Source organism: Gossypium raimondii, chromosome 11, assembly GCF_025698545.1.
Source record: "Gossypium raimondii isolate GPD5lz chromosome 11, ASM2569854v1, whole genome shotgun sequence".
Taxonomy (NCBI): domain Eukaryota; kingdom Viridiplantae; phylum Streptophyta; class Magnoliopsida; order Malvales; family Malvaceae; genus Gossypium; species Gossypium raimondii.
The window spans coordinates 1,098,481-1,160,931 of NC_068575.1; the positions used below are offsets into that span (position 1 = coordinate 1,098,481).

At 34.3% G+C, this 62,451-nt stretch overlaps 7 protein-coding genes across 34 annotated transcripts; 2 read left to right on the forward strand and 5 right to left on the reverse strand.

The window, feature by feature from the left end:
- The first annotated feature begins 2,648 nt into the window (after window positions 1–2,648).
- LOC105761688 (putative disease resistance protein RGA4) lies at window positions 2,649–7,476 on the forward strand. Of its 2 annotated transcripts, XR_008190832.1 has the most exons (4): window positions 2,649–6,204; window positions 6,293–6,361; window positions 6,460–6,521; window positions 7,213–7,476. XR_008190832.1 is itself a non-coding variant. In XM_052623469.1 (3 exons), the coding sequence occupies exons 1-2, from the start codon at window positions 2,715–2,717 to the stop codon at window positions 6,310–6,312; spliced, it is 3,510 nt and encodes a 1,169-aa protein (XP_052479429.1). In that variant the 5' UTR covers window positions 2,649–2,714; the 3' UTR covers window positions 6,313–6,361; window positions 6,460–7,476. The 2 variants fall into 2 exon arrangements, 1 of the variants encoding a protein (XP_052479429.1); XM_052623469.1 differs by having other exon boundaries at window positions 6,460–7,476.
- Window positions 7,477–9,863: 2,387 nt separating this feature from the next.
- On the reverse strand, window positions 9,864–15,403 carry LOC105761711 (putative disease resistance protein RGA3). Of its 14 annotated transcripts, none has more exons than XM_052624421.1 (9): window positions 11,946–15,403; window positions 11,645–11,700; window positions 11,377–11,449; window positions 11,189–11,283; window positions 10,956–11,041; window positions 10,803–10,852; window positions 10,669–10,723; window positions 10,425–10,576; window positions 9,864–10,348 (listed from the first exon to the last, which is right to left on the reverse strand). In XM_052624421.1, the coding sequence occupies exon 1, from the start codon at window positions 15,277–15,279 to the stop codon at window positions 11,986–11,988; it is 3,294 nt and encodes a 1,097-aa protein (XP_052480381.1). In that variant the 5' UTR covers window positions 15,280–15,403; the 3' UTR covers window positions 9,864–10,348; window positions 10,425–10,576; window positions 10,669–10,723; window positions 10,803–10,852; window positions 10,956–11,041; window positions 11,189–11,283; window positions 11,377–11,449; window positions 11,645–11,700; window positions 11,946–11,985. The 14 variants fall into 14 exon arrangements, with proteins under 14 accessions (XP_052480381.1, XP_052480370.1, XP_052480378.1 ...); XM_052624410.1 differs by having other exon boundaries at window positions 10,956–11,064; XM_052624418.1 differs by having other exon boundaries at window positions 10,956–11,064; window positions 11,642–11,700.
- A 5,952-nt stretch (window positions 15,404–21,355) lies between these two features.
- LOC105761692 (putative disease resistance protein RGA3) lies at window positions 21,356–26,445 on the reverse strand. 6 transcript variants are annotated; one of them, XM_052623847.1, is made up of 6 exons: window positions 22,773–26,445; window positions 22,624–22,700; window positions 22,462–22,529; window positions 22,180–22,345; window positions 21,870–22,060; window positions 21,356–21,786 (listed from the first exon to the last, which is right to left on the reverse strand). In XM_052623847.1, the coding sequence occupies exons 1-2, from the start codon at window positions 25,744–25,746 to the stop codon at window positions 22,669–22,671; spliced, it is 3,006 nt and encodes a 1,001-aa protein (XP_052479807.1). In that variant the 5' UTR covers window positions 25,747–26,445; the 3' UTR covers window positions 21,356–21,786; window positions 21,870–22,060; window positions 22,180–22,345; window positions 22,462–22,529; window positions 22,624–22,668. The 6 variants fall into 6 exon arrangements, with proteins under 6 accessions (XP_052479807.1, XP_052479805.1, XP_052479804.1 ...); XM_052623845.1 differs by having other exon boundaries at window positions 22,627–22,700; window positions 22,773–26,443; XM_052623844.1 differs by having other exon boundaries at window positions 22,180–22,529.
- A 4,159-nt stretch (window positions 26,446–30,604) lies between these two features.
- LOC128034954 (mitogen-activated protein kinase kinase kinase YODA-like) lies at window positions 30,605–31,221 on the reverse strand. Its single transcript, XM_052624518.1, has 2 exons — window positions 31,098–31,221; window positions 30,605–31,053 (listed from the first exon to the last, which is right to left on the reverse strand). Exons 1-2 carry the CDS (start codon window positions 31,219–31,221, stop codon window positions 30,605–30,607), a joined length of 573 nt encoding a protein of 190 aa, XP_052480478.1.
- Window positions 31,222–45,464: 14,243 nt separating this feature from the next.
- Window positions 45,465–49,542, reverse strand: LOC105761720 (putative disease resistance protein RGA4). Of its 9 annotated transcripts, none has more exons than XM_052623477.1 (7): window positions 47,624–49,542; window positions 47,359–47,407; window positions 47,194–47,261; window positions 46,972–47,033; window positions 46,755–46,840; window positions 46,022–46,137; window positions 45,465–45,935 (listed from the first exon to the last, which is right to left on the reverse strand). In XM_052623477.1, the coding sequence occupies exon 1, from the start codon at window positions 49,469–49,471 to the stop codon at window positions 47,678–47,680; it is 1,794 nt and encodes a 597-aa protein (XP_052479437.1). In that variant the 5' UTR covers window positions 49,472–49,542; the 3' UTR covers window positions 45,465–45,935; window positions 46,022–46,137; window positions 46,755–46,840; window positions 46,972–47,033; window positions 47,194–47,261; window positions 47,359–47,407; window positions 47,624–47,677. The 9 variants fall into 9 exon arrangements, with proteins under 9 accessions (XP_052479437.1, XP_052479438.1, XP_052479432.1 ...); XM_052623478.1 differs by having other exon boundaries at window positions 47,194–47,270; XM_052623472.1 differs by having other exon boundaries at window positions 47,341–47,407.
- A 3,485-nt stretch (window positions 49,543–53,027) lies between these two features.
- Window positions 53,028–53,573, forward strand: LOC128034956 (secreted RxLR effector protein 161-like). The gene has a single exon (XM_052624522.1). The coding sequence runs from the start codon at window positions 53,028–53,030 to the stop codon at window positions 53,571–53,573; it is 546 nt and encodes a 181-aa protein (XP_052480482.1).
- A 446-nt stretch (window positions 53,574–54,019) lies between these two features.
- Window positions 54,020–56,387, reverse strand: LOC128034868 (putative disease resistance protein RGA3). The gene has a single exon (XM_052623838.1). It carries the CDS (start codon window positions 56,278–56,280, stop codon window positions 54,376–54,378), a length of 1,905 nt encoding a protein of 634 aa, XP_052479798.1. The 5' UTR covers window positions 56,281–56,387; the 3' UTR covers window positions 54,020–54,375.
- Window positions 56,388–62,451: the final 6,064 nt, after the last annotated feature.

Sequence of the window (62,451 nt, forward strand, 5' to 3'; positions counted from 1 at the left end):
ATTGTAGCTGTTATTGAAGTATACAGTAATTTTTTAACAAATTCTAACAAATAATAAAATATTAATTAAAGTAAATGAGGTAATATATATACAATATATGATAAAAAAATTAGAAATCAGATTCGATATTTCAAAACTTAGATTTAATTTTTCATATCACGAGTTAAATTGTAATTTGATTGTTTTAACCTTTTACTCCAACTTGATTTTAAATTTAAACATCCATTAAGTGTTGAAGTTTATATATATTACAAATTTACTCATAGTATTACTTCAATAGAAGGAAATCTTAAAAGCTTGAGAATATCTTATATATTTATAGAAGAACATATGAACATAAAAATATCTTCAATCTCTACTTGCAACGAATCATGTTAAATAAACAAGAAAGAATACATTTTCTATATTCCGAGAAAAATTTATAGTGAATTCATCTATATATGGGCAAAGATTCTGAACTATGTAAACATTTATGAGCAACAATATATTATTACTTTTGGATGTTGGGTATAATATTTTAACTCAAGGTAGCATAAATAATTATCGTGGTTTTCAACTTTGATAATCTAAGCTTTTCACCTTAAAATCCTTAAATCAATTAAAAATATAAATAAAAGATGAAATGAAAAATAAAATAATAGCGTGTGCACCGCATATGCTTATGGATTAATTTTCAATTAATAGACACTTGTCGGCATATATTTGGGGTTTAATTTTCAATTAATAGATAAATGTTGTAGATAATAGTCAAACTTTAATATATAATCATCCCTATCCAAACAGTATTGTATTGTTAACTCAAATATATTTTATTTTAATTACATAAATTTTAATCTAATAACAATAATATTATGTTATAAGCATGAGAATTTAGATTTAATTTTAGGCCAAAAGCGAGAGAAACCTCAACCCTCTCTTTCCTTTTTACGCCCCCATGTCGCCACATGGGAGGGACCCGAGGGCGTAAAAGGGGATCCTATCAACTTGTTCCGACCTAGGATAATAAGCTCATGGGCTTGGTCTTACTTCACCGTAGAGAATCGAAAGAAGGCTTCCATCTTCAAGTTTAATTAAGACATAGCTCACTTCTTTTTGAGTGTGAAGCAGTGTCAAACCAAAATACCCAACAAGCATTAGCTCTCCCTGAAAAAGAGGTGATCCAGCCACACCCTCCTGTACGGCTACCTTGTTACGACTTCACTCTAGTCACTAGTTCTGCCTTCGGCTTCTCCCTCCTTGCAGTTAAGGTAACGACTTTAAATAATCCAATCCAATTCCACTCCAATTACTAAAAAGATTATTATCTTCAATTTTAGATCCTATTAATTGTTTAACTTGAATGTATTGTCGTATTTGAAAAAAATAAAAACTATCAAAAATAAGTTTTATATTAAGTATGCCTTGTAGAAGGCAAACATTTGAAATTGTTTACATATTTTATCATAACGAGTTCGAATTGGTATTTTTAGAAAAAATTAATCAATATTTTCAACCTTATTCTTATTGTTACATGATTAGAAAATTTTAACAATGGTGATGACTATGGACTTAAATTTTCAAATTTGAAAAGCAGAGAGATTAAATTATTAAAAATAGAAGCAAGAGATTAAATTTTAAATATACAAGATGTATAAAGACTTAGATCATATTTTAACCTTCAAATTTTTATTTTACAATTTAAGGAAAGTCCAAAAGGTTTTCCTTTATTGACACGTGGATGCATCATGATTGTACTTTCTTTGCACTATAAAAATGGTTAAATTTTAATTTTAGTTTCTCTATTATACTTATATTTGATATAATTTGGTCTTTAAATGTTTAAAATGTTATTAATTAGTTCAAATGGTTAATATCATTAATTTTTCGATTAAAATATTACGTAATTATATATAATTTGAAAGCGGATTCTTAAACTTGAAAAGTAAAAGGTTAAATTCTAAAAATAAAAGAAAGAAAATTAAATTTTAAATGTATATAGAGATTTGAAATATATTTTAATATTAAAAATTTTATTCTATAATTTAACACAAATAAAAACTATACTAATAAACAATAATTAATAGTCAAACATATAACATCAACAGCTACCAATATCAACATTTAAAATTGTCTTTATGTTATCATACATATCTATATAATAATGTTAAAATATTATTTAACTTATAATAAAGAATATTTCACCATAACAACTCATAAGCACCATAAATATTAAAATAAAGTTTGACTAACAAATCAAAATCATCCACCACACTTACAATAACCAAATTTACGTAAGATTTTAGCTGCCCAAATTAAGTTTTTGACTCAATTTAAGGTGAGTGATTAATAGTATTTATTTTTTAAAAGACAATATTTACTTTAATAGTAAATTAAGTTTTAGGGCGCTAATATTATAATCATTGATATATAAATTTTAATTTAATCACCGGTTAATTCCACCATTAAAATGAAATTTAGTGTATTAGTATGAGAGTCAAAGAGTATTTATTGTCTCAATTATATTGTTTAATACAGAAATTGAAAACTGCTCAAAATTTTTTAATGAACAAAGAAGATGAGATTTTATTTAATTATTACTTGGGGGTGGGTGGTGACATCTATATAAAATGCCATAGACTCTACCTGTATGTACTGCACTTCATCTTGTTCGAATCATTTCACTCTTCCTATTGCAATAATCAAACACTTTCCCTTGATTTTGGGTTCAACCATCAATGGCCGAAGCAATTGCTTTTGACGTCGCCGGAGGGCTCGCTAGTAAGTTGAGCTCCCTTGCTCTCTCTCAAATTGGACTATGGTGGAATTTCAAAGATGACATTGAGGACCTCAACAACACCATCTCAACAATCAAAGCTGTACTTCTTGATGCCGAAGAACAATCCATGACCAGCAACCTCGTCAAAAATTGGCTTGAAAAGCTGAAAGATGCACTTTATGATGCTGATGACTTGCTCGATGATTTCTCTACCGAAGCTTTGCGAAAAGATCTACTCAGTGGGAACAAGCTGACGAAAGAGGTACGCCTTTTCTTTTCAAGCTCAAACCAGTTTGTTTATGGTCTCAAAATGGGCCGTCAAATTAAGGCCATTAAGGCCAGGTTAACTTCCATTGGAAGTGAGGCCAAGATGTTCAACTTGGTAGAGCGTGATCGTCTCGTGGAAACCTCTTTCATGTCTAAAAAGAGGCAGCGAACGCACTCTTTTGCGCATAAAGATGAAATAATAGGGAGGGAAGATGATAAAGCAGCTCTTCTAAAACTCATGTTAGAGTTTCAAAGTGAAGAGAATGTTTGTATCATTCCAATTGTGGGGTTTGGAGGGCTAGGGAAGACTGCGCTGGCACAGTTCGTTTATGAAATGGTCAAAGATCATTTTGAGTTGAGGATATGGGTGTGTGTTTCAAATATTTTTGATTTGAAAACAATAGTGGAAAACATTATCAAATCTGTAGCTAACCATGCACCTGATCAAAATCTCGAAATGGATCAATTGCAAAAACAACTTCGAGATGAAATTCGTGGGAAAAAGTATTTACTTGTTTTGGATGACATTTGGAATGAGGAGTGGGAACAATGGGTTAGCTTAAAGAAATTATTGATGGGTGGGGCTAAAGGGAGTAGGATAATAGTAACTACTCGCTCTTTAAAGGTAGCAAAGATTACTAGTAAATGTCAACCTCATGTTCTAAAAGGCTTGTCTGATGATGATGCTTGGTCATTGTTCAAAGAGATAGCATTTGAGCAAATATCTACAGATTCACTTAGTTCAGAGTTTGTGGAAATAGGAAAGCAGATTTTGGAAAGGTGTGGTGGAGTTCCCTTAGTCATAAGGACGATAGCTGGTACGTTATCTTTCAAAAATTCTAAAAATGATTGGCTTTCTTTTAAAGATAACGAACTTGCTAGAATATCTCAGAACGAAGGTGAAATTTTACCTACACTTAACTTGAGTTATGATCATCTTCCATCCCATTTGAAGCATTGTTTTGCTTATTGTCGGTTATATCCAAAAGACCAAAAAATTGATGTACGAACACTTGTTCAATTTTGGATTGCACAAGGTTTCGTAAAGCAATCAAATCCTAGTCAATCTCTTGAAGAGATTGGGTTAGGATATTTTAAAGATTTAGTTGAAAGAAGTTTCTTTCAAGAGGTAGAAGATGATGAAACCTGGTTTACAACATGTAAAATGCATGATTTAATGCATGATCTAGCTGAAGTAGTAGCAGGGACAGAGAGTAGTTTGGTAGATTCAAATTCAAGTGCAAGTGAGGTCAGTGAAAAATGTCGTCATGTATCAATTAGTCCTTTATTAATTCCTTTGCTTAAGGGAAAGAAGTTGCGAACTTTACTTTGTTTTCCAAAAGAGAGCGAGCAAAGCCAAATTATGAGCGAGGACGAAACATGGGATTTAATAATTTCAAGATGTAGATGCTTGCGGGTATTAAAGTTGAATAATTTAAATCTTAGTACAATTCCACGTTCCATTCATAAATTGAAACATTTAAGGTATCTAGATCTTTCCGACAATCCCAATCTTAAGATCCTTCCAAAGAGTATTTGCAATATGCAAAATTTGCATGCTCTGAAACTTGATTGGTGTGTTGGGCTTGAAGAATTGCCGAAAAAGATTGAAAAATTGGTGAATATTTCCCATATAGGGTGTGTACATTGTTATGGCTTAACTCATATGCCGCGTGGAATAGGGAAGTTGACTTCCCTTGAGATGTTAAGCAGGTTTGTAGTGGACAAAGATGGCTCCCATGGTGGAGCAGATCTAAGTGAATTGAGTGGGCTTATCAACTTAAAGGGAGAGCTAACGATAAGTAATTTGGGATTTGTGAAAAATGCAAAAGAGATGTTTAGGGCTGCTAATTTAAAAGAGAAGCAACATTTGGGAGCATTGGTTTTAGAATGGGGCGATGGCAATAATGATGATGAAAAGTTACTTGAAGACCTCCAGCCCCATCCAAATCTGAAGATGTTGAAGGTGGACGGGTGGAGGGGTGATGCCAAGTTTCCAAGTTGGCTTTCTTTGCTTAAAAAACTCGTTGATATTACCATATGGGGTCCGAGTAATTTCAAACATCTCTCATCCATTGCTCAATTGCCTTGTCTTCAACAGCTGAAGATATCTAATTTAACTGAGCTCGAGTACATGGAAGATCATGGCCCCAATGGAAGACAAGGAGACACAGAATCATTCTTTCCGTCGCTTAAAGTTCTTCGTCTCTGGAACTGCCCGAATATGAAGAGTTGGTGGAGAACGACAAAACCAATCGACGATGATTCCAACGAGGACGACACAACAGTTATAAGAGCATCAACCATGGCATTTCCTTGTCTTTCCTCTCTAGATATTAAATATTGCCCTTTGACTTCGATGCCGCTGTATCCATCACTCAATGAAAAGCTAAAGTTGGTTAATACCAGTTCAAGGCCATTAAAGCAGACCATCAAGATGAGCATCACTAGTACGACCCCATCAACTTCAACCTCTTCTCTTCCTCTCTCCAAATTGAAATCTTTCCATGCAGAGAACATTGAGGGACTGGACACCCACATGCTAGATGATTGCTTGCAAAATATGACTTCCCTTGAACGCTGTTTTATTGATTCTTGTCATTTGCTAGAGTCTTTATCTGGGTGGCAGCAACATCTCATCGGCCTCAAAACTTTAATAATAAAAGATTGCAACGAGGTTGATTTAGAGGGCATGCAATGGGAACCCCTTAAGAATCTCTCTTGTTTGGTGATTGATAATATTCCAAAGCTCGTGTCTCTCCCCATTGGGATTCAACATCTTGTTCAATTGAAATCATTAGAAATCCGTAATTGCAGTGGATTGAGGTCACTCTTTCCAGTGTTCCAACATCTAACTTCCCTTGAAGAGTTTTCAATAAGGAATTGCAATGAGCTGGAGTTATCTGGAGCTGGCATGCAAATATTCCAGGGTTATACAAGCTTACGTGCTCTATGGCTGGAAACCATTCCGAAGTGTCAGCGTCTTCCAGAGTGGCTTCAACATCTAACAAATCTGCAACAGCTTTATCTCGTTGATTTGCCCAATTTAACATCGCTTCCGGACGAGATGCGTTGCCTAACCAGTTTGGAGGAGTTATGCATACGACAAACTCCCCAGTTGGAGGAAAGATGTCGGAAGGACATTGGGGCCGATTGGCATAAGATTGCTCATATAGCTACAGGTTGGTATGTTTCCATATTTTGTAAATTGAAATTACTAGTGCAGTTTTTTATTTATCATTTATCATTGTCTTTTGCTAATTTGTGCAGTGACCATAGAAGACTTTTAGCAAAAGCAATTTGGAAATTTCAAGAATTTAAATGCAGAAAAATGTGGAGGTAATTTATCTAATTGCTTTGCAGTTTTAAATCATAATAATCTCACCATTGCAATGATCTGATGAAGTCCTCTTGTGTATACACATTTGAAATCGCAGCTTATACCAAATACTGTGATCACTAAAATAGTTAGAAGAGCAACACTAACAAGGAATGACAGGTAATTCATACCACTCGTTTCTTTTCTTCTATTTTCTATGATATGTTTAGGTCAAATTTAGCTATCAGACCCTTACTTTGTGTAAACTGAGATTTAGTACTTGTACTTAATTTGATCAAATTTAGTCCCTGTACTTTTTGAATTTTGATTTTTTTGTCTTGATCAAATGGTAGCAATTAAATCTGTTTTGTTAAATTATGCTATTAGTCCTGTATTATGAATAAAGTTATAAATTTAGTCCATATTCTCTAACTGGATCATTTTTAGTTGCTATATTTTTTGAATGTCGAAATTTTAATCTTCATGCAAATGACAATGTTAAATCTATTAACTAATTTCTTTGTGAGTAATATGCGAAAGCAACAAGCTGACATAACATTAGATATGAAATAATATAACACTGATGATGGTAAGCATTTTAGTAAAGAAAAATTAATTTGGCAAAAGGTTTTGAGGTATAAACACTAACGGGAATGTGAGTTTGTTACTATCACACATGATGATGACGCCCAATGTTTGGCCCTATCTTAAATTTTGTGTTTGGCCACCATTTGTGCACAAAATACGGGGTTATGTTTTTAGTAACAGTAAGTCTTTCTTCTACCTTTCGATAGTGCTCAGTCTAAACGAGATCAATTTTATCCTATTGTATATTGACATTTATAATTTCCAAGTTCTTGTTGCTATGTAGAGGGAATTGATGTGCTAGAATCCTCCTTAGCTCACCAAGAAACGCCCCTGCCATGCCCATGTTCTTCCTTTCTTTCGAGGATTGCAGTATCTCGTTGCATCTAATTCCGGAGGAAGAGCCTATTGTTTAAACGTCAAGGAGGGGGTTACACGAACAAATTAATAAATAATACTTAATTAAGGGACTGTCTTTCTTCATGAATTTTGTGCAGTTTTCAATATTTCTTGATGATGCAATGCATAAAGAAAGAAAAAGTTGTGCAGACTGTGTTTATATATTTCATTTCAATAGTGTTTTGAACTTAGATAAGTTTCCATCGAAGAATCTCACGGATTTTTTTATCAGATTGTTCTCGTTAGTGTGTGTGATTGAAAAAATCATCTGAATTTCATTCTTTATTAATCAATTTATACAGATAACACATTAGTATTATGCAAAATTTTAATCTTGAATAAAGAAACTAATGCACAATGGAATACGAAAGTTAAAGGAACATAAATACATTTGTTCTGTAACAAGCTAAAAAAGGGTTGTGATTGTTGCAGGGCATCCATATTCTCATCCTCAGCATTTGGAAATAGAATGTGTCGAAACCCTTTTTCAAAATCGACTTTTTATTTTAAAACGAGAATGGAGCCGTCACCGATCATTTTTATTAGTTGTAATTGGGTTACCTAAAAAACTAATCATTTTAATAAAAGATTATATTTTACTAAAACGATAAATATTTTAGCCTAAAAAATCCAAGAAAATGGGTTCGGGAGTCGGTTACGTATGAGGAAGGGTTAGTACCCTCATAACGCCCAAAATTGGTACCTAGCTGGTTACTTGATGTTTTGATGTCAAAAATTGAAAATTCAAAGAGAAATTAAAATACAATCCCTCTTCGCATGATGTTCTTTTTTGATTAAAATATCACTTAACTAAATTAAATTTTACGAAAAGGCCTTACTTCGAGTTAGTCGAGAAGAAAAGATCATGTCCTGTAAGTTAGGACATGATGCTTTGAATCCTCGAAAACAAGAATAATCACCATTTGATCATTACTCAAATCTCAATTTTTATTTTTAAATAGGATATTCAATTACTTCGGTTTTGGAAAGAGATCATACTTCGTAAGTTAGGAGCACGACTCCTCAAATTTCAAAAATAATGAATATTACCTCGATTTAATTATTTCCTATACATCGGGTAAAATGAATATAATATTTAATGCGATGTGCAACTAATTTATTTAAGCATTGTATGATTATGTGCAAGAGAAATAGAATGCTTAGCAAAATGGAATTGCTATATAAGTACAAATAATATAATATTATAAATAAATAATAAAAAATAAAAAGTAGCGATGGCAATAATAGTGCAATATTAATAATAATGATAATAACATTTGTCAATAGTAATAAGAGTAACAATAATAATCATAATACCATATTTAATAATAAAATAAACATGATAACTCAAAATAAAAATAAAATAAAAGATGCATAATTTAAAGAGGTAAATATGAACGACATGAAAGTGCCGGAAATAATAAAAGAAATAATCATTCTTTCTTTTCTTTTTGTATATTTGATTTATTTATGATATTATTTTCTTCCTTTTATAGTTGTTTTGTCTTTACCTTTTTTATTTTGTAGTTAATTATTATTCGGAAATCTTTTGAAATTTTCGTCACCAGCAATCAAAGTGCTTTTGCGTGTGCTAATATAAAAAGTTAAGAAATTCAGTTTTTTTCTTTATATTATTATTAAAAGCAATAAATAAATAATAAAATTGATTATTTGTAGAAAGAACTTCACTTGAATACCACTTTTGTATTTATCCAATAATATTTAATATAAATTTAATACTATGATGAATATTATTGACCAGACTAATTTTTGTTACAAGTAATTTTATTAGTTAGTTTCTTTTAATAAATATATTATATAAACTTTTTATTATCGGATTTTTAAATTAAATATTTGTCTAGGTTTTTTAATTAATTGAGGTGGGTTGAGTTTTATATGGGTATTAAGTATTTATTTTATTTTGCACTTAGATATGTGAATGAGTTTTGGTTTAATAATTAAAAGAGATAAATCTTAAAATTATATCTAACTTTGATTTAATTTGCAATTGTATATATAAATTTTAATTTGATGCAACTATATGCATGAAACTCTAATTTTGATTCAAATGTATACTTGAAACTTTAATCTTGATTTAATCATGCACATTTAAAAAATAAATACTTCAATTTATTTTTATATTGAATTAATATAATTATTTATATATACAACATATAAACATAAGATGATGTTATATCAATAATTGTGTTAATAATATCAAATCAAAATTTTATGTATAAAATTGCACAAAATTAAAATTCATTTATACAATTGCATATTAAACCATAACTAATGTATGATTTTAAAATTTATCCCTAATTAAAAAGCTCATCAATCTAAAAATTAAAAATGAAAATCGAGCAAATAAATCAATTAAATCAAACATAAGAATTAATTAAACTGAAAAAACTGATTTATTTCGATTGATTCTTTTCAGTGTAATCAATTTAAGGATTTTTTTTGCAAAGTGCTTTCATTAAATAATGTATGACAATCATTTAAACTACCCTGTGTTTGAACATTATCTAGAATACTAAATGCAGAAATATGTTCTTTTGTGAGTTGGCACACATAGCACAAGTAAAGAATAATGAAGTACACAATTAGGTTGTTTACGCAGTTCGGAACTTGTCCTACATCTGCGGGGTTTTGCCCAGAGATAAATCCACTATAAACTTCAGAATACCAAAAAAAAAAAAATAGGCCCAATCCCTCGAACACTTGTTGCAATCTCACTCTTGTACAATTTAGTAAACTATCTATCAGATCTACCTACTGTAAGTGAAAATTAACACTCGGAGGTTATAGCAATGGCACTCGATAATAGTTCCGTTCCTCACTATAAACATACGTGCTCCTTTAAATCCACACATCACCCTTGAAGCAAATCATCTATATATAAACTCTAGGATCAATTAAGCTTTACATAAGCTCCATGTAACATGGAATAATGAATTATCAATGCAATATCTCCAGCAACTGACAATCATTGAAATAGGACTCTTCCAAAAGCAACAACGAACCTGGAAATGCCAATATAGAATATGTTAAAATTTATGTATTTTAGACCAAGCAGTGTCCAAATGTAGAAACACTTACTGTTACTACAAGAAACTTTATATCATGTGCATAAATGGGGGGTAACCACAAACCCATTGTCTATGCTTTTCCAGTGCAAGCTTAACAAAGGGCCAGACATTGAGCATCATCATCATCATCATCATCATCATCATCATCATCATCATCATCATCTGTAATGGTAAGAAATTCACATCCCCATTAGTGTTAATATATTGTTGTTCATCTATAAATAATGAAAGAATTTTATCAACCTCAACCTCACCACCAAATATTCTTGAGCAAGATCCTTCAAAATTCAAACAGCTAAAAGGGGTGCCCTGCATCAAAGAATATTGAGAAATATCCCCCTCCATTTTCATCAACCCTTAATCCCTAGCCCCTAATCAATTTACTTACTTGACAACTACATTGCGTGTTTAAGCTCTCTCCAACACGACTCCAAGAATCTGTCAATAGCATAGGTACCATATAAGCTAGTAATCATTTGGCATATATATAATTTATATCCGATCAATTGGAAATTATAATGAAACTGATGACATATATTACCATTTTTGTTTTGCTGGAATATTTTGGCAGATGAACAAATCGTAGTTGAAAGTATGGCCTCTGCTTCTTGTCATATATGCTATGCGCTACCGAAGAAGAAAGCCAAAATCTAACAAAAATTAGGACTAGATCAACAGAGGGACTCTTCGACAAAGAAATTGAGGATAAATCTACAAAATTTGTGTCGATCTTCAACAAAGAGAAAAAGAAAAAGAAAGAACAAATGTGCATACAGGGTAGGATTTCATGGGAGTACAATGCCATGGACAGATCAGCCCATGAAGAATGCATGTCCATTTTGTTTTTTGCCTCTTCCATTGAATTCATGCTGAAAAAGAAGAAGCTTAGTTACGGGGTTATATTACATCATTGAAATTGCGAGATTAATATTTTTTGAAAGTGTAAAGCAATTAAATACTACCCCCCCTCTTTTTCTGCATGTAAATTCTTAAGGTTGTCAAATGCCTTTCATCAAAATAGACTCCAATGGGTTACTGCACAAATTAGCAAAACATTATGAAAGATGACAAATACAGAATTCACACATTATCCATGAAATAAATCATCTATATATATGCTCCAATGTCTATTTTAAAGATTTTTTAGAATTAAATTATTAGAAGCCCTTAAATTGATGTATATGAAATGAGAGATATGAAAAGAAGCAGTAACGATGCGTAAATTACCACCTCTTTCTATGCATATAAATTATTGAAGTTGACAAATGCCTTTCCCCAATGGCTTACTGCATAAATTAGCAAAATATTATGAAAATGGTAGGATTAAAATAAAGGAATTTCAAATTATACAAGATGTGAAATGAATAATATTTTAACAAGGAAATTAACAGTATCCAACTTGAATGAAAATGGCATGAGAGCCCAGAGTTGGAGACTAAATATACCACTCTAATTTTTCTTTTCTTATTTTTTGGAAACAAATTATGGTGTTAAAAATAAATAAATAAATAAATAGAAAGGACGGACCAACCTGATACCACCAAATGTGCCAATCTGCACCAATGTCCTCCCTACATCTTTCCTTCAGTTGGGGAATTTCTACTATTATTATGGATGTTTTTACACCGCCCCGGTAGATGCCGATGCTTTGGAATGTTTTCCAGCGTTAGATATCGTAGGCTTGTATGATCTTCGAATATTTGGATGTCATCTTCTGATAGCTCCAGCTCCCTGCAGTTCGTTACTTCAAACTCTTCAAGGGAAGTGAGATGCTGGAACACAGGAATGGGTTTTTGGAGCACAGGGAGTGACCTCAATCCACTGCAATTACGAATTTCTAATGTTTTCAGCTGAACAAGATGTTGAAACCCACGTGGGAGAGACACCAGCAGTGGAATTTTATCAATCATCAAACGAGAGAGATTCTTAAGGGGTTCCCATTGCATGCCCTCTAAATCAACCTTCTTGCAATCTCTAATCGTTAAACCTCTGAGGCTGGTGAGATGTTGCAGGTACTCATCTAGCATGTGAGTCTCCAGTTCCTTTAGATTCTCTACATGGAAAGATTTCAATTTGGAGAGCGGAAGAGAAGAGGTTGAACTTGATGGGGTCTTAGGATTCATGTTCATCTTCATAGTCTGCTTTAACGGCCTTGAACTGGTATTCACCAACTTTAACCAATCATCGAGTGAAGGATACAACGGCATTGAAGTCAAAGGGCAATTTTCAATCTTTAAACAGGAAAGACAAGGAAATGACATAACTGTTGTGTCGTCCTCGTTGGAATCATCAATCGACCTTTTTCTCCACCAACTCTTCATATTTGGGCAATCCCGTAGGCAAAGATACTTAAGCGATGGGAAGAATGATTGTGGTTCTCCTTGACTTCCTTTTGGGCTATTATCATCCATGTACTCCAGCTCAGTTAAATCACAAATTACCAAATCTTGAAGACAAGGAAATTGAGCAAAGGACGGGAGATGTTTGAATTTACTACCAAGACCCCATATTTTAATATGGACGAGATTTGTGAGAAAAGAAATCCAACTTGGAAACTCAGCATCACCCCTCCATCCTTGAATACAGAGCTCCTTGAGATTAGGATGGGGCTGGAGGTCTTCAAGTGATTTGTCATCATGATCGTTATCATCAAAATAAAAGCCCCATTCTAAAACCAACGATCTCAAATGTTGCTTCTCTTCCAAATTAGCAGCCTTAAACTTCTCTTTTGCATTTTTTACAAATCCCAAATTTCTTATTCTTAGCTCTCCCCTTAGGTTGTTAAGCCCTCTCAATTCACTTAGATCTGCACCGCCATGAGAACCATCTTTATCCACTACAAACATGCTTAACGTTTCAAGGGAACTCAATTTTCCTACTCCACGTGGCATATGAGTTAAGCCATTACAATCTTCACACCCAAGATGGGTAAGATTCACCAAATTTTCAATCTTCTTCGGCAATTCTTCAAGCTCCCAGCACCGATCAAGTTTCAGCACTTGCAAATTTTGTATACTGCAAATACTCTTTGGGAGAATCTTAAGATCGCGATTGTGAGAAAGATCAAGGTACCTCAAATGCTTCAACTTATGAATGGAACGTGGAATCATCTTAAAATCTATATCATCCAATTTTAATAATCGCAAGCATCTACAATTTGCAATTATCAAATCCCAAGTTTCGTCACTCAAAATTTGAATTCTAATGTTCGGAAAATGTAACAAAGTTCGCAACATATTTCCCTTCAATGAAGGAATTAATGAAGGATTAATTGATATGTGGCGACAATTTTCACCAACCTGACTTGCATGTCGTTCTAAATCTACAATACTACTCTCCCTCCCTGCTACTGATTCAGCTAGATCATGCATTGAATTATTCATTTTACATGATAGTTCTTCCCTCGAAAATCTTTCTCCTACCTCTTGAAAGAAACTTCTATCAACTAAATCATTAAAATACTCAAACCCGATCTCCTGAAGAGATTGACTTGGATTCAATTGCTTTATATAACCTTGTGCAATCCAAAATTGAACAAGAGTTTGTACATGAATTACATGATCTTTTGGATACAATCGGCAAAAAGCAAAGCAATGCTTCAAATGAGATGGGAGATGATTGTAGCTCAACCTAAGTGTAGGTAAAATTTCATCTTGATGTACAGATAGTCTAGCAAGTTCATTATCTTTGAAAGAACGCCACTCCTTTTCAGTTTCTTTGAAAAATAATGTACCCGCTATTGTCCTTATGACTAAGGGAACCCCACCACACCTTTCCAAAATCTGTTTCCCTATTTCAACAAAGACTGGATTTGTTGAGTTCTCAGATATTTGCCCAAATGCTATTTCTTTGAACAAAACCCAAGCATTGTCATCAGACAAAACTTTCAGAACATGAGGCTGACATGTACTAGTAATCTTTGCTACCTTCATAGAGCGAGTAGTTATTATTATCCTACTTCCTTTAGCCCCACCCATCAATAAATTCTTTAAGCTTAACCATGCTTCCCGCTCCTCATTCCAAATGTCATCCAAAACAAGCAAATATTTTATCCCACTAATTTTATCTCGAAGTTGTTTTCCTAACTGGTCCATTTCGAGACTTTGATCTAGTGCTTGGCCTGTTACAGATTCTATAATGCTTTTTACAATTCTTTTGACATCAAAAACATTTGAAACATACACCCACGTCGACCATTCAAAATGACCACGGACAATTTCATCATTATAAACAAACTTCGCCAACGCAGTCTTCCCTAACCCTCCAAACCCCACAATTGGAATGACGTAAACATTCTCTTCACCTTCATTCTCTAACATGAGTTTTAGAAGAGCTGATTTATCATCATCCCTCCCTATTATTTCACCTTCACGCATAAAAGAGGACGTTTGCTGCCTCCTTTTAGTCATGAAAGAGGTTTCCATGGGGCGGTCACGCTCTACCAAATTGAACATCTTGGCCTCACTTCCGATCAAAGTTAGCCTCGCCTTAATGGCCTTAATTTTCCGACCCATTTTGAGACTGTATGCAAACTGGTTTGAGCTTGAGAAGAAAGCGCGTACCTCTTTCGTCTGCTTGTTCCCGCCCAATAGATCTTTCCGCAATGCTTCGGCAGAGAAATTATCGAACAAGTCGTCGGCATCATAAAGTACTTCTTTCAGCTTCTTAAGCCAAACTTTGACAAGATTGTTGGTCTTCGATTTCTCTTCTGCGTCAAGAAGCACATCTTTGATTGTGGAGACGGTGCGTTCGAGGTCGTCGAGGTCATCTTTGACATTCCACGACAGTCCAATTTTAGAGAGAGTAAAGGAGCTCAATTTAGTAATAAGCTCTACAGCGAGGTCGAATGCAATTGCTTCGGCCATTGCCGGTTCAAACTGAAATCAAGCAAAAGAGTGTTTTGTTATTGCAAGAGGTGGACTAAAATGAAAACGATTGGAACAAGATGAAACACAGGTGTGGATCCATACTGGCGGAGACTAAGAAGTTTTATAAATGTTACCATCCACCCAGCAAGTAGTATAATTAAATGAAAATAATGTTGATTGATGGGAAATGTTTGACACAAATTTCTCAATGGAGACAAAGTTGGGATGATCGGGTGCTCTGCACAATTACATCAACTTGGGCAAAATTTGTCAGTCTCGATCCCTACAAATAATTGAAATTAATGAAAAAGCTATGAAAGAAAAGAGAAGAAAGAGACAAATCCCATGGAATCCAAGGTGTTTATATTGAGGCCCATGCATTCTTGTCTTCGTAACTTTTCCCACTTGCTTAGTGTAATTGAGCTGAGTTTGAATACTCGTAATTTAATTTAATAAGATAAAAATATATAATATATATTTCTAAACTCAAATTTAATTAGATCGATAATTCAAACTAAACTCAATAATTATCGAATCAAATTTGAATTTATTTTTAGTTAAATTCATTTAACTTATTAACATTAAAATCTCATTTATGCCTCTCCCACCCATGAAATTTAGCTTCATTTTTCCTTTTGGTAACTTCGTAACAGTTATTATTATCATGTCTATAATTATATATAATGACAATTGTTACTATCCATCACTATTATACTATACTCTTATTAATAATGTTTTTATATTGATAAGTCTGCTAATTTTATTTGTTATTAATTTTTTATATAATATTAAGAATAAAAATAAGGTAATATGGTTCGAATTTGTGTTAAATAAGTATCTGATAAAAGCTTTAACCATCTCTCCATACTATTAGTGTAGAACTTCGATGACGAAAATCTTGAACACATGAACAACAATTTGAACAGAGAAAAGAAGCAATAGGACAAGGCTCAATTATCTTTCTATTCACCCCCTACTCTATGTGCAAATGAGTTTAAAGTAAATGAACCTCGAGATACATGAACCCCAGTGGCTATGAGCGTTTTACATTAACGAACAGAGTATAACAAGAAAATCAATTTTTATAAAAAAAATTCAGCAATATTATTTTATAGAACAATCTAAGAATGGTAAAATATGTAAGAATAGTAGAAAGAATTATTGAGAACCTTTTTGGGTATATTTTTAAATGAAATTCTACTCCTATTTATAGGAATTTAAGAGACATAACTTTTAATAGGTGATTTTTTCTAAAAGATATATAATTATTCAAGTTTGCTTGAATAGTTATAATTCTTTATCAGAATATAACTCATTATTATAGATAGTTATAATTCTTGATCAATAATCAAAAGATATAACTTTTGATTAATTACACGCTTTCATTTATACTTATTGAGACACTATACATAATTGAAAATTTTCCAAATATATACAAGTCAAGACATTTTTGCTATTAATAGTAGTAGCATTTAATTTTTCCTTAAAATATACATATATTTATTAGTAAAGGGTCGAAGTTTTGATTTATTATTATTATTAAGGATAACTAAATTTATACATGAACTTTGGTTAAATGTGCAATTTGATACATGAATTTTAATTTGGTACAATCATCCACATGAAACTTGAATTGTGGTTCATATATATACATGAAACTTTGATTTTAATTCAATTATATACTTTTAAAAAATTAATACAGATATATATTATATTAAATTATTATAATTATTTGTGTATGTAATATATAAAAAATAAATTAAGAGAGATTGATTTGGCATATCCCAAAATGCCAAAATGGGAGAAGTTGCCTATAAAAGAAAAAGTTAATTTCTTTTGGACTTAATATCAAGGGTGACTACAAATGTCGCACAGAGAGCTATTGAGGAGTTACATAATTTCTTTTGGACTTAAAATCAGGTGTGATTGTAAATTTTGGCTTTAATTTTGCAAAGAACATGTGGAGGGAGATATTGGGTTTATGTCAGTTTCACAGGGATGTGTTGTGATTAGGCTATTGTGGAGTTGAATGGAAAATCATTACTTATATCATCATCAATATTGCTTACATCTATTTGATTAGGAGTGCATTTTAATTACTTTAATATACATAAATAGAATTCATTAAAATATTATTTCAAAATGTAGAGTTCTAAAATTAAATTAGAGTTTATCATAGGTCAAGTTTAAGTATGATATTAATTCATTTTATATTTGTCTAAATTTAGTTTGAGTTAAAATGTAAGTCTAAAATTTTACTTTTAAGTTCGTCCAAATTTATATATGGTTAATTCATGTCCATTTTAGACCCACCATACTATTTTAAAAAAATTAAAATATATTTATATTATTTTTAACTTGATATTTAATAATTATGTATATATTTTTATTGAAATTTTATATATAGTCATCTTAACATTATAATAGTATATAAATTTAATTTTTATTTGTTACAAATTACATAACATATAAAAATAACGTAATATAAAACATTACAAACTAAAAAATGGATTGGGTCAAACTTAGGCTTTAAATGTTCAATCCCAATCCCAATCCCAATTCATATTTTATGCATGCCTTTTTTTCGAACCTATTTTTAAAACTAATATATTTACCTAAACCCTCAAAATATTTTTAAATTTGACAAAAACCCTACCCATAAATAGGTCTAGATTGAACTAAATTTATTACACTCTTTCCCTTTTATTTCCCTATCATTTGGGTTAACAATACATATTTATTAAAACTTGATTGCTCCTATAGGGATTATTATATATTAAAATTTGACAATTATCTATTTTATTCATAACCAAGTTAAGAAATTGTCATTCTATATAATCGTATGCTTTTTCAAAATCTACTTTAAAAGAAATTGTCACAAACTGAAATCAAGCACAAAGATGTTTGGTTATTGCAAGAGGAGGACTAAAATGAGAATGATTCCGACAAGATGAGACACAGATGTGGATTCATACACGCAGAGACAGTATTTTAAAGATGTTACCATCCACCCACCTAGTAGTACAATTAAATGAGAATAATGTTGATTTGCCGAAATTAAATGATAGATTTAAAGGATTAAATTAAATTTTTATTATTTTAAAGATTAAAATATAATTTTATTTTTATTAATTTAAAATTTTAAAAATTTCTCAATGGAGACAAAGTTGGGATGATGACATTTGGGGTGCTCTGCACAATTACAGCAACTTCGGGAAAATTTGTCCGTCTGTAGAAATAATTGAAATTAATGAAAAAACTATGAAAGAAGAGAGGAGACAAATCCCATGGAATTCACTTTAGGTTCAGGCACATGCATTCAAGTCTTTCTAAAGCTTCATTGAGCCGAGTCCGAATTCTTTGAGTTAAAATTAAATATCTATTTTTAAGTTCGAGTTTGATTTCAATTCAAGATATAAATGAGTTATTTAAATTAGATAAGCTTGTAGTGAATTTAATAAGATAAAATATATAATAAAAAAAATTAATAAGATTAGTGAGTCATTGGAATAAGCATTATTAAACTTGAATTCGACTAAATTAATAGCTTAAACCCAACTCAATAACTACCGAATCGAATTTGAATTTTTCTTTTGAGTCGAATTCACTTAATTTGCAAACACTAATATCTCATTTCCACCTCCCCACCCACAAAATTTAACTTTGGTATTTTTGATGACAATGATTATCATGTCTATAATTATATATTATGATAATTGTTACTGTCTCTATTACTATTTTACTATACTCTTGTTATAAGGAAAACAATGGGAGAAATAACAATTAGATGCTTGGAATTTTGCCTTGTGCCATGATAGACCTTTATAAGTACTTTCAAGTCAAGGGCGTAGCTAGGGGTTGACAGGGGCCCGACCTTTTCTAAAATAGAAATTTTTTTATTTAATAAATGTAAAATTGTACTTTGGCATCCTAAAAATGATAAAAGTTAGATTTAATTTTTAAAAATTATAAAGATATAAGTTAATAAAATGGTAAAATTACATTTTTTCTATTGCAAAAATTACAATTTAATTTTAGCCCTAAAAGGATTTCTGGCTTCGACTCTATTTCAAGTATGATAAAGAAAAAGACAACACATATATAAGCTCTTATGTAGTTTCCATTTTTTTTTTCACTTCAAGATATTTATATATTAATAATTTTGAAGAAACAACCCAATTATTTTTATATACTAATTTTTAATATTATACGTATTGAACATGATTTTATATATTTTTATTTTATGTAATAAATATTATCCAAATTGTGGAACATAATTAAAATATTGACGGTATAAAAAATTCAAAATAAAAGTTTGAAAGAAAATAATAATGAAATAAAAATTTTAAGTGATTTTAACTACTAATTTAATAAAATTAAAACATACAATTTTTATGTATATTTTATAATTTAATATTAATTATTTTTAAATATAAACATAACATTGATATTTTCAATTATTATTTAAGATGTTTTATTTTAAATAAATCCTTAATTATTTATTTTACATAGAGATGAATTTGAACTTAATGTCTTTAGTAGTTATTTTCTAAACACGTTCTATCACAACGTTTACATTTGAGTTTAAATATATATTTCACAATTAGTTTTAATCCCATCGCTACAATAGTCAACCTCAAATATGACAAAAACTCTATACATTAAATTAATTTTTATGGTGAATTTATAAAATAACAATCATGGGGCAAATGTACATGCACTTACGTATAAAGTATCATCAATAGAACATTTCTTATCTTGAAAAAAAGTATAATGACTTTTTAACTCTTTAACTTTATAAAAAAATTATTTTAGCTTTTTATTTAATTATTTTATCTCTTTTAAACTTTAAATTTATATTTTTGTCAAGTCACCCTAAAATGATTAAACAAGTTAACGTTTGTTAATTTCTTGACGTGACATACATATAGTATATACACGTGGATTACCATATGTATGTCACGTTAGCAATTAATAAATTTTAAAAATTAAAAGGTATTATAAATATGTTTTATAATTTAAATACTTCTTAAAATACTTTTTTATATATTATTGAAATTTTAAATTAAAAAATAATTACCTGCTTACGTGGCAATCTAGTGTATGGTTTATTTCACCTAGATATAATATTTTCCTTTTTCTTTAAAAACAAAATAGGCTCAAAAATCCTTTTTTTTCTTTCTTAAAGTTAAAAGAAAATACAAAATTAAGGTTCACAAACATCAATTTTTTTAATTGATATGGTGCAACAACTTACATGGGCTTAATTGCAAACTTTTTAAAACATTTCACACACATTACGGGTTAAGGCATCTGAGAAGTCCCCATATTATAGACTGTATCAAATTAGTCCCTTTGTTATTAAATGAATCAATTTAGTTCCTATATTATTAAAAAAGAATTAAATAGGATCAAATTGTAAAAGAGTTAACAATTTTCAGTCGGAAGGACATCGGTGCCGATTGGAATAAGCTTTTTGGTGCCATCAATACCATATTTTGTAAATTTAAGTTACTTTGTTACTTCATTTATCATTTTCTTTTGCTAATTTGTGCGGTAACCGATCCCTTTAATAGGGATGTTACAAAAACTCCCAAACTATAAACTATGTCTACCTTCATGTGCGAGCTTGGCCAAAGTATCAGCCTCCTGATTATTCATTCTAGAAGTATACGAAATATTTCAATGATCAAGCTGTATCAGCAACTAACAAATCCTTCTAACTTAAACTGAATTGGATCCACCTATAGATCTCTCCTAAATAATTTTAACTGCCTCAAGACTATCAGTATGGATTACCTTGAAGATTTTTAGTGAAACTAATATGGAAAATTCATGAATCTAAACGAACTTGGCAATTTCTCTGATGTAATAAACTGATGTATTAGAACCGCATAATTAATGCTTAGTTTTGTCTGCATTAGTTAAATGGAAGATGCAAAATAAGACCTGCATTCTTCACGAGCTGATCCATCCCTGCCACTCTATTCTATTGAAATCCTCCGCATAATTAATGTTGGAACATTAACAAATATGTGTGTGTTTTTTTTGGCCGGTATCATGCAACAAAATAAAATAAAAATATAATCAAGATGTTTATATAGATCAGAAGTCGTACCACATCTGCGAGGCCTTGCCTAGAGATAAATATATTATGAACTTCATACTACAAAGGAGTGATTTAGCTTTACCCCTCAAACACTTGATACAACCTCACCTTTGTATAGTTAAGTAATTTCTCTTCCAATTCTTTTTAACTATGCAAGTGAAAATAAACACTCGGATGGTGTATAACAATGTCACTCAACAATAGCTCCTATTATGAAGATATGTGCTTCTTTAAATTCACACATCATCCATAAAATAAATCATCTATATATATGCTCTAGGATTGGTCAAACTCTTCATAAGTTCCGTGTAAAGTGGAATAATAAATTTCCAAATGCAATATCTCTGACAATTATCATGCTTCAACAACGAGACCTTCCAAAAGCAACAATGAACCTGGAAATTATAAATGCGAACATGGAGTATGTTAAAATTGATGTCATTTAAACTGAGCAGTGTCCAAATATAGAAACACTTACTGTTGCTAAACAGAACTTTATTTATGTGCAATAATGGCCATTTTCTATGCCTTTTCAGTTCAAGTTCAACAAAGGGCCAAACATAGGGCATCGTAATCTGTAATAGTAACAAACTCCCATTCCCAAACATAGAGCATCAACCTCATCCTCACCACCAAATACTCTGAAGCAAGATCCTTCCATGATTTAACCTTCAAAATTCAAACAGTTAAAAGGGGTGCCCTGCATCAAAGAATATTGTGAAATATCCCTCTCTTCCCCCTCCATTTTTATCAACCCTTAACCCCTACCCCCTATTCAATTTACTTACATGACAACCACATTGCGTGTTTAAGCTCTCTCCAACACGACACCAAGAATCTGTCAATGGCATGGGAACCATATATTACCATTTTTCTTGAGTTGGAATATTTTTGGCAGACGAAAAAATCGTAGTTGAAAGTATGGCCTCTGCTTCTTGTAATATATGCTGTGCTCTGCCGAAAAAGAGAGCCAAAATCTAGCAGAAATTAGGATTAGATCATCAGAGGGACTCTTCAACGAAGAAAAGAAAGAACACGTGTGCATGGAGAGGAGGATTTCATGGGAGTACAATGCCATGGACAGGTCAGCTGATGAAGAACGCATGTCCTGTTTTTTGGCTCTTCAATTGAACACATGCTGAAAAAGAAGAAGCTTAGTTAGGGGGTTATATTAGATCATCTGAAATTGTGAGATTTTATGATTTAAAAATGTAAACCATTTAAGTAGTTACCACCTCTTTTTCTGCATCTAATTTCTTAAAGTTGTCAAATGCTTTTCAGATATATCCAACAGCAGGCCAATGGGTTACTGCGCAAAATTAACAAAAATATTATGGAAAATGAGTAGTATTTCAATAAGGAAATTAATGAAAAGACCAACCTGAAGGTATGTGAGCAATCTTATACCAATCGGCACCAATGTCCTTCTGACACCTTTCTTCCAACTGAGGAACCTCGTGTATATTTAACTGTTGCAAATTGGTTAGGCAGCGCATCTCATCCGGAAGCGACGTTAAATTGGGCCAATCAACAAGAGAAAGAATTTGCAGATTTGTTAGATGTTGAATCCACTCCGGAAGATGCCGACACTTTGAAATATTTTCCAGTGCTAAGGAGCGTAGTCTTGTCTGATCTTGGAATATTTGTAAGCCAGCTGCTGATAGCTCCAGCTCCTTGCACTTGCTTACTAAAAGATCTTCAAGGAAAGTGAGATGTTGGAACACAGGAAAGAGTGACCTCAATCCGCTGCAATTCCAAATTTCTAATCTTTTCAATTGAACAAGATGTTGAAGCCAAAGGGGGAGAGACACCAGTTGTGGAATATTAATAATCCCCAAATGAGAGAGATTCTTAAGGGCTTCCCATTGCATGCCCTCTAAATCAACCTCCTTGCAATCTCCTATTGTTAATTTTTTGAGGCCGGTGAAATGTTTCAAGTACTCATCTAGCATGTGAGTGTCCAATCCCTCAATTTTGTGTACATGGAAAGATTTCAATTTGGAGAGAGGAAGAGAAGAAGTGGAACTTGATGGGGTCGTACTAGTGATGTTCATCTTCATGGTCTGCTTTAAAGGCCTTGAACTGGTCTTCACCAACCTTAGATCATCATCGAGTGAAGGATACAACGGCATTGAAGTCAAAGGGCAATTTACAATTTCTAAAGAGGAAAGACAAGGAAATGCCATGGTTGATGTTCCTATAACAGTTGTGTCATCCTCGTTATCATCATCAATCGAGCTTTTCCTCCACCAACTCTTCATATTTGGGCAATTCTCGAGGCAAAGAGACTTAAGCGATGGGAAGAATGATTCTGGTTCTCCTTGACTTCCTTTTGGGCTATTATCGTCCATGTACTCCAGCAGAGTTAAATCAACAATTGACAGCTTTTGAAGACAAGGCAATTGCGCAAAGGACGGGATTTGTTTGAAATTACTAGGACCCCATATTCTAATCACGACGAGGTTTGTGAGCAAAGAAAGCCAACTTGGAAACTTGGCATCACTCCTCCATCCTCCAATAAAGAGCTCCTTGAGATTGGGATGGGGCCGGAGGTCTTCAAGTGACTTGTCATCATCATCATCATCATTACCGCTGTCGTCGTCGTCGTCACCATAATCATTCCATACTAAGACCAACAATCTCAAATGTTGCTTCTCTTTCAAATTAGCAGCTTTAAACTTCTCTTTTGCATTTTTTACGAATCCCAAATTTGTTATCTCTAGCCGTCCCGTTAAGTTGTTAAGCCCACTCAATTCACTTAGATCTGCACCGTCACGTGAGCCATCTTTGTCCACTACAAACTTGCTTAACGTCTCAAGGGAAGTCAGCTTCCCTATTCCACGTGGCATATGAGTTAAGCCACTACAATCTTCACACCCAAGATGGGTAAGATTCACCAATTTTTCAATCTTCTTCGGCAATTCTTCAAGCTCCCAACATAAGTTAAGTTTCAAAGCTTGCAAATTTTGTATCTTGCAAATGCTCTTTGGGAGGATCTTAATATTAAAATTCCCAGAAAGATCAAGGTACCTCAAATGTTTCAACTTACAAATGGAGCGTGGAATCATCTTAAAATCTAAACCATTCAATTCCAATACACGCAAGCATCTATAATTTGAAATGATAAAATCCCAAATTTCGTCATTCATATTTTGATTTCTCTCATAATTTGGAAAGTGTAACATGGTTCGCAACTTCTTTCCTTTAAACAAAACAATTAATGAAGGATCAATTGATATGTGGCGACACTTTTCACCAACCTTACTTGCAATTTCATTTGAATCTACAATACTACTCTCCGTCCCGGCTACTGATTCAGCTAGATCATGCATTAAATCATGCATTTTACATGTTAGTCCTTCCCACGAATATCTTTCTCCTACTTCTTGGAAGAAACCTCTTTCGTTTAAATCTTTAAAATACACAAACCCGATCTCCTCGAGAGATTGACTTGGATTCAATTGCTTTACGAAACCTTGTGCAATCCAAAATTGAACAAGAGTTTGTACATGAATTTTATGATCTTTTGGATACAGTCGGCAATAAGCAAAGCAATGTTTCAAATGGGATGGGAGATGATCGTAGCTCAACTTAAGTGTAGCTAGAATTTTACCTTCGTTTTGAGATATTCTAGCAAGTTCATTATCTTTGAAAGAACTCCACTCCTTTTCAGTTTCTTTGAAAGATAACGCACCAGCTATGGTCCTAATAACCAAGGGAACCCCACCACACCTTTCCAAGATCTGTTTCCCTATTTTCACAAAGGTTGGGTTTATAGATCTTTGCTCAAATGCTATTTCTTTGAACAAAGACCAAGCATCGTCATCAGACAAGCCTTTCAGAACATAAGGCTGACATTTACTGGTAATTTTTGCTACTCTCAAAGAGCGAGTAGTTACTATTATCCTACTTCCTTTAGCCCCACCTACTAACAACTCTTTTAAACTAACCCATTCTTCCCACTCCTCATTCCAAATGTCATCCAAAACAAGCAAATATTTTTTCCCACCGATTTTCCCTCGAAGTTGGCTTTGCAATTGATCCATTTCGAGTTTTTGATTTGGTGCTTGGCCAGTTGCAGATTTGATAATGTTTTCTACAATTATTTTGACATCAAAAACATCTGAAACGCACACAAACATCATCAACTCAAAATGATTTTTGACCATTTCATCATTATACACAAACTGCGCCAAAGCAGTCTTCCCTAACCCTCCTAACCCCACAATTGGAATGATGTAAACATTCTCTTCACTTTCAAACTCTAACATGAGTTTTAAAAGAGCTGCTTTATCATCGTCTCTCCCTATAATGTTATCTTTAAAAGAGTGCGTTTGATGCCTCTTTTTGGTCATAAAGAGGTTTCCATGGGGCGGTCACGCTCTACCAAATTGAACATCTTGGCCTCACTTCCGATCAAAGTTAGCCTCGCCTTAATGGCCTTAATTTGACGACCCATTTTGAGACTGTAAGCAAACTGGTTTGAGCTTGAGAAGAAAAGGCGTACCTCTTTCGTCAGCTTGTTCCCACCCAATAGATCTTTCCGGAAAGCTTCGGTAGAGAAATCATCAAGCAAGTCGTCGGCATCATAAAGTACATCTTTCAGCTTTTCAAGCCAATCTTTGACGTGATGGCTGGTCACAGATCGCTCTTCTGCGTCAAGAAGCACAGCCTTGATTGTGGAGACGGTGCTTTTGAGGTCGTCGAGGTCATCTTTGACATTCCACCACAGTCCAATTTGAGAGAGAGTAAAGGAGCTCAATTTAGTAATAAGCTCTACGGTGAGGTCGAAAGCAATTGCTTCGGCCATTGCTGGTTCAAACTGAAATCAAGCAAAACAGTGTTTGGTTATTGCAAGAGGAGGACTAAAATGAAAATTAATACACGCGGAGACTAATAATTTTTATAGATGTTAGCATCCACCCAGCAAGTAGTATAATTAAATGAAAATAATGTTGATTGGTGGGAAATGTTTGACACAAATTTCTCAATGGAGACAAAGTTGGGATGATCGGGTGCTCCGCACAATTACATCAACTTGGGCAAAATTTGTCAGTCTCGATCCGTACAAATAATTGAAATTAATGAAAAAGCTATGAAAGAAAAGAGAAGAAAGAGACAAATCCGATGGAATCCAAGGTGTTTCGATTGAGGCCAATGCATTCGAGGCTTAAATTAAATATTTTATTTCTATTTGAGTTGGAATTAAGTTCGTAATTTAATTTAATAAGATAAAAATATATAATATATTACTAAACTCAAGTTTAATTAGATCAATAATTCAAATTCAGCTCAATAATTATTGAATTGAATTTAAATTTATTTATAATCAGTTAAATTATTAACATTAAAATCTCATTTAGGCCTCTCCCACCCATGAAATTTAGCTTTAATTTTTTCCTTTTGGTAACTTGGTATCAATTATTATTATCATGTCTATAATTATATATAATGACAATTGTTACTATATCCATTACTATTATACTATACTCTTATTAATAAATTTTTATATTGATAAGTCTGTTAATTATATTTGTTATTAATTTTTATACAATATTAAGAATAAAAAAAGTAATATGGTTTGATTTTGTGTCAAATAAGTGTCTGAATTAAACGATTTATTCACTTAGTATCTTGATCCGTAAAAATTCTTAAATTATGCTTGTATCGAATATCACTAAATTATTATTAAATTTATATTTTAATTATTAAATTTTTATTTAATACACGTGCACTTTATCTTATTATTAAAATTGTTGATATAGGTGAAATGTGTTTAGCAGCATTTCATATATTTGTTCATCATTTTCATTTATATATGACTATCAACACTACATTTTATTATCATCAGTTCTTTTATTAGTTTAACTTTTACTATTGTTAATACTAGTGGTGTTTATGAATTGTTATGGTGAGATACTTTTTATTGTTAATACCGTAGTGTTTATGTGTTTTTCTTTTTATTATTTTTATTTTTTAGAGTAAATATCAAAATTATTCATGAACATTATCGTGATGTGTGATTTGTAATTTAATTTTGTGTAATTATATAAATAAAACTTTAACTGTAATTCAATTATATACATAAAATGCAAATGTTAAAACACACCTACATTACCCGTAGAGTTTATATAATATTTTAAAGATGCCACCACCCACCAACCCACTAAGTAATAATTAAATAAAAGATGTCACTAAGTAATAATTAAATAAAAAGTTGCTAATTTTATATTAAAAGCTTAGTTAAGGGACGGTCTTTCTTTATAAAATTTCTGCACTTTTCAACGTATGTTTCTTGAATAGCATCACATGACATGATGCTATATATGAATAAAGAACAAGAAGTTGGGCAGAATTATCAATTGTATATCTTTTTAAAGGGTAAAAGTGGGATTGGCTGAGAATCCAATTTAATTTTAGTGTTAATTGAAAATTCAATCACAAGTTTTTATCTTTCCAAATATAGTTTAAATTACTCTTTTATACTATACTTTTATTATTAATTACGGATATTGTTGATGTAGGTGAGCGTGTTAATATTTGTTATTATTATTTTAATATACATTTATTTGTTTATTGTAAATGGGGTGATGATTTTATTTGTTTACTATTGGAAATTTGGCCCCATTCTTTTATTTATAATTGTTTTTACTTCTCTGTCCCACGCGTAATCATATTGCCATATTTTTTAAATTTTATTTATACTTTTGCTAAATAAATAATTCGATGGAGGGTTGTTAGATCCAAACTTATATTTAAAAATCTTTATTTCGGTTGTTTTTTTTTTGGTTTAGACATAGACATTGTGCTGTTTGATGAGCTTGCATAGTATTAGGTAGTCGGTTAGGTAAAGGCTGACCAAGCCAATGATGCTTAGCTGGTCTTTTCAGATGATTAGCTACAGTGGGACTGAGACACGACCCGGACTCCCACATGGGGCAGCAGTGGGGAATCTTGGACAATGGGCGAAAGCCCAATCTAGCAATATCGCGTGAGTGAAGAAGGGTAAGGCCCGCTCATAAAGCTCTTTCGTCGAGTGTGCGATAATGACAGGACTCGAGGAAGAAACCTTGGTTAACTCCGTGCCAGCAGGCGCAGTAAGACAGGGGGAGGGCAAGTGTTCTTCGGAATGACTGGGCGTAAAGGGCATGTAGGCGATGAATCGGGTTGAAAGTGAAAGTCGCCAAAAACTGGCAGAATGCTTTCGAAACCAATTCACTTGAGTGAGACAGAGGAGAGTGGAATTTTCATCTTATAAAGTTGTATTGACATCAAGTTAAAAAGAGCTCATTGATTCGGTATTGATAGACATACAGTTGAAAGTAACGAATTGATCATTTGTCGTATTTGATCTACCAAAGAATACATTGGCATGTCCAAGTAAGGAGTTAGTTGAATTCTATAAAGGGAAATAGCAATCGGATCTAAACAACTCGCGCAATTGCGACCGTTGGTTTGAGTTGGACCCTTTTAGCTCACAAGGCTACTAGAGAGCTAAATTGTGGATACATGTTTCGCAGTTGTTCATTCGGTAAGGATTAGTTGTTGGGCATTCCGCAATTAATTTACACACGGAAGGGTTGGCGGTCTGAGGCATCCTCGATTAGTATAATTGGCTTGTCAATGAAGGAGAAGACTTGATATCGAGGATTGATTCAAAGGTGAAGCAAAATCGAGCTTGAAGCTAGAATTTCATCATATTGGCTTACTTAATTTAATTTTGTTTCTACTTATTTTTACTGTTATTCAGTTCCAATATCTTTATTATTTTCTCTTATTAGATTTAAATTCTCCTTTTTATTTTTGCATAGATCGTCGCATGTCATGGGCACCTATTTAATTTTTCCATCCATTTTGAGGTAATTTGACAGAAAATGCAACTTTAATGGCTAAAAGAGGAGAAAATTTAAATGGAGGGCTAAAATAACTTTTTCTATTAAATTGGAGGACTAAAAGAATCATTATGCCAAAAAATAATAATTTTCATTTTTGGTCATTTTCTAGTGCTATAATTCAAGATGGTGTGGAATTATTACATCAGCTAATCTTATTATGATTATCATCATCGTGGTCATTATTGTTTTAATATCATTAGAGCGAATGTTATTGTCCAAACAAAGATAGCTTAAATATAATTTATTCAACTTCTTATAATATATTAGGGCTCCTCTAAATGCTCATTTGCCTCCGATGAGTAGAGTTGAATTAAAAAAACTAAAAAATTGAAAATTGATCTTGACTCGAGTTGTTTAGAAAACATATAGCATGCAAGTTAAAAAATCACAACCAATTTCTATTTTTAAAATAACAATCATTCATGGTTTTTTTTTTTTCAAAAAGCTTAGCGGATTGTTGTCGAGAGAGTAGTTGTGAATATTTTTGAGGTGTGCTAAGGATGATTTGTATAGCGTTGGAATCTGAGCTTTTACTCTTAATAGTTTTTATGTCACGTAATGAAAATAAAGCATATTGAAATGTTTAGTAATTAGATAAAATAAATAAAACATACTTGTCATATAGGAAGGATGATAGTTGAGGGAGAGGGGTGGAAGGAATCCTCTTCATCAATATGTATCCAAACTATATACTCTTTATTTAATAAATTAATCTTCATTGTTTTCAATGATATATAGTGTTAATGTGGGCTACGAAAATAGCACCACTCGTGAGATGTTGTACGTTATTAGTATGCTAAGAGTGGAGGTCTATTGCAATAACTATGGCGCAGTCATAGTACTACTATAAACGTAAGATTGATAGTATAACTGTTGTTGGATTTTACAATCAAAGCCGACTTAATTTCTTGTTTCTGGTTTCACTCCAAATTATCAGAATCATTCAACTTTTTGTTTGCAATGCATAACATTTGATTTCACCCTGAGATACTAGAAGCATGTCCACAAACACTGTTACAATCCAACAAAATTGAAAACATATCACGTCTAGCCATGCTAATTTTCAAATAGAAAGAAATCATGGATACTAGACGCACAAGTAGCCCGTAGTTTTTTGTTGCTGATAGGAACTAATCATCTTTCTTAACCTTTGTTTCTCTAAAATTTTTCTCCTTTCCAACAAAAAATTATTAGGAATGTTAAAATTAGGTGGTGATGGAATATTTTGAGACCGTAATACTTTTTGCTATTGAAAATATGATAAAGATTGTTGGTAGTCTCTAGGAAGCATGTGCTGACATAGTAGCTTACTAGCATTCTACCTTTTGTTTGGATCAATAGCAAAGCATTCCTTCAAGAAACTATTCCCTAGCTTCGACATGTCTTCCAAGATGTTGGCTGATTCTCCTCTCAAAAACTTGTCTCTTAATTCATCTCGATCGCGAGTGTCCCATGGCAATTTCCCCATAATCATTTGAACCTCAATGCAACCCAACGACCATATATCCAATGCACCACTAACTTCTTCGAAAATCGATCCAAGAGACATGTAATACCTTATACCTTGAAACTCAAACCTTGTATCTTTTACCCCTAGTTGTTTAGCTAATCCAAAATCTGCAGTCTTTAAAGTAGATAAATTGGCACCATGTTGAGGAGGGAAAACCAAAATATTACCTGGTTTTAAATCTGAATGAATAAACCTTTTCTCATGAATGTCTAGAAGTACTTCAAGTATCATTTGGGCATAGTAGTTAACATCCCTTTCTGGAATTTTAACATCATACTTTTCATCAAGTCTAATAGATTACCTCCTAGAGCATATTCAAGGAACATATTGTAAATCATTCCTTGTTCTCGCTCAAGGGTCGTGAAACCACCATAGCATTGAATAATATTGGGACAATAAAAAACTTTAGAAGGATTTCTTCCCATTCGTAGAAAAGAAAAATATTCTTCATCGGCAGACTTTAACGCATAAATTTAATTATAAATTAGATTTATAGTTTTGACTAGAGGTGCTCATGGGCCGAGCCAGACTCAAGCAAAAATTTAGGCCCTAACCTGAAAAATGGGCCTAAAAATTTACTCAAGTTCGGAAAGGATAAAAATGTTAAAATTCGGGCCAGACTTGGCCCGCCCATATTAAAATTTTTATATTATTTTTTATATAATTTTTAAATATATATAATACATCAAAATATTAAAATATTAAAATCAATATTTCCCAACAAATTGAAAATAAATTTTAAAAAATATGTACACTTAAATAATATAAAGATAGATGCAACCTAACAAGAAAATGCCTCTAAAATAATAACAAAATTAATAATAAAACAAGTGTTATACAATATCCAAATAATAAGAACAAAATAGTAGCAACATAATAGAAAATAATAGTAAAATAAGAAGAAAAAAAGAATATATCATTAAAATAACAAAAAAATACTAATTTTTTTTGTCATTTAGTGAATTCGAGTTGGACCCAGACAAAAATGTCTTACTCGGGGCCTAACGCATTTTTTAAATAGGTCTTATTTTTTACTCAAGCTCATTTTTTAGGTTTATATTTTTACTCAAACCCTCCCACTTTCAACTTTTCAAGCCAATCTTTGACAAGATGGCTGGTCACAGATCGCTCTTCAGCGTCAAAAAGCACAGCTTTGATTGCGGGGACGGTGCTTTTAAGGTCGTGGAGGTCATCTTTGAGATTCACCACTGTCCAATTTGAGAGAGAGTAGGGGAGCTCAGTTTAGTAATTAGCTTTACGGTGAGGTCGAACGTAATTGCTTCAGCCATTGATGGTTCAAAATGATATCAAGGCAAAGTGTTTGGTTACTGCAAGAGGATGAGAAATGTTGAAGAAGAAGAAACGCAGGTGTGAGTGTCACGGGCCGCAGCTCAAAGCCCGTGACCATTGCACCAAATGCATCCAATGGAGGTCTATTGCTCAGATGGGGATCATTTGGCCCACGAGAACTGGCCCGATTCAATGAGCAATTGGAGGAGCCTGTCAGATTGAAGCTCGGTTGGCCCGATAACGAAGAGATTCAGGCTGATATGGTAACTAATCTTAGAAGATAGAGGGAATCTTATCTTGTAAAGATTAGATTAGATTTGATAAGGCTTATCTTGTAAATCCCTAAAATTAAGGGATATGGTTAAATCTCATCCGTCGATGTAATTGTATCTTGACCGTCGATTTTGGGGGAGCTCAACTATAAATAGAGAGCCTCCCCCTCATTTGTACTCATTCCATTGTATTCTGAATTCTTAAGAGTAATAGAGTTCTGAGAGCATTTACTCAAACACCTTATGTGCATTCTTTTCTGTGGCTTTCTGTTGTTCTTTGCCTTAGCTTCTTTTGGCATAAATCGCTTCCGCTCTTCAATTGGTGCCTTGGAGGAGTTCTAAAAGAATCCTCTCTTTTGGGAGTTAAGGCTGACTTGGGCGAGTTTGGACGAACGGATCGCCTAAGGCCGCACGGATTGCGAGACGAAAGGTCTAGCCTCGTGACAAGTGGTATCCGAGCAAGGTTTGAACCAAGTAATATCTGAGTTGTTGGTTCAAAGGCACTGTTGGGATGTCGAAAGAAGTTGTTGGTCAGAATGAGCCAATGGAGACCCGAGGAAGGGCCAGAAAAGCGAGTCGATCAAGGGACTTAATTTCAGCTTTGGAGGATCGAGTCGTCACTCTCGAGGAGTCCATGGGGGACGTCAAGGAGAGGATCGACGATGTCGATGATAGACACAATGATGGGCTGCGAACATTGCAAGGACAGCTCAGGGAATTTGTGTGGGATACTATCAGTTCCTCGGAGAATAAGCTGGCTGAAAAGGACGATGCTCTCGAGGCTATGGTGACAGCTTTGAAGGAGGAAATCAACGAGCTTAAGGGGGAGCTCAAGATTTTCAAGGCTGCCATAGGGAATGGAATGTTGGCTTCAAAGCCGAAGCCACAAGCGATGGATGTGCCCAAGCCGAAGGCGTTTAAAGGGGCAAGGTCTGCAAGTGAGGTGGACAACTTTCTTTGGGCCATGGAGCAATACTTCCGTGCGATGAACATCGAGGATGATGTTACAAAGGTAAACACTGTTGCTATGTATTTCACTGACGTTGCTTTGTTATGGTGGAGACGTAGGTCCACTGATGTGAGACGTGGTGGTACTGAGATTGGGACTTGGAAGGAGTTCCAAGATGAATTTAAAGCACAGTTTTACCCCGAGTATGCCGAGGATGAAGCTCGAGCGAAGTTGCGTCGGCTAACGCAACGAGGCACGGTTAGGGAGTATGTGCGGGAGTTCAGTGAACTCATGCTCCAGATCTCTGATTTGAGCGAGAAAGAAGCATTTTTCTCCTTTACAGATGGGTTGAAACCATGGGCAAAGCAAGAATTGCAACGTCGAGGAGTTCGGGAACTTACCAAAGCCATGATGGTAGCGGAGTCCATAGTGGAACTTGCTCCGAGAAGGGACAGGTTTGAAACTTCCAAGCCCAATAGGAGGGGCAATGGTGGGTACCATGAGGAGGGTGAAGATGGACAAAGCTATGATGACAATGGTAGTAGCAGTGATGGTGATGATAGGAAACCACGAAATGGGAAGCGGAGACCTAATAGCCCGAAAGAAAAGAGGGGAAAGTTACGGTGCTACTTTTGTAAAGGACCGCACATGAAGAGGGACTGCCCAAAGGTATCTTCAGTTTCGGCTATCAAGAGAAGCGATGAGCCTGAAGAGGCGAAGCCTATTGAGGAAAAGCCATCGAGGGTCAATTCGATGGTGCTCATTCCTGAGAAGAGGAATGGTAAAGAAGGGTTGATGTTTGTAGACATCAACATTGCGGGTCAGAAGCAGAATGCTCTTATTGATACGGGAGCATCTGACTTGTTCATATCGGAAAAGGCTGCAAGAAAGCTTGGTCTGCCGATTAAGAAATTGAAGAAGAAGATCAAGACAGTAAATTCCAAGGAGGCCCCAACTATGGGTGTAGTTCGGAATGTGGAGCTACACATCGGCGAATTGAAGGGCAAGGAAGAATTTGAGGTAATCGAATTAGATGATTACGATTATGTACTTGGCTTAAACTTCCTTGACAGGATTCAAACAGTTCTGTATCCATGGGCCGATCAAATCCATATTATCACCGGTCCGTTAACAAAGATTGTTGTTCCGGTGCATCGAAATATGAAAGTAGGGGCAAATGTGTTGTCGTCAATCCAACTAGTCGAGGATGTTTTGTATGGGAGGAACATCGACTCGATAGAACGAGTGATTACGAAAGCTCCTTCGGAAGTGTTAGTGGCGCAAGAGTTCGATATGAAGCCTGCAGATTCGACTGTGGAGCCGACACCTTTGGGGAAGGTGGGTTGTGCATCGGGCTTCAAGGGAAATGGAGCGATGCAAAGACAGTCGGGACGAGTAAATGCTGCGAGTAAGGTACATTCCAAACACTGTGATAGTGTTTTGCATTCTAACTTGTGTACTTGGCAAGAACGTAAGAGCCCTTTCGAAGTTCTTGAGCAAAGAGGCCGAGAGACGGTGGGCAAAGCGAGGCCAAGGGTGTTGAATCAAGAGGATTCTGTTCGAGTCAAGTTAGAATGTGGGCAAGAGAGTGACATAGCTTCTTGTCGTCGAGATGTACAAACGAGTAGGACGGTTCGAGTTAAGAAGCGGCGGAAGCCGAGGCAAAAGTCTCAAAAGAATGGAAAGGCTAAGGCATCAACACGAGATCGAGGCGAATCAAGTCAGTGCCATTCAGAAGTCGCAACGAGGACGTTGCGAGAATGGGTGGGGGAGAATGTCACGGGCCGCAGCTCAAAGCCCGTGACCATTGCACCAAATGCATCCAATGGAGGTCTATTGCTCAGATGGGGATCATTTGGCCCACGAGAACTGGCCCGATTCAATGAGCAATTGGAGGAGCCTGTCAAATTGAAGCCCGGTTGGCCCGATAACGAAGAGATTCAGGCTGATATGGTAACTAATCTTAGAAGATAGAGGGAATCTTATCTTGTAAAGATTAGATTAGATTTGATAAGACTTATCTTGTAAATCCCTAAAATTAAGGGATATGGTTAAATCTCATCCGTCGATGTAATTGTATCTTGACCGTCGATTTTGGGGGAGCTCAACTATAAATAGAGAGCCTCCCCCTCATTTGTACTCATTCCATTGTATTCTGAATTCTTAAGAGTAATAGAGTTCTGAGAGCATTTACTCAAACACCTTGTGTGCATTCTTTTTTGTGGCTTTCTGTTGTTTTTTACCTTAGCTTCTTTTGGCATAAATCGCTTCCGCTCTTCAATTGGTGCCTTGAAGGAGTTCTAAAAGAATCCTCTCTTTTGGGAGTTAAGGCTGACTTAGGCGAGTTTGGACGAACGGATCGCCTAAGGCCGCACGGATTGCGAGACGAAAGGTCTAGCCTCGTGACATGAGTACATACATGTAGAGTGTACGGTATTTTAAAGAAGTGACCGACCACCCCCACCAAGTAGGTATTGGTTTTGTATTAAAAACTTAAGTAAGGGAGAGCCTTAATTTATAATTTTTGTTGTAGAATACGATAAAACTTTTTATCAGGAAATTTTGTTGTTTTCTTAGGATTAGTATGTTAAAAAAAGTAACCTTAATTGGTCGGACATGGTCACATGGATTTGGCACAAATTTCTCAAAAGGTTCATCATTTTCTTGTGTTTTCAATATTTTAAAATTTTGTTAGGATTTTTTATTTTAGGTTTTAAGTAGAAAATAAATGTTTTTCTTACGTACCAAGTAGAAAATAAAAGGTTTATGAGTTATTCCTCATACATTGCCTGCAAGCAGTGGAGTCTGAAATTTTTTTTTGGGTCGGAATTAAATTATATATCTTTACGATAGTAAAAATGCAAATTCATCATTTTAATAGTCTATGTCTTTATAATTTTTAGAGGATTAAATAAAAGTTTTATCATTTTTAGGGACCAAAGTAGAATTTTACCATTATTAATTTAAAATTTTATAAATTATAAAAAACCTAAATTAAAAATTTACCATTTTAAAGATATGACCCCTTAGTTCTTCACTAGGCTCCGCCACTGTCTACATGAGCTCTATACCTAGACTCCATCGTAATAAGTGGGAGTAAAATAACTGTGCCTTCATTAATTATTGTTAGAAAAAGGCAGCAGCAACTATGAACATAAGCACAAAACAGCAAGCAAAAAATGAAAAACCAAGAACAAAAACAAGTAGCCGAAATGAGAGAGTCATCTGTTTTCATCTTCATTTCAAAATATAAAGGAGTTACAAAAAAATAATAATAACAAGTCAGTTACCTAAACATGTAACTGCTCCTACCAAATTTGGCAAGTTGCCAACTAAAATAATACAAAAGAAAAGCTGAAAAATTCAGCTGTTACATCCATCCATTTCAAATCTAAAAGTACTAGCTTTAGATCACAAAAATACAAAATTTAAACAAAAGAAAGTTGCTTCTGGTTCAATCTTCAAACAGACATGTAAGCATTACTGCTGCTCCTCACGATGCTAGTGGTTTGTTGCATTGCAGACCAATTGTCAACACTCCTCCTTGGACTGTAGGCAACAAACACCAATCGAATCTCTTAAGAATTCAAGCCTGATTGTGCCAAGAGGCTTTGTCAAAATGTCAGCCAATTGGTCTTGTGAGTTGCAATGTATAAGACACACTTCTTTGGATTGAACAACCTCTCGAACAAAGTAAAACTTGAGCTTAAAATGTTTGGTTTTACCATGAAAAACAGGATTTTTAGAGATGGCAACTGCTGACTGGTTATCCACCATAATTTCAGTAGGCTCAAGCTGTTCTTCATTCAAATCACATAGCAACTTCCTAAGCCAAATGGCTTGATTCACTGCTGCAGCTGCTGCTATGTATTCAGCTTCAGCAGTAGACTGAGCAATAGTTTGTTACTTCTTTGAGCTCCAACTGAAAACTCCTGAACCAAGTGTAAAGAAGTAGCTTGAAGTACCTCTCATATCATCAACTGATCCACCCCAGTCTCTATCTGAGTAGCCAGTTAATTTCAGCTCACTTCCTTTCTTGAACATTACACCAAACTTCAAAGTACCTTTGACATACCTGAGTATTCTCTTTGTTGCTTTCAAATGAGTTACATTGCAGCTGTGCATGAATCTAGATAGTAGACTAACTGAATGCATAAGGTCAGGTCTAGTTGCTGTCAAGTAAAGTAAACAACCAATCAGGCTTCTATACTCCTTTTCATCTACCTTTTCTTCATTTCCAATGCTGCTTAGCTTCTCTCCCACAGCTAATGGTGTGCTCACTGGTTTGCTGTTTTCCATATGAAACTTAGTGAGAAATTTCAAGGCAAATGCATGCTGGCTGATAAAAATGCCTTGATTGGACTGGTCTACTTCCATACTAAGGAAGTAAGTCATGATTCCCAAGTCTGTCATGTCAAACATGTCTTGCATATTCTTCTTGAACTCTTGAATCAAATCGACCCTGCTTCCAGTCACTAATAGATCATCCACATATATTGAGACAATCAGCAAAGTCTCATCTTTGGACTTCTTTATAAACAAAGTTGGCTCACTCAAACTTTTCTCGAAATTGAGCCTAGACAGGTAAGCATCTGTCCTGTCATACCAGGCTCGAGGAGCCTGTTTTAGTCCATGGAGTGCCTTCTTCAACTTGTAAACCTTGTCTTCCTTTCCTTGGACTTTAAATCCATCAGGCTGTTCAACATAAATTTCTTCTTTAAGAAAACCATTCAGGAAAGCTGACTTGACATCAAGTTGATGGACCCTCCACTACTTCTGTGCTGCGAAGGCAAACAGAAGCTTTATCGTATCCAGCCTTGCCACTGGAGAAAATGTCTCCTTAAAATCAATGTCAAACTGTTGATTGTACCCTTTCACCACAAGCCTTGCTTTGTGTTTGTTCAAAGAGCCATCAGCATTGAATTTGGCCCTGAAAACCCACTTGACACCTATGACCTTCTTCTGATCAGGTCTGTCTACCAGATCCCAAGTGTCATTTTTGTGGATCATGTCAATTTCAACCTCTATAGCCTTCTTTCAGCTCTTGCTTCTTGCAGCTTCTTCATAGCTTGAAAGCTCAACAATGGCCACATTGCATCTTTGGTAGATATCAGCAATAGACCTGGTCCCTCTCACAGGAGCATAATCTACATTGGCATTACTGATTTCATTTTCTGCCAATTCTAGATTGCTGTCAATCTGCTCTTATTCAAACTGACTTGTGTTAGAGCCATCTAGACTCCAAAACCTTCCTTCATCGAATTTGACATCCTTTCTTACCAAAATCTTCTTGGTTGAGGGATCAAATACTCTGTAGCCCTTCTTGCAGCTACTGTAGCCAACAAAACCTCTTCTCGAGCTTGGTTCTTCTTTCTGCAGGGACAAGTACAAAACACATGCAACCAAACACTTTTAAATGGGAAACAGTTAGTTTAAGACCATACCATACTTCAAAAGGAGTTTTATCCTTCACAACATGTGTTGGCAGCCTATTGAGTAGGTACACTGAGGTGTTGACACCTTCAGCCCAAAAAATATTTGGAAGCTTGCTTTGAAAAAACAAACACCTGGTCATGTTCATCACTGTTCTGTTCTTCCTTTCACATACTCCATTTTGCTGAGGAGTATAAACTGTGGTCAATTGATGATGAATCCCAGCCTGCTCACATAGCTTCTGAAATCTTTCAGACAAGTATTCAGAACCATTGTCTGTCCTCAAGGCCTTAATCCTGTAGCCTGTTTGATTTTCTGCCAATGCCTTAAACTTTCCAAAAACTTCAAACACTTCTGACTTCTGTTTCATGAAATAAACCCAGCAAAATCTGGTCAGATAATCAATAAACAGTATAAAATACTTACTGCCATTCAGTGAAGAGGTCTTCATTGGTCCACAGACATCTGAGTGCACCAACTCAAGTCTTTCTAGAGCCCTCCATGCTTGGTTTACTGGAAAAGGCAACCTGGCCTGCTTACCAAGCTGGCACACTTCACAAACAGACTCATTTGCATCAACCTTAATCATGCCCTCTGTCAAACTCATCTTGTGCAGCAAATTGAGTGACCTGAAATTGACATGGCCAAATCTTCTATGCCACAAATCAGCATTGTCAACTGAACTTGTATAGGCTTTTCTCTCAAGTTGGCTCACATCTAGCATGAAACACCTATCTGCCATGGGTGCTGAAACAACTTCTCTACCAAGAATATCATTAATAACACAAGAATTATTCTTGAAAACTAGAGAGTAGCCTTTCTTAACCAGCTGACCTACACTAAGTAGATTTTGATCTATTTCAGGTACATAGAGCACATCTGAAATAACCTTGTTACCTGAACCAGTGTTGATCACAACATCACCTCTGCCTTTAGCTTCAATCAGATTCCCATTGCCTATTCTGACCTTTGAAGCAAAACTCCTGTCAAGGTCCTTGAACAAGCTCTCATCTGATGCCATGTGATGTGAGCAGCCACTATCTACAAGCCAACTGCATTTGGATTTGCTTGTGGTTGCAGAATATGAGGCAGTGAAGACATGCTCCTCCTGAGCCTGTAGATCATCAGCAGTCTTAGCTTGATTATGCTGAGCTTGTGCCTTTTCTTGATTTCTACAAATCTTCTCATGGTGACCATACTGTTTGCAACTCTTGCATTTGATGTCTGGTCTATTCCAGCAATACTTCTCCAAATGATTAGTCTTCTTGCAGTGAATGCATGGTGGAAACCTCCTTCTACCAGCATCTTTCTTTGATCTTTCCCTCTTTTCAAACCAAGGCTTCTTAGCTTTCTGACTTGAGCTGGAGCCTTCTCTGACCTTTGCTTGAAAAGCACCTTCAGAACTCTCCTCCTGCCTACTTGCTCTTCTCTGCTCAAGTGCATAGAGTGAGTTAACCAACTCAGACAAAGAAATGGTTGTGAGATCCCTCGAGTCCTCCAATGAGGAGATTTTTGACTCAAACCTTTCAGGTAATGTGGTAATAACCTTCTCAACAACCCTGCTGTCACTGAAATCTTCTCCAAGGAGTCTAGTATTATTGACAGTAGCCATAATCTTATCAGAATATTGCTTGATAGTTTCTGACTCCTTCATCTTCAAATTTTCAAATTCCCTTCTAAGGTTGATGACTTGTTGCTGCCTAGTCTTGTCTGATCCCATGAACTCCTCTTTCAGCTTGTCCCAAGCTTGTTTGGGTGAGTCACAGGCCATGATGCGAGTAAAAATCACATCAGACACTCCATTCTGTAGGTAGGCCATGGCTTTATGCTTCTTGGCTCGCTCCTCACCATGTTGCCTGATCTGAGCAATGGTTGGATTTGCTCTCAATGGTGGTGGCTCGACATCATTTTCAACTACACTCCACAGATCAAGTGCTTGGAGGTAAGTTTTCATTTTAACTACCCAAATGTGGTAGTTTTCTCCAGCAAAAACTGGTGGTGGAGGAGGTGCAAAGCTCATGTTGCTGAAACTAGTTTGACAAACACGATTTTTGAGTTTATTTTGAAACAAAAAAAAACTTAAACAACAGAGGTCCTCAAAGACAAGAGGCTCTGATTACCATTTGTTAGAAAAAGGCAGCAGCAACTATGAACATAAGCACAAAACAGCAAGCAAAAAATGAAAAACCAAGAACAAAAACAAGTAGCCGAAATGAGAGAGTCATCTGCTTTCATCTTCATTTCAAAATATAAAGGAGTTACAAAAAAATAATAATAACAAGTCAGTTACCTAAACATGTAACTGCTCCTACCAAATTTGGCAAGTTGCCAACTAAAATAATACAAAAGAAAAGCTGAAAAATTCAGCTGTTACATCCATCCATTTCAAATCTAAAAGTACTAGCTTTAGATCACAAAAATACAAAATTTAAACAAAGAAAGTTGCTTCTGGTTCAATCTTCAAACAGACATGTAAGCATTACTGCTGCTCCTCACGATGCTGGTGGTTTGTTGCATTGCAGACCAATTGTCAACAATTATGACCCTTTACAGTAAGCATAAAGAAGGATCCTGTAATTGGTGATGATCATGGGTTATATTAATCTTAGTAGATGATAGCGAGAACTTGAACATCTTGTTAGAAGTTAAACCGTAATCCATTATCTTGTTGCTAATTGTTTAGGAAATTGAAATTGCATTGTTTGCAGGTGTTGCACTTTTATTATTAGAAGAAGCATTTTCTTGTCTCAGCGAAAGTTGAGTTTATTAAAAATGAAACCTCTAACGAGGTTACCATAAACTAGATCTCATCTAAACACAATAAATGACAACTCTATAAAGCTCATGTCAAAGATAAAATAATAACAAAACACAACCTCTCTAATTAAAAAAATCATCTTTCATCCCATAACCATGCCCCAAGGTTCAAAGAAGTATTGCAACACTTGATTGAACAAAACTTTGAAACAGTTTGCAATAACAAAAAGGTAATATGCAAACCAAAATTATTTACCAAGTTTAGATAATTATTTCGCCCCTACGAAGCCTAGTTCAAAGAATGAGTACATTAAATAATTATTTAGGCTGTCAACTTACCAAAATAAAATCTACTTAAAAAATATTAATTAGTAGAAGCGCAAGTAGAATTGTATCCAAAGATATCAATAATAAATTTATTTCTTCAATAAAAAATAAGAAAAGTAAATTGGAATAATTTTTTTATGAAATCGAAAACTAGAATTAAATTAAAAACTAATTTAAATTGAACCCTTAAAACAAAGAAGGCGATAATTAAAAGCTTTGGAAAAATCAATTGGAAAAAGCTCTAGCCAATGATAAAATCTCCGTTTGATTTATGAATTCGACCATCGATGCAAAGATAACTTCAACGCCTCTAGTGAACTAGTTCTAGTTGCTAACTCAGCGCCAGACAACCAATCTCTCCTTACCTAGTCGGTAACCAAAAGACAATTCATTTGAAATTACTTTCTAAACCGATAAATAAACCTATAACACAGTGCCCAAGATTTAACTTATTGGCAGCATTAAAAACATGAGAGATCTAATTGTAGCCGACAAGCTCACCTCAGTGAGGTTTATTTAAGCTAGATCACACATACACACCACATAAACATAAATTGCGACATAAACAAGTTATACTGTTAATCACTCTAATTAAGATAATTGCTCAAATTAGTCACTGCTATTAAAAATTTCGTTAATCCACTAACAGATTGTTGATGTAGCACATAAGCTCATTGAGTGACTGACATTTGTTTTTTTTTTTAAATTACTTTGGACTAAAGCATAAGTACCTCTCTATAATTAGTGCAAAACATTTTTCCTCTCTTCTCTTTCTCATCACTTCCTTCCCTGAAAAAAATCCTCAAATAGGGTATTAAATTTTATACTTCTACAATTAAAATAAACATTTCCTTTCTTGCAATGACTTCTCAATCATTCACCTCAGGCTTCTCTCTATCTCTCAAAACTATAAATGCTCTACAAATGGGTTTAGTTTGATAAATGTAAATGTCAGCACACCAGATATTTGATAAATGTAAAAATAAGGAAAAAAAAAGTTTATTTCCTTTTCCTAAAATGCTGCTTAGAAGAAATTGAAAATGGAGAACATAAAGCCTCCAATGGTGAAGACTACTTTTGGTGCAAAAGATCTGCCACCAACCATGCTTAGTGAATTAGAACAAAGATTGTTTATTTCCAGAACATTTACATTTTTTAGAGATGGAGAGAAGTGTAAAGTAAATGATTGAGAAGTTATCGCAAGAAAGGAGCTGTTTGTTTTATTTGTAGAAGTATAAAATTTAAAACCCTATTCAGGACTTTTCGGGGAATGAAGTGCTGAGAAAGAGAAGGGAGAAAAAAATGTGTTGGACTAATTATAGATAGGTGTTTAAATTTTAGTCAAAAATTAAAAAATATCACGTGTTAGTCACTCAATAGGCTAATGTGCCACGTTAATAATCTATTAATGGATTAACGAAATAGTTGAATCCCTGGAGTAAATTAATGAAATAGTTGAATCCCTGGAGTAAACTTGATATTAAAATGAAACAACATTGTTCCATTTGTATCAGAACATAATCTCCTTTCAATTGCTGCAGTTTTCTCATAGTGATGTACTTGTAGGTGCTGTCTTTTGATTTTTTTTTTTTCTTTTTGTGTATGATTCGTTTTCTCATGGTGATGTTTATGTCCTTAGACCTTTTTGCTGGTACCTTTTATGAACCATACTTTCGTTTTCCTTTAAAAAAAAAAGGTAAAGTACAAAAATGTCACTAAATTATAAATTTTCTTTTATTTTGATCATTCAACGATTATTTTTTCGATTTAATCACTAAAGTTTTCGAAATTAAATATTTTTATCACTTTCCTGTTACTTGCCGTTAGATGAGTGACAGAAAGTTGATATAAAAATCTAATATTTATTGGAGGGGTGAATTTGTTATTAGACCAATAAAAAAAACCTATATATAGCCGTCTTTAACATTTTTTAACGTTTACATCATAGTTGTGTTATAAATTTATTTTTTATTTGTTATAAATTATATAATATAAAAAATTACAAACTAAAAAATGAATCGGGCCAGGCTCTGGCCTTGAATATTCAAACATGAGCCAATTTCTTTTTGCCCAAGCACCTCCCTTTCTTCACTTCATTGAATATAGTCTACAACTTCGTTTTCATCGGAGCACAATTTAGGATCTATCAATCCAAAATAAAAGAAAATTTAACTTTTATTGATGGTCCTGAGCGAAGCTTCGAATCTCTATAATCAACGGGGTTAATGGACTTTACCTTATATCAATTGAAAATAGCTCACAAGGTACAAATTAAACATATTTAGACTTTTCTTCTCCCCTTGCAAACTTGAGTTGTTGAGCTAAGCTAACTTAATCCATATAATATTAATTTTACCCAATATTTTCTTCTTCAACTAAGAAACTAATGCAAAATGAAAAGAAAATTCCCAAAACACAAAAGTTAATGGAAGATAAAAGAAGACATTGGATATAGGTATAGTTGTTTTGTAACAAGCTGAAAAGGGTTGTAATTGTTGCAGATGCAGGGCATCCATAGTTTCATCCTCAACATTTGGTAACTGAAGAGAGCTAAGCTAAGCATTCAATCAGTCATTAGGTACTGAAGCGCCTTCATTAAATGATAGTCTTACACAAAATTGCCTGATAATTAATTGTGTTTCCACGTGTTGAAACATTATTTGAAGGGTAATCTATAAAAATGGTCACTTTTGTTTATCTCAAGTTACATTTTAGTCACTTATGTTTGAAATGTTACGTTTTAGTCACTTATAGTATTATTTTGTTACGAAGTGATCACTCTACCGTTAAGTTCCGTTTTCTCTCTAACGGTAATCCTACGTGGCAGTCCAACTAGATTTTAGGTGCCAACTTGGATTTCTAAATGGGATGAAAATAGATTTTTAATTAAATAAATTTAATTAATTAAAATTTTTAAACCTAAACCTTAACTGAAAAAATTGTTCATCTCCTCTTTTTAATTTGTCTTTCATCTCTTCTTTTTTTAGTTTTTTTTTTTCATTTGACTGGAAAAACTATTATTAAGATCAAAATAGTTGAAATCAAATTGTCTGCTTCATAAAGATGGATTCAATGGAGGGTCCAAATATGTCTTCTTTGCCTTCCTTTATCTCTTTTATTCAATACTGAAAAATGAAATATTAGAATTTTTATTGTTTAATGAAAACCCTAAATTAAAATTCTTGATATTTTCTTCGACTTTTTGAAATTGTTTGTGAACATGTATTTTATTTTGCATCGGTAGACATCCCATTAAATGTAACCAGAAACATGTTTTCATGAACCTATTTCATTCAAGCTAAAATCTATTTATTTAAATTTATTTAATTAAAAATCTATTTTCATCCCATTTAGAAATCCAAGTTGGCACCTAAAATCTAGTTGGACTGCCACGTAGGATTACCGTTAGAGAGATAACGGAACTTAACGGTAGAGTGATCACTTCGTAACAAAATAATACTATAAGTGACTAAAACGTAACATTTCAAACATAAGTGACTAAAATGTAACCTGAGGCAAACAAAAGTGACTACTTTTGTAGATTACCCTTATTTGAAACACCGATAGAGAAAAATGTTTTTTTTTCCTTAAGTTGACACACACAAAAGTAAAATTAAAGAAAAAATAAGAACACAACCAAGATGTTTACGCAGTTCGGAACTTGTCCTACGTCTGCGGGGCCTTGCCCAGAGATGAATTCACTATAAACTTCACAGTACAAAGAAATGATTTATGCACAACCCTCCAAACTTGGTGCAACCTCACCTTTGTACAATTAAGTAAACACTCTTTCAACTTACTTTAGTTATGGAAGTGAAAATCAACATTCAGAAGGTGGCGCTCAAATAATATTCCCTCACTAAGTGTTCCTTTAAGTACACACATCACCCACAAAACAAATCATCTATATATATAACCTCCAGGATCAACCAAGATTTACATAAGCATTTCTTCTGGAATCTCAATGCGATGAGACATTGCAATCCTCCAAAGAAAGAAAGGAAGAACTTAGGTAATGGCAGGGTGTCTTAGCGAGCTAAGGATATCAAGGTCTCCAAGGTGGATTCTAGATTTCTAGCCCATCAATTTTCTCTATATAGCAACAATGAACCTGCAAATTATAAATGCCAATACAAATTATGTTAAAATTTATGTCATTTAGACTGAGCAGTGACCAAATGTAAAAGAAACACTTACAGTTACTAAATAGAACTTTATAGTATGTGCAAGAATGGTGGCTAACCACAAAGCCATTGTGATTTTCCAGTGCAAGTTTTACGAAAGGGCAAAACATAGGGCATCACCATCATCATCTGTCAATAGCAATCAGTTGGCAAATATATTACATCTCTTAAAATACATTATTTGTATAATTTTTATCAGATCTATTGCAAATTCGAATGAAATTTATGACATATATTACCATTTTTGTTTTGATGGAATATTTGGATAGATTAACAAATTGTAACAGAAAGTGTGGTCTCTGCTTCTTGCAGTGTAAAAAACCAAAATTAAGAGAGAACATAAATATATATAAACATATGATAGGTGAGTGCTTGAATTTGGAAAATGAAGAAAGCAGAGCATATAGTACAACCATTTTGAAGGGTAGCATGCAAGTTTCATAGGCCTCTCTCTCCACATCAATGATTTTTTAGAATTAAATTATTAGAAGCCCTTAAATTGAAGTCTATGAAATGAGAGATGGAAAGAAGCACTAACCATGCGGTCCTATTACATCATTGCAATTATCAAATTATTATGATTTTAAAGTATAAAGCAATTAGATAAATTTTAATGCCTCTGTACAATAGCATAGGTACCATCTAAGATAGTAATCAGTTGGCATATATATTACAACTTTTACATTATTTATATAACCTTTATCAGATCAATTGGAAACTAGAATGAAATTGATGACATATAGTACCATTTTTGTTTTGTTGGAATATTTTGACAGATAAAGTAATCGTAGTAGAAAGTATGGTCTCTGCTTCTTGTAGTGTATGCTATGCTCTACAGAAGAATACAGCCAAAAACTAACCAAAATTAAGACAGAAACAGGACAAATTTTTCCAGGGAAAAAGAAACATAAAACTCTATATACATATGACAGGTAAGTGCTTAAATTTGCAAAATGAACAAACCGTGTTGAAGGGTAGCATGCAAGCTTTTCTTAGGCGTCTCCACATCAATGTCCTTTGGCTACCTTAAAAGATTTTTTAGAATTAAATTATTAGAAGCCCTTAAATTGAATCCTATGAAATGATAGATAAGAAAAGAAGCACTAACCATGCGGTTCTATTACATCATTGCAATTGTGAAATTATTATGATTTAAAAGTATAAAGCAAGTAGATAAATTAGCACCTCTTTTTATGCATATAAATTATTGAAGTTGACAAATATCTTTCCCCAGACTACTCTCCAATGGCTTACTGCACAAACTGGCAAAATATTATGAAAGCTTAATCGAATCAATTGGAAATTCGAATGAAATTTGGAAAATGAACAAACCAGAGCATATAGTACAACCATTTTGAAGGGCAGCGTGCAAGCTTCATAGGCCTCTCCACATCAATGTCTATTGGGTACCTTTAAAGATCTTTTAGGATTAAAACAAAGGAATTTCAATTTATACACGATGTCAATTGAATAATATTTTAACAAGGAAATTAACAGTAGCCAACTTGAATGAAAAATGGCATGAGAGCCCAGAGTTGGAGACTAAATATACCACTCAAATTTTTCTTCAACAAAAAATGTCATAAAAATAAATAAATGAAAAGAACGGACCAACCTGATTACAACCGAATCCCCGGATGTGAGCAAATAAGGTCCTTCCGATGACAACCTATTCCCAACAAATGCGTGGGATGTGAGCAATCTTATGCCAATCAGCGCCAACGTCCTTCTGACATCTTTCCTCCAACTGAGGAACTTCAGATATATCTAACCTTTCCAATTTGGTTAGGCAACGCATCTCGTCCGGAAGCGATGTTAAATTGGGCAAATCAATGAGATAAAGACGTCGCAGATTTGTTAGATGTTGAAGCCACTCCGGAAGATGCCGACACTTTGGAATCTTTTCCAGCCTTAGATAGCGTAGGCTTGTATGATCTTGGAATATTTGGAAGCCTGCTGCTGATAGCTCCAGCTCCTCGCAGTGACTTACTCGTAATTCTTCAAGGGAAGTGAGATGTTGGAACACAGGAAAGAGTGACCTCAATCCACTGCAATTACGGATTTCTAATGTTTCCAATTGAACAAGATGTTGAAGCCCAATGGGGAGAGACACCAGCTTTGGAATATTCTTAATCTCCAAACGAGAGAGATTCTTAAGGGCTTCCCATTGCATGCCCTCTAAATCAACCTCCTTGCAATCTCCTACTGTTAATCCTTTCAATTGAACAAGATGTTGAAGCCAAAAGGGGAGAGACACCAGCTGCGGATTATTATTAATCTCCAAATGAGAGAGATTCTTAAGGAGTTCCCATTTCATGCCCTCGAAATCAACCTCCTTGCAATCTCCTATTGTTAATTTTTTGAGGCCGGTGAAATGTTGCAAGGACTTATCTAGCATGTGAGTGTCCAATCCCTCAATGTAGTCTACATGGAAAGATTTCAATTTGGAGAGAGGAAGAGAAGAGATTGAACCTGATGGTGTTATACTGGTGATGTTCATCTTAAGGGTTTGCTTTAACGTCCTAGAACTGGTTTTCACCAGCTTTAGCTCATTATCGAGTGAAGGATACAACGGCATTGAAGTCAAAGGGCAATCTTCAATTTCTAAAGAGGAAAGGCAAGGAAATGCCATGGTTGATGTTCCTATAACTGTTGTGTCGTCCTCGTTGGAATCATCACCAATTGCTTCTGTTGTCCTCCACCAACTCTTCATATTTGGGCAGCGCCAGATTTTGAGAACCTTAAGCAACGGGAAGAATGGTTCTGTGTTTCCTTGTCTTCCATTGGGGCCATTATCATCCATGTACTCGAGCTCAGTTAAATAAAATATATCCAACTGTTGAAGACAAGGTAATTGAGCAAAGGACGGTAGATATTTGAATTTACTAGGGCCCCATATTTCAATATTAACGAGATTCGTGAGCAAAGAAAGCCAACTCGGAAACTTGGCATCACCCTTCCATCCATCGATACGGAGCTCCTTGAGATTAGGATGGGGCCGGAGGTCTTCAAGTAACTTGTCGTCGTCATCATCATCATCATCATCATCATCATCATCATCATCATCATCATCATCATCATCATCATCATTCCATACTAAAACCAACGATCTCAAATGTTTCTTCTCTTTCAAATTAGCAGCCCTAAACATCTCTTTTGAATTTTTTACGAATCCCAAATTTGTTATTGTTAGCTCTCCCCTTAAGTTGTTAAGCGCACTCAATTCACTTAGATCTGCACTGCCATGGAAACCATATTTATCCACTACAAACATGCTTAACGTTTCAAGGGAACTCAGGTTTCCTATTCCACGTGGCATCTGAGTTAAACTAATACAACCTTCACACCCAATATGGGTAAGATTCACCAATTTTTCAATCTTCTTCGGTAATTCTTCAAGCTCAAGACATAAGTCAAGTTTTGTTAAGTTTAGTTCCCATGCAAAGGTGGCCATGCACGACATGCAAAGGTGGTCATGCTCGAAGAAATAGCAGCAAGCAGTGGTGCCATTGTGTGCAAAGAATCAAGTTTGAAGTCGCCAATCCACTTCTTTGTTTTGGTTCCATTTTGATTGTTTTGTAATCTAGTTCATGTTGAACTAGGTAGGTAAATGTTTTGATATTGATTGACTGAAAAGTCAGCAATGCAAGTTGTACAAGCTAATCTTGAAAGTTTCAATGCAAATTAGTGGAGTTAGGTAGTTGATTAGGTGATTACTTGTTTGTTTTACTTGTTGATGAAATATGTAATGGCTTAATGCCTTGTTGTGTGTTAATGAAAACATCACTCATTTTTCATTCATTCTTCTTCTCTCTTTTACATTATTCGCTGCTAATTTCATTTTCTGCTTTTTGCTTCGAGTTTGTTTCTTCACCAAGGCTCGAGGCTTGCTATTCAAACAAAGATACAAAACAGCCTGTTATTGTCTCTTTGCTCCAACAATTGGTATCAGAGCTTCATTCTTAGTGGACCTGTTGTATTAAACTAAGAAAGTGAATGTCTTCCTCAAGTTTTTCACCAGACCCCACCGGTCTTCAATGGAGATGGCTTCCACATATGGTGATCAAGATGAAGACTTACCTGCAGCCTTTGATCGTGGGAAGTTGTTAACACAGATCTTGAGCCAGACCACCGAGGCTAATCCCACAAGAGCTCGAGATAAGGCTGACATCTTGATGAGAGGACCAAAAGGCATAAAGCCATGTCTCGCATCCAAGCGTGTATCGATGTCATCTTCACGAATTATGGCTGTGAGACTCCAAAACAGCCTGGGATAAGCAAGGAGGAGTTTCAAGGCACCGAGAGAACAAGGCAACAGCAGACTATTAAATTTGAGAAGGATTTGAGAATCTAAAGATGAAGGAAGAAGAAAGCAGTGAAGCGATGCGAGAATCATAGCGATGGTTAACAAGATAAGGCTCCTTGGTGAGCACTTTGATGAGGCAAGAATTGTGGAAAAGGTCCTCTCCACTTTGCCCGAGAGATATGAGGCCAAGATATCCTCCTTAGAGGACTCAAGAGACCTTGCTACCATCTCTTTGGTGAGCTAATCAACACTTTCTATGCTCAGAACAAAGGAGAGCTAGCAGAGTGAAGATCACCGGAAGGTGCATTCAATGCCAAGGCGGAGAAGCCTCGAGCCTCAAAGCTCCAAGAGGCAAAAGGCCTTGGAAAACAGCCTAAGACGACATCAGAAGGAGTAATGACCAGCCCTGCAGACATTGCAAGAGGCCAGGTCATCCAGAAGACAGATGCTGGTTTAGGCCAGATGCAGTATGCCAACACTGCAAGAAGAAGGGCCATGTTGAAAGGGTCTGCAAAAACAGGAGTAAGCCAAGGCGTAATCAATTTCAGATCAAAGGTTGAAGCTCGAGTAGCCGAGGACGAGAGTGACCAAGAAGAACGTGTCTTTCTTTGTTTCTCGCTTAGTTATTCGAAGAAATGCTCGAAAGGCTGGTTGCTGGACAGTGGTTGCACTAACCACATGTCACCAGATGCCTCCTTGTTTAAAACCTTGGATGAAGTTATAAAACCAAGGTCAAGGTTGGAAATGGTCATTTATAAGGATGAAGGAAGAGGAGAAGTCTTGATATGTACTCCCACAGCAACAAGATCATTCCAAATGTCTTTGTTGGTGCGAGATTGATGAAACCTTCTCAAAGATAGCTCAAGCGCCGAGAAAGGTTATTCTGTTGTGTTCAAGGACAAACAATGCCACATTACTGATCCAAGTGGATCAAGCCTTATGACAGTCACAATGACTGATAAATGCTTTGAGGTTCATTGGGCAAATGACTCAAACTCAGCATACACAGCCTCTGTTGATGACTCCAAGCTTTGGCATCAAAGGCTTGGACATGCCAACTTCAGATCAATGGCTCGAATGGCCAAAGAGGGTTTGGCAGAGAACTTCACCAGCTCAGTGGAGCATGAGGATGTATGTGAAGTTTGCCAGATTGGGAAACAGGCAAGACTGCCATTTCCTACAAATTCAGCTTGGAGAGCTCTTGAAAGGCTGCGGTGGTGCACTCGATGTATGTGGGCTGATGAGGATCGAATCACTCAAGAAAAGCAGTATTTCATCCTCTTCATTGATGATTTTACAAGGTTTTGCTGGATTTTCTTCTTAAAACACAAGTCCGAGGTAGCTCAAGTGTTTGTGAAGTTTAAAAGCTAGCAGAGAGAAAGAAAGCAAGTTGCAAGTGAAATCGATAAGATGGACAATGGCACCGAGTACACTTGGTCGGTTTCAAGCCATTTGCAATGATCTTTGGTATCAAACATCACTTACAAATGTCTACACACCTCAGCAGAATGGGGTAGCTGAAAGAAAGAATAGAAGCTCGATGGATATGGCGGATGTCTCTGTTTGAAAAGCGCCCAAAACCATGTGGGTGAGGCGAGAACACTTCTTGCATTTACCTCTGAGCAGGCTTCCTACCAAAGCTCTTGCATCCGAGACACCTTCGAGGCTTGGTTCGATTCAAGCCTTCTTTGGCACATCTGAAGGTGTTTGGTTGCTCGTGTTATGCACAAATACCAGAGAAAGAGAGACAAGCTCTCTAAAAGGGCTCAACCAGTGTTCTAGTAGGCTACTTTTCGGTCAAGAAGGGCTCTGTGGTTCGGATCCCTTGACAAGCAAAGTCCAGGTGAGCAGAGATGTCATCTTTGATGAAAAAGCCTGCTGGAATTGGGAGAAAAATGAGCCAGAAGCAGTTTCAGAAGACCTAGTGCCTAATCAAGCTGAACTTGAGCAGCTAGGACCTGAAATGGATGTTGATGATGTGCCTGTGAGAGGCACAAGGCCCCTAGATGATATTTATGAAAGGGCACAGGTTGCAATAGCAGAACCTAGCAGTTTTGAAGAGGCTGAGACAGATGAAGGCTGGAAACTAGCTATGGTCAATGAAATCAACATGATTAAGAAGAACCAGACATGGGAGCTAGTTGATAAACCTGCTGGAAAGAAGACCATTGGAGTAAAATGGGTCTATCGAGTAAAACAGAATGCAGATGGCAGTCTGAACAAGCTAAAAGCCAGGCTTGTTGTCAAAGGATTTAGCCAAAGGTATGGTCTGGACTACCTGGAAACATTTGCACCAAGAGCGTGCTTGACACGATTAGAATGATAGTTGCCTTGGTCGCTCAACATCGATGGACCATTCATCGACTTGATGTTAAGTCGCATTTCTCAATGGTTTCTGGAAGAAGAGATCTACATCGAAAACCTCAAGGATTTGTGATCACGGCAAAGAACACATGGTGTATGACTAAAAAGGCTTTATATGGTGCAACAGCTCCTCGAGCCCGGTATGCTCGAATTGACTCTTACCTTTCGGTTTGGAATTTGAGAGAAGTCCCAGTGAACCAACACTGTATGTGAAGAAGAACCAAGCTGAAACTCAGCTTATCCTGTCACTCTATGTTGATGATTTATTGGTAACTGGAGGAGATAGAAGAATGCTCGAAGATTTCAAAAGAAAATGATGGAAATGTTTGAAATGTCGATTTAGGCGAGAATGAACTACTTCCTTGGAATGGAAGTGAAGCAAACAGAAAAGGGAATCTTTCTAAGTCAGAGTTCTTTTACTATGAAGATCCTGGATAAGTTCTCTATGAAGAACTGCAAGCCAACAAGCACACCAATGGCTGTTGGAGTGAAGCTTTCGAGGCAAGGGAGTGGTGAACCAATTTGCGAGACTATGTACAAGAGTCTCATTGGTAGTCTGTTGTATTTGACTGCAACAAGACCCGATATCATGTTTGTTGTTAGTGTGCTATCGAGATACATGAATTGCTGCAATGATCAGCACTTTCAAGCAGCTAAAAGAGTGCTAAGATACATCAAAGGCACCATTGATCATGGTGTATTGTTCAAAAGGGCTGAAAACATGAAGCTGATAGGCTATGTTGATAGTGACTGGGCTGGATCGAGTGATGACATGAGGAGCACATCCGGATATGCATTTAGTCTTGGCTCAGGCATGTTTTGCTGGAGTTCTAAGAAACAAAGTCAGGTGGCACAATCAACAAGCAGGTTGAATATGTTGTCTTTGTCATTGTGAATCAAGCCATATGGCTTAGAAAAATCTTGGTGATTTAAACCATAACCAAAAGAGGCAACAGAGATTTATTGTGACAACAAATCTGTTGTTGCAATTGCAAAAATCCCATTTTTCATGGTAGAACCAAGCACTTCAATATTAAGTTGCATGTTATAAGGAGATGGAACAAGCTCATGAAATCGGTGATTCATTGCGATTCGAAGTGCAAATTGTCGATATCTTCACAAAGGCACTCAATGTGTCTAAATTTGTTAAATTCAAAAGGAATTAGGTGTTACTAGCATGGAAACTAAGGAGGAGTGTTAAGTTTAGTTCCCATGCAAAGGTGGCCATGCACGACATGCAAAGGTGGTCATGCTCGAAGAAATAGCGCAAGCAAGTGGTGCCATTGTGTGCAAAGAATCGAAGTTTGAAGTCGCCAATCCACTTGTCGTTTTGGTTCCATTTTGATTGTTTTGTAATCTAGTTCATGTTGAACTAGGTAGGTAAATGTTTTGATATTGATTGACTGAAAAGTCAGCAATGCAAGTTGTACAAGCTAATCTTGAAAGTTTCAATGCAAATTAGTGGAGTTAGGTAGTTGATTAGGTGATTACTTGTTTGTTTTACTTGTTGACTGAAATATGTAATGGCTTAATGCCTTGTTGTGTGTTAATGAAAAACATCAGCTCATTTTTTCATTCATTCTTCTTCTCTCTTTTCTGTTATTCGCTTGCTAATTTCATTTTCTGTTTTTGCTTCTGAGTTTGTTTCTTCACCAAGGCTCGAGGCTTGCTATTCAAGCAAGATACAAAACAGCCTGTTATTGTCTCTTTGCTCCAACAAGTTTCAAAGATTGCAAATTTTGTAGTCTACAAATACTCTTTGGGAGAATCTTAAAATTATTTCTAGAAAGATCAAGGTATCTCAAATGTTTCAACTTGTAAATGGAGCGTGGAATCGTCTTAAGATTTAAATAATCTAATCCCAATACACGCAAGCATCTACAATTTGCAATTATCAGATCCCAAATTTCGTCGCTTAAATTTTGAGGTCCCATGTTTGAAAAATATAACAAAGTTCGCAACTTCTTTCCCTTAAACGAAGGTATTAATGAGGCTGTAATTGATATGTGGCGACATTTTTCACCATCCTCACTTGTACTTAAATTTGAATCTACAATACTACTCTCTGTTCCAGCTACTAATTTAGCTAGATCATGCATTGAATCATGCATTTTGCATGTAATTTCTTCCGTCAAGTCTCCTTTTACTTCCTGAAAGAAACATTTTTCAGCTAATTCTTTAAAATACTCAAACCCAATCTTTTCAAAAGATTGCTTTGAATCTGATTGCTTTACAAAACCTTGTGCAATCCAAAATTGAACAAGCTCTTGTACATCAATTTCATAATCTTTTGGATACAATCGGCAAAAAGAAAAGCAATGCTTCAAATGGGACGGGAGATGATCATAACTCAATTTAAGTATAGGTAGAATTTTTCCTTCAGTTTGTGATATTTTAGCAAGTTCATTATCTTTGAAAGAAAGCCACTCATTTTCAGTTTCTTTAAAAGATAACGCACTAGCTATCACCCTTATGACTAAGGGAACCCCACCACACCTTTTTGAAATTTGTTTCCCAACTTCCACAAAGGCTGAATTTGTTGAGTCTGCATATCTTTGCTCAAATGCTATCTTTTTGAACAAAGACCAAGCATCATCATCAGACAAGCCTTTTAGTTTCATAACATGGGAGTCACATCTATTAGCAATCTTTGCTACCCTTAGAGATCGAGTAGTTACTATTATCCTACTCCCTTTAGCCCCACCCATTAATAACTTCTTTAAGCTTAACCATTGTTGCTCATCCTCATTCCAAATGTCATCCAAAACAAGCAAATATTTTTTCCCATCAATTTTATCTCGAAGTTGCTTTTGCAATTGATCCATTTCAAGATTTTGATCAGGATCAGTTGCTTTATTAGTTATAGATTTGATAATGTTTGCTACAATAACTTTCACATCAAAAACATCTGAAACACACGCAAACATCGTCAACTCAAAATGATTTTTGACCATTTCATCGTTATAGACAAGTTGGGCCAAAGCAGTCTTCCCTAACCCTCCTAACCCCATAATTGGAATGATGTAAACATTCTCTTCACTTTGAAACTCTAACACGAGTTTTAGAAGAGCTGCTTTATCATCATCCCTCCCTATTATTTCATCTTCACGCTCAAAAGAGTGTGTTTGCTGCCTCCTTTTAGTCATGAAAGAGGTTTCCGCGGGGCGGTCACGCACCATGAAGCGAAAAGTGTTAGCCTCACTTTGAATTGAAGCTAATCTCGCCTTAATGGCCTTAATTTTCCGACCCATTTTGAGACTGTAAGCAAACTGGTTTGAGCTTGAGAAGAAAAGACGTACCTCTTTCGTCAGCTTGTTCCCACTCACCAGACTTTTCCGCAAAGCTTCAGTAGAGAAATCATCGAGTAAGTCATCGGCATCATAAAGTACATCTTTCAGCTTTTCAAGCCAATCTTTGACAAGATTGTCGGTTACAGATCGCTCTTCTGCGTCAAGAAGCCCAGCCTTGATTGTGCGGACGATGCTTTTGAGGCCGTCGATGTCATCTTTGAGATTCCACCACAGTCCAATTTGAGAGAGAGCAGGAGAGCTCAACTTAGTAATGAGCTCTTTGGCAATATCGAAAGCAATTGCTTCGGCCATTGTTGGTTCAATTTGAAACCAAGGCAAAAAGTGTTTGATTACTACAAAAGAAGTAAAATGAAAATGATTGGAACAAGATGAAACGCAGGTGTTAATGTACACATACATATAGGGTCTCACCACCCACTCATTAATAAATCACATGATGCAATGAATAAGGAAGCACAAGTTGCAAACACTTTTCAATTTAGCTTGGTTGGTGCTGGAGCTATAATCTACACAATATTTTACTAAAGAAAAGATCCCATCATGTGCTTGAGCTTTGCTGACTTTGACTTTTGTATAACAATTATTATCATGTCTATAAGTATACTTTATTACTTAATATATATTATGACTTTGACTTTTGGGTGACAATTAAAATCGTGCCTATATTTTATGACTAATTGTTTATTATTAGTTAAACTATATTTTTAAGGTTATTTTATTTTTATTTTTAAATTATTAAATTTAGAATTTATATGATACCATTTGCGGAAAATTATAAAAGTATTTCTTTTATAGAAAATTTTATATATTTTTTAAATTAAAAAAACCAATTTGACAATAGCCAAAACTGAAGGAAATTTCAGAATTAAAATGAATAAAACCCATAGATCTAAACAAATTTCATGGGTATCATTAGCAATTTGACAATTAATCCTCTCTAAAGAAAACAGATTAAGGAGACCATGTAATCTTCAAAGGTGAATAAATAAAGGTAATTAAGTTCGGTGTTAACAATTTCTACTAATACATTACACGTGTTTATAATTAGTTAAAATTGAAAACATTTTAAATAAATTAATATATAATATAAAAATCTATAAATAATTATAAAATTTAATTATTGTAATATAAAACTTTCATATCTAAAACCCTAATTTAATTTAATTTGATTTAATCGTACAAATAAATTTGACCAAAATAAATTGATACACATGATTGATTCCATCTTTAAAATCTTAACCAAAACAATATCAAAATGTGAATTTAGTTTCTTGTTTATTTAATATGGGTAGCTGCAACTAGAGATTGGGTGCTGAGTGAAGGAGTTTTAATATTCTCCCTAATCTTTTTCTTTGGAATTGGTGTAAAATTAAAATTTTTAAATATTTTATGTCATATTTTCTTCTATAAACATACGAGGGTAAGCTCTCACTAATTTTCTCAAGCTTTAAGAGTTGCTTTTATTGAAGCAATAACAAGTTGGAAAGGGTTGTATTTGTTGCAAGGCCTCCATATTTTCATATCCTCAACACCTGGTAATTGAATTGAGCTAAGCTAAGCATTCAAACCAATCATGAGATGAAGCTATGGGATTTATTACTCAATCTTGCATTGTCTTCTAGTTAGTACAACTCAATCTTTGAAATTGCTCAATGGTTCTTTCATGAAGCCTTTTCATTAAATGATATATAGTGTATATAATGTACAAAAATTTACTTGATAATTAGTTGTGTTTTCTTGTGTTGGAATCTTATTTGGAGCAGCAAAAGAGAAAAATGTGTTTTTTTCTTGTGTGAACACATACATAAGTAAAAATAAAGAATACAATCAAGATATTTACACAACTCGGAATTTGGTCTAAGTGTGTGAAGTCTTGTCCAGACTCAAATCTACCATATACTTTACATTGAAAAGAAAGATTTATGGCCAACCCCTCAAACATTTGATGTGACTTTATCTTTATACAATGAAGTAAATTCTCTCCCAATTCGTTTCAACTATGCAATTGAAAATCAACACTTAAAAGGCGTATAACAATAAAACTCAATAATAGCTCCTCAAACATATGTACTCATTTAAATCCACATATCATTTACTAAACAAATCATCTATATATAAGCTCCAGGATGGACTAAGGTTTACTTAATCTCCATGTAAAACGAAATAATAAATTTTCAAATGCAATATCACCGTGCCTATCTTCAACTATTAAATTTTATCTATTTTAGAACAAGTAGTGTAAAAATGTAGAAACACTTGCTGTTATATAATGTGCTATTTATAAATATAAATCTCAATATCTGTTACTTAGCACCGATGCAATGAATAAAGAAGCACAAGTTGTGCACATTTTTCAAATTAGCTTGGTTGCGCTGGAATTATGATGTACACCATGTTTTACTAAAATAAAGAGCCGATGCATTGGAATCACCCCCAGCATGTGCTTGAGCTTTGCTGACTTTGACTTTTGTACATAACAACTATTATAATGTCCATAATTTTATTGACTTGAGATTAAATATTATGAGTTTGACTTTTGGGTGACAATTAAAATCGTGTCTATATTTTATGACTATAATTATATTTTCATTTCTTTATTATTAGTTAAACTTTATTTTTTTATGTTAGTGGTGTTTATGAGTTGTTATGGTGAGATTATTGTAAATTAAATATTATCTTATCATCATATGTACAAAGCTATTTTAAACTTTTATAAAAATATTATTATCTTAATTGTATTACCATTTTTGTTTTGTTGGAATAATTTGGCAGATTAACCAATCGTAGCAGAAGGTATGGTCTCTGCTAACTCTTTTCCCCTTTGGCTTTTCTCAAAATCAACATAAAAAAAAGGTGACCAATTATTTCATAGGGAAAAGGCATGGCCTGCATCAAAATTGAACTAAATTATTATTATATGCCCCTTAATTGAAAGTTCACTCACTCATACATATGAACCACCAAAATACTTCACACTAAACTAAATGGCGAATTTTAACAACTCAAGATGCTAAAGTTGGGGTTTTGTTTGAAGTAGAAATATCCCCCTCCCCTTCTTTTATGTATCAACCTTTAGCTTCCAACCCCTATTCAATTTACTTACTTGGCGACGACATTGCACGCTCCATTCTGCCTCCAACAATCTGTTAAATAGCATATAAGCTACTACTCAGTTTGTAAATATATCATCACTCTTGAAATACACCCTTCCCTTTATATCAGATCAATTGGAAATTAGAAGGAAACTTACGACATATATTGCCATTTTTTTTTGTTGAAAATTATGCAATCTCCTTTTATCAGAAAAATAGAAGAAAAGAAAAGAGTGGTATGAATAAGCTGTTTGGTGTAACTATTTTAGCATTTGGTATAAGCTGCAATTTCAAGAGGATTTCATCACAGTACAATGCAAATATTACTACCTCCGCTTTTCCTGCATATAATTTCTTGATGGGTTACTGCAAAATTTTGCCATATATTATGACAAACGAAGAAATTGTATTAGTAGGAGCAACAAAGGAAATTCAATTTTATAGTCTATATAAAAGGAATAATATTTTGATAAGGAAATCATCATTCTCCAACTTGAATGCAATCTCCTTTTATCAGAAAAGAAAAGAGTGGTATGAATAAGCTGTCATTCCATGTTGGTGCAACTATTTTAGTATTTCGTATAAGCTGCAATTTCAAGAGGATTTCATCACAGTACAATGCAAACATTGTGAGATTATTATGATTTATTTAAAATTGTAAAGCAATTACATAAATTATTACCTCCTCTTTTTCTGCATATAATTTCTTGAAATTGGCTAATGCCTTTCAAAGAAAAAGTTTTATGATGGGTTACTGCAAAAATTTCCCATATATTATGAAAGATGATAAGCAGAGAAATTGTATTTGTAGGAGCAACAAAGGAAATTCAATTTTATAGTGTAGACACCCGAAAAAGATAAATTTTCAAGGACCATAAAACAACAAAAAAAAAACAGTGTAGACACCGAATTTTATTTAAGTCTACCAATTATTGAGTTTAATTTTTCAAATGAAAAGAAAATTATAAATTCTGAATCAATGTTGATTTGGACAAATTAATTAGAGGACTTTGATTGAATTTGGATCCATTTTCACTATTTGGGTAATGTATGATCCTTTTATTTTTAATGCTAAATATTTTTTTTTTTGGCTTTGACCATTAATGTTAGATTTATATATTCTGAATATATATTTTACAATATTTTATTAATTACAAAAAAAATTTAAAATTTATAAAGAAACAAAAATGGAACAATGTAATTTTTACAAAAAAAAATCCTCTCAAATTTTGCAAAAAATTACAATTTGGTCCATATGACCTTGAGCCTGTTGATGGAGTCAAAGTCGCCAACCACCACTGCCAAGGACAACTCCCTCTCCCATCTTCACCAGCGTCAACTGCTCCAACCTCTACTCCAGCCCTACCATCACACTATTCACTAAATCAGAGTCCAGACCACTACTTCAGCTTGCACCTACCGTCAACCTCACACCCAAAACCCCAGTCAACCCGAACATCATCATAACCAAATCCACTACCAGCAACCTCAGTAAAAAAAAAAACACCAAATCGCAAGTAAAAAGGAGGAGGGAGAGCAAATACAACCCTTAATCGAAACTACCAAAGCCAGTATAAAAAATTGATAAGGATACAGCTCAACAATTTTCAACCAATTCTCTTATTGATGGCTTCGGTTTAATAAAAATTTGAAGAGTATAACTCAATTAGGATGATCAATTTTAAGAAATAATGTTATATCTTAAATTATCTTGAGTTATTTTTCTTTGTAAGTAGACTATATTGACATTTAATAATTATGAAGTTACTTTTTACTGTTGGATATTTACATTTCGTCTACTTTGAAATAAAATTATGTTTTTATGTCTATTTTATTATCCATGAAAACTAATTATTTTAAGGTTTATTCTTGTTCCTCCCAATAATGTTTGGTTTTTAATTTTACGTTTAGATTAAAATATATTCTTTTATTAGAATATCTAAAATGAGGAAGTAAAAGGAAAAGAAGAGATTAATCATAACTTTCATTTGATTAAATGGTAGAAAGAAAAGGAGGTAATATATTGTATTCTATTTTTCAATTATGCCCTTTTGAAGATAAAATTGAAATTGTCATGTATCAGATGAATAATTTTATAATTAATTCATAAATTTTAAAAATAAATTTGACTAAATATTTTAATTTTCATATAAGTATCTGCGTTTAGTAAATTTCTTAATTAAAAGTATTGTTCATAAATTCAAAAATAAAAACACCCTTCAAGCATTAGCATAAAATTGAAATTAATAAAATTTGTTCTATTACTAAAGAAAATATTTTTATTCATATAAATTTTTTGGTAAATTACATTAACAAGATAGAGACCAAACAATTAACCCAACTAACGCGAATCAAACCTAGGTGTTAATATAAATTTAAAAGCATAGTTGATACCTAAGTAAAATATTCAAATAAGTTTTAAAAGATACATAATAAAATTTCCTTTAAGTTTTGAAGAAAAGGAGAGGAGTTTACCATCCTTTCCCTTCCTCTGTTTTCTTTAATTAGGTGAATTTTACGGATAGTCCCTGTCTTAATGATTTGTGCAACTTTAGTCCTACTTTTATTTATTTTCTCAACTTCTTTTAGATTAGCACATTTTTGGTACAATATATATAAATTTCCAAATTACAATATATTGAAGCCTATCTTCCATTATCATGCTTAGGGGTGAAGCCAGAAAAATTTTTAAGGGGCTGAAATTAAATTGTAATTTTTAATAGTCTATAGCTTTATAATTTTTAAAGGATTAAATAAAATTTTTATCATTTTTAGGATGGACAAAGTGTAATTTTATCTTTACTATTTTAAAATTTTAAAATTTTTAAAGGGTCTAAATGGAAATTTTCCATTTTAGGGAGAGGGCTACGCCCCTGATCATGCTTGGTTTAGGACTCTTCCAAAAGCAGCCGAATTCCTGGCTATATATACATGACTTACGTGTTGTTGCTCATGTCAGCACACATCAAACCACAAGTCGAATAACACAGCTTGTAATTTGTTCATGTAATCCCTCGTCATTTAAACAAAAGATAAGGCTCTTCCACCGGAATCTCGATGCCACAATGCTGCAGTCCTAGAAAGAAAGGACGAACTTTGGCAATGGCAAACACAAACCAATTGTCTATGCTTTTTCAGTGCAAGCTTAACGAAGGGACAAACATTGGGCATCATCATCATCTGTAATGGTAACAAATTCACATCCCCATTAGTGTTAATATGTGTGTTTTATACATTAGTCAGTTGGCATGTGTATTACAACTCTTGACATACTCCATTTACATCATTTATATCAGATCAATTGGAACTTAGGAGGAAATTGGTGACATATATTACCATTTTCTGTTGTTGGAAATTTTGGCAGATGAAC

Coding starts and splice junctions, on each gene's coding strand:
- LOC105761688 (XM_052623469.1), top strand. CDS start 2,715: ATGGCCGAAGCAATTGCTTTTGACGTCGCCGGAGGGCTCGCTAGTAAG. Junction 6,205..6,292: donor GATTGCTCATATAGCTACAG/GTTGGTATGTTT, acceptor TAATTTGTGCAG/TGACCATAGAAGACTTTTAG.
- LOC105761711 (XM_052624422.1), bottom strand. CDS start 15,279: ATGGCCGAAGCAATTGCATTCGACCTCGCTGTAGAGCTTATTACTAAA.
- LOC105761692 (XM_052623847.1), bottom strand. CDS start 25,746: ATGACCAAAAAGAGGCATCAAACGCACTCTTTTAAAGATAACATTATA. Junction 22,701..22,772: donor GATTGCTCACATACCTTCAG/GTTGGTCTTTTC, acceptor AATTTTGCGCAG/TAACCCATTGGCCTGCTGTT.
- LOC128034954 (XM_052624518.1), bottom strand. CDS start 31,221: ATGGGAAGAAATCCTTCTAAAGTTTTTTATTGTCCCAATATTATTCAA. Junction 31,054..31,097: donor CCTTGAATATGCTCTAGGAG/GTAATCTATTAG, acceptor TTAAAATTCCAG/AAAGGGATGTTAACTACTAT.
- LOC105761720 (XM_052623477.1), bottom strand. CDS start 49,471: ATGTCGTGCATGGCCACCTTTGCATGGGAACTAAACTTAACAAAACTT.
- LOC128034956 (XM_052624522.1), top strand. CDS start 53,028: ATGAACTACTTCCTTGGAATGGAAGTGAAGCAAACAGAAAAGGGAATC.
- LOC128034868 (XM_052623838.1), bottom strand. CDS start 56,280: ATGGCCGAAGCAATTGCTTTCGATATTGCCAAAGAGCTCATTACTAAG.